This window comes from Mytilus trossulus, chromosome 10, assembly GCF_036588685.1.
Source record: "Mytilus trossulus isolate FHL-02 chromosome 10, PNRI_Mtr1.1.1.hap1, whole genome shotgun sequence".
Lineage (NCBI taxonomy): Eukaryota > Metazoa > Mollusca > Bivalvia > Mytilida > Mytilidae > Mytilus > Mytilus trossulus.
In genome coordinates, this window is record NC_086382.1 from 52712838 (window position 1) to 52784926 (window position 72089).

Below are 72089 nucleotides of genomic sequence, written 5' to 3' on the forward strand. Positions count from 1 at the left end.
AGCAAACGGAACCTGTCATTGACTTATTATGTGTTACACAATTTATATGGTAAACCAAGAAAGGCATGCAGTGATTACGAACGCCAAATTTTAAAAAATAGGACAAGGAAGAAAAATTGAACTTATAATCATAGTTAATATGTTATATAAAATACACAATAGTTATGCTGCATTACGGCCTCAAGTTGGTCAAAATTTATAAAACACATTAGTGGGTGCCAAATAAAGATGTAAATTGTCAAGTGACAGTTGGAGGTGTAAATTATTGGGGGACACATTTAGTTGTAAATATCTTGTGACAAGTAAGTTGTAATTTCATTTGATAAGTCAGTTTGGTGAAATCTTGTGCGACAAATCGGTGTTTATATACGAGGTGATAAACTATGGTGTGAATTGTGCCAAATATGTAAGGGTAACAGTTATACATGTCTCTTATGGACAGTATTAGCAAATAGCTGAATGCTGATATAGTTATTTGCAGTAAATGCTGATAGTTATTAAAAATACTTTTTGATAGTTATTACAAATAAATGTCGATAGTTATTACAAATAAATTTGAAAAAAGACTGTGTATGACTTTTAGAGGTAGTATTTAAAACCACGGTTACAAGTTTGTTCTAGCTCTATGCTATCTGGGGTTGAAATCATAAAACTTTGCTCAGTGCTCGGAGTAAAAAATCATGTTCGAAACAAGAAATCCAACATTTTGATTGGTTGATTTTGGAGTATGAGTACAAAAAACTGACTCGAAAGTTTTATGATGACTGCAAGGCCCGTAGTTTTGAAACTAGTCAATGTAGACAGAGTGGTGAGTGACTCTGGGTTGATATATTAAATAGGTAACCCCAGTCATACCGGAGACCAGACCATTCAATAACAAAGCATATGCTCTCTGTGCATTTAATTGTACAAAATATTATAAAACTTACATGTCATGTCTTTATTTCTTATGCACATGTAAGATATAGAAACTTTATAAAAGTATAATAAACGAATCTTTACAGATAAATGATTCGACGGTATACTTACTAGACGTCGAGCCGAGGCCGGTAGCCCGGAATTTCCAAGGGGAGTTGCATGGAGTCGCGATACAAGCATACTCAACTTTAACATTTACAATTCAAACAGAACGTCGACTTTAACAATACTTATTTATTTTCAAGTGGGGACCGTACGAACACCTCGAATCCCAACCCCAAGCCCCTTGCTACGGCATCTTCGCTAGCCAAGGGTTACGATCCACTCCCGCTCTCTTCACCCTTGGCAGATTGAGCCAACATTTGTGATATCAATGTTGCGCCATCTATCGGAAGTTTAAAGTCACGCCCATTCCGAATAAATTATTCTTGACCAATGATAGCACTTGAACTCTTCAATTTGGAGATAAAAACACGGTAGCGTCTAGATTCTAAACACTTGGTAAAGCCGGAAACGAAAATATATGTCAATATTCATGCATTTGTGCATGAAACATTCACAGAAACTTCTATTAGTTGATTAAAAACATTCAAGTTGTCACTAAATATAGTCCTATGTTTAGTGATGTAAAGACTTGTTGCACAATAAACACGTGGCAATTGTTTACAAACACTTTCAACATTTACACGTGATCATGTTATAGGCGCTTTTTGATTGGATGCAGCGAGTATCTACTGCAACCAATAAAAATCCTTACCTTGTGTCTCCGAAATATTATCTCAATCCGCCAAGGGTGAAGAGAGCGGGAGTGGATCGTAACCCTTGGCTAGCGAAGATGTTGCTACGGGTGTGGAGCCTTATTAATATTTACAGTCATACATAATACTAGTTATTGATCTTCTTTCTCTATGTTACCTGTGATCTTTCTGGTGGCCAACTATACCATAAAGGAGGCAATGCTATGATAGTTTGCCATGCAGGGACAATTTTCACCTATTAAACGTGTCTTGTCTCCACTGTAATAAAAAAAAATAAAGTTGCACAACAGATCAACAATTACGTCACCATAACCGACATCGACTCGCTTTAACATGTTTAGAATCTTTAATTAATCCTTACTCAAAAATAAAAGGATTTTCCATGTTTTGTGTATTTATCTAAAACAAATTCATTAAAGTCGGGGAAAAGGGAAAAAGATAAATTTTAATGGAGTTATTGTCCTGAAATGATCAAGTTTACTGTTATTTTGTTATGACTGTTATCAAAGGAAAATTACCTTGGTGCAGGGAGATAACTCTTCAAATCATGTATATGCGTTTGTAAAAGTCGAGTTTTGTCGATGTATTTTAGGCTTTTATCTAAAACAGTTTAGGAATAATCTATGTATTAACCTAGAAGCTTAGAATATATCTATAGACCATACATTTAAAACCATTGTTTGACACAAAAGTACACTGATGATTTCAAGAGTTAGTTTCTCTAACCTAGGTCAAAGCTATACAAGATAGAGAATCTGTTTCTGAAAAACGGGATCACCATTGTAAAGATTTAAAAATAAATTGACATATGGTAACTTAAATTGTCAATCAACTGCTTTAATTTTACAGGACTTTACAGATCATTTACCCTTTCTGTATTATATAAGCATACAATCAAGAACTTCGATTTTGACGATCCAGTAAATGCAAATTGCCAATGTTTGTTCATTATTATTATTATTATTACAAGGCATTTTTATAGGGCACTTTTAAACACTACTATTACTCTAAGCGCTTTGCATGTTAAAACAAATATACCCAAGTTCGTACATACACACAAGAGTTCACACGCTGAAATGTCTCGCCTTCTTTACTAATCATTGATATTATGTTGATAGACCTAAATATAAAGATTTATTACAACTGTAACATAAACTCTAGAAAACGAAACATTGATCAATAAACAATAAAAATGAGGTCAAGGTCAGATGAACCATGCCAGGCAGACATGTACAGCTAACAATTCTTCAATACAACAAATATAGTTGACTTATTGCTTATAAATTAAGAAAAACAGACCAAAACACAAACACTTAACACTTAGCAATGGACTGTGAAAATGAGGTCAATGTCAACTTAAACCTGCGTCACAGACATATAGATCATAAAATAGTTCCATACACCAAATATAGTTGACCTAATGCATAAAGTATTAGAAAAAGAGACCAAAACTCAAAAACTTAACTTTGACCATTGAACCATGAAAATGAGGTCAAGGTCAGATGACACCTGTCAGTTAGACATGTACACCTTACAATCATTACATACACCAAATATAGTAGACCTACTGCATAAAGTATAAGAAAAACAGACCAAAACACAAAAACTGAACTATAACCACTGAACCATGAAAATGAGGTCAAGGTCAATTGACACCTGCCAGTTGGACATGTACACGTTACAGTCCTTCCATACACCGAATATACTAGACCTATTGCTTATAGTATCTGAGTTATGGACTTGACCACCAAAACTTAACCTTGTTCTCTGATCCATGAAATGAGGTCGAGGTCAAGTGAAAACTGTCTGACGGGCATGAAGACCTTACAAGGTACGCACATACCAAATATAGTTATCCAATCACTTATAATAAGAGAGAAACTAACATTACAAAAAACCTCAACTTTTTTTCAAGTAGTCACTGAACCATGAAAATGAGGTCAAGGACATTGGACATGTGACTGACGGAAAGTTCGTAACATGAGGCATCTATATACAAAGTATGAAGCATCCAGGTTTTCTACCTTCTAAAATATAAAGCTTTTAAGAAGTTAGCTAACGCTGACGTCGCCGTAGCCGCCGCCGCCGCCGGAATCCCTATGTCAAGCTTTCTGCAACAAAAGTTGCAGGCTCGACAAAAACTACAAAGGGAAAAAGGTAAAATCCAAATTGAAAGAAAGAAGTGCACGTTTGGTATCATAGTCCAGAGGTTTTTTTCAAAATCTCTCTTAAACTTTCTCCACTTTTTATGGCTTCTATCTATTACCATTTCTGACCAAGGTGAAAGGTGAAAAGTTTAAATGTTTAGCTTCCGCACTAATACTCATTCACTACGAAACTTTTAAACTGCTGGATAACAACGGCACGTTTTTAAGGGGGGATTGATAAAATTATGGTTAACTCCTTGAATCCAAAATATTTTGTTGTAAATTATTACAAGTGTGGACACAGATCAGTATGGATAGTATGTTTGAATATTTAACAGTTTTTTCTGACAAAAAGAGTTTTCCCCCATAGGGTCCTTTTTTATTATTATTGTAACCAAAATTTAAATGTGTACTGATATAAAAGTGTCCATGTGAAATATGTATTTTATGATAATATTTCAAAGTGTAAATAATACGATAAATGTGTTTTTGGATAAGGCATTGTTGTTTTAATGATGAAACGGTTTTATGATATGGCATTGTTGTTTTGAAGAGGCAATATGTTTTTGAAATGGCATTATTGTTTTTGGAAAATGAAATGTGTTTATGATATGCCATTCTTGTTTTGAAGTTGCAGTGTTGTTTTGTTCGTTATAGAGCTTCATATTCCTGGGAATTAAAATTAAACTGTAGGCTAAGACAAGCTATAGGGAAATATGTGATCATATATTTCTAACACCTAACAACCCCACCCCTTATATAAAACTGTTTGCTATCATAGACATAGAGAAAACACGCTCCTCTTACTGAAACGTATTTTAAATCAGAAAATATATAATCGTGTAAAAGAAAGCGAAATATATCAAAGGAACAATTAAACTAATTTGCCGAAAAAAATGACACAGCCATGGCAACAAAAAAGAAAGACAAAAACATTCATGACCAAATAAACTCAACATATGAGACTGAAGACTGACAACTGCTGTTATTTCTAGATTTTTCCAGTCAGATATATAACTTTTCGTACATTATATAAAGCAACTTTAAAATCTTCACGCATTTAAATTATTTAATCAAATATTCTAGTCAGGACATTCATATTCACTTTGATAATGAAATGTATACAGTATACGTACAACACTTAAAGTTGAATGGGGAAATTGTTAAAGTTCTCAACAAGCTAACAAAGCTAACAAATCTCCTATGTCAATTTTGTTTGTGTAAAGATCTTTAAAAATTGCATATCTTTACAGATGATTTCCTTTCAATGATTTCATGATTTTTAATAAAAGTGCGAGTGATAAATACAAGTGATTTTTTACTTACTTTAAAAATGGCGGAACAAGGTATGTTATTTTGGTAAATTTTATGAAAATAATTATAGAAACACTTCCTATGAAAGTTCATCTACAAACTGTAGTAAACATGTTATTTATTATTTCAAATGTCACCAGTTTTGTGCGTTTATTTTCATAAATTTGAAGAAAACAACCGTAAAAATAAAGAGAGCAGCTGTTGTCTTCACCTGTCTTTATAAAATATTTTCTACTTTTAGAGTTGACCTTTTCCTAGATTTAGACATCGCTCATCACCGATTTTTTGCTTTCAATTGGTGTACGTGTTAAATATGTCGTTGCGTCTTTAGTTTTCTATGAATTGATTTGTGGACATATTTTTTCTATACCTATTCGTCTGTCTTTTTTTTTACTGCTCTTGTTTGTTTTTGGGGGTTTCTTTTAAGGGTGTGCACTGGCTATAATAATTTCTTTTGACTGTGGAGTTTAAACTATCTACTAGTACTTGGTACCTCCCCTATCTTTTTATACTTATTAGGAAAGTTTCAAAATACGAATTTGTTATAAATATTTATGAAATTCTGACAAAAAACTTTGGATGATAAACATCAAATATGTTGTATTATTCATGGCACGAAATTTCAATACGTCATAAAAACCACAAAATAAGAAACAGTGTTTTATTGCAGTTCTCCATCTCAAAGTCACTGTTAGCCTTTTAACTGATATATAAACTATACTGATATTTCTTGTACTGCATGATTCTATCAGATGTGACATTTAGCAATTCTTTCGTTCAGCAGGTATCTTGCTCATTGTTTTAGTAAAAGAAGTCGTTATTTTATCCATCAATGAACTAGTAAGTTAGTTCAACATTACAATTTAATAAAAATTGTTGTGTTGGCTTGTTTATAACACTTGTTAAATCTATCATAATACATACACAATTTTATTTATCAACTAGAGTCAAATGCATGTTTAGATCTCGGTGCCCGTTAGCAGGTCTTAGTATATTGACACATAGATTAAGTTCAATGCACGACTTTAAATTCTAAAGTTAGCAAACAAATTTATCTCACATTATGTTTAATTTGTAATTCTTTCATGAGTTTTCATTGATTCTTCTTTGTTAATTTCGCCAATTATTGAAATGCTAGAAGAATAAAATATGATAATCAATAATAGACTACTGGAACATCGATTTTTAACTGTAGCATTCAATACACTTTATTGGATTCGATAAATAAATATATGTATTCTAGTTTTAATGACTAATTTTCTGTGAATTTACATATTTAAAGGTAAGTGTGTGTTGACAAGGATGCGATACATAAACATTGACAATCTATCTATCTCTCTTTCTTTCTTTTTTAGGGACATAACAACATCATTGCCAGTTTGTGTTTACCCTTTTACTAGTAACATTTCTTTATTTCCAATATATATATGATGGGTATTGGATAATAAATATCGTCGAATATGTATTAGTGACTATAAAGATGAACACTCTTTGTGTGTCTCTTTTTTAAAATCAATCTGTATTTTATGTTCTTTACCGATCAATTGTATACATTTGCGGATCCAGGGGGTCCGGGGTTGGAACCCCTTTTTTGGGGCCGATCAATGCATTTGAATGACATATAGTTGGACCCCCCTTTTCAAGTTTTGTCCTGGGTTGGGACCCCCCCCCCCTTTAAATTGCTGGATCCGCCCCTAGTATATGTGTTTCTATGTGCAGTATCGACCTTGCTGCATAAATAAGTTTCTGATATTTTAAGATTGCACTTGTGGTGGGCAGTCCGAATTTCACCGTCATTTCATTAGAACTATATAACAGTCAATCAATTAGTCATTTGAAGGGGTCTACTCATCGTCCGAAATGCAGTCCGTCACATTCCAAAACATCCATGACATTTCTCCACAGTTATTTAGCTATTGCTATGTATGTATGTATGTACTCGAGATTCCGCCAATTTAGACGCACCCCTTGATTGACTTCAAGGGTACAGCGGATCCATGTACACTCCATAAGGATTAATGGAGATGTGTCCTTTACAATTTTATCCCACCCCCAGAACAATCCCAACCAACACCGCCCAAGGGAGCCAATAAAAGAAGACGTATGGTATATATCAATGAAACATTAACCCAAACGTAACAAACAACCAAAATACATTAATTAAGAGGTGAAATTATATAGGTGTTTTTTTTATTGCGTTACAATTTTTTCTCTCAAATCCATTGATGCAGTAATTTGCTGAAAGTTTAATTAGTAATATCAACAGTCAATTAGTAAATATCGTTTCTATATTAGGGATTAAACGGAGTACTCCTGAATAGTCCAAATTAAGACTTAATTAAGATCAAATATTTTTTTTGCATTAATTGGCACCACTGTTTTAATTAGAGCCATTCGAATTTATATTTAAAAGCGGGCTTTTAGGAAGTTTAGACATTCAGAGTTTCCTAACAATAGAGTACTGACTCTGTGTGGGCCTTTCCATCGGACTGTACCCGTTAAATGGCTTAAGTTGTTTTAAACAATAAAACATCTGATGTACTTTCATTTATATGAATATTTGTAAATACATGAGCCAAGGAAAAATATTAATGTGATAATCTCTTTTAAAGTCAGCTTACACGTCAATTTTTCACTCTAAGAAATACAATATATTTTAGCATCCATGGAAGGACAAGTAACTTCTAGTAGTGAACAGGCAGACACAGAAACTGGAAGTGATAATACTGCTATAGGAATACCAACAGGCGAAACTCAAAATGAACAAATAGTATCTATTCCATCAAGTGATCCTCCAATAGCTACCAAAAAACCAGCAACACCAGAATTATCTTCAAAAGAAAAGATGGTTAGAGAATTAGAAAAAATGAAACGAGCAGACTCACTTAAGGAGGAATGGCGCACTTATGAATATAAAAAGTTATGCAGAAAAAATAAAGATGATTTGGAGAGACAAAGACTTTCAAAAGGAGTAGAATTAAATGCTGGTGTAAATGAAGCTAAGCAGGCCATTAAGAAAATAACAGACGATGAAGAATTTTTCGCTCTGAAGAAGCAGCGGAGACATTTTAGAGAAGAATCAGCATTAATCAGAAGAAAACTTGAAGAGAAAATGGGAATTTTGATTCGGAGAGATAACCCAGAACTTAAACAAATGGTGGAAACATTCATATTCAAACCAGAAGATAATTCAACAATTCCTGAACATATATTAAAGGTTTTGTCGTGGTCAGAAATTGAAGATCTCAAAAAAGCTTTTGATTTATTTGACATGAAGAGCAAAGGGTAGGTCATTATATTTATTTCGATTTTTTTGTACTTGATGCAATTTTAATTTTTAAAATGAGACATACATTTTGTGTACATATACATTTACACAGATACTAAAATTGTATCTTAGTATCGTAAATAACAGTAATAAGCAAGTGGTATAAACTTTTTAAGATCCTTTAAGCTAAGGCAGTGTCTGAAGCTTAAACTGATTGCGTTCGGTTTACGTTTTTCTGATTTCGTATCCCGTACCCTTTAAGGAGGCTCGCGGGTATAAAATTTTCAGAAAAAAATCAAACATTCATTTTTCTTTACAAATTTTATTAATTACCTTTAGTAGTTGTTACTTTATCTTATGCTACAAGAATTTTTCCAAAAAATCAATACATGTTGGCCCCAGATGACTTAAAATTTGGATATCGTTGAAAAAGCTCCAAATTATCTCCCTTTTGTGCAAAATGCAATTTCTGGCTCTAAAAATGAAATATCTTTTTTAACTCATCGGTGACCTGTATTTTTAATTGTTGTTTTCGAATAGGCTGTTCACAAACTGAATAATTGTAAAATTTAACCAATTTCTGTAAGTTCTTTTTTTATTTCGATATTACCAATATTTCTCCTATTAGTTCAACAGAAAAAAAGGACATTAACAAAAATGTATACTTTTTTCAAAGGCAGATTGTGAGCGTAAATGCACGGTGACCCCATTTTTTTATTTCATTTTTCCATTAGGTATAAGATAAAGTTCATTTATAGAAAAATATAGAGAAATCCTATATTAAATAAAAAAAATGATTTAGACCCGCAAGCCCCCTTAAGACCTTTTGAACTCAATGTGAGTTTTGCCCACTGTTAAAGGTTGTACGATTACCTATAGTTAAAATGGAGAATGGAAATGGGGAATGTGTCAAAGCGACAACAACCCGACCATAGAGCAGACAACAGCCGAAGGCCACCAATTGGTATTCAATGTAGTGAGAAATTCCCGCACCCGGAGGCGTCCTTCAGCTGGACCCTTAACAATTGTGCATATTCAGTTCAGTGATAATGGACGTCATACTAAACTCCGAATTATATACAAAAAAACTAAAATTTAAAATCATACCAGACTAACAAAGGCCATGGGCTCCTGACTTGGGACAGGCGCAAAATTGCGGCGGGGTTAAACATGTTTTTTTAAGATCTCAACCCTCCCCCTTTACCTCTAGCCAATGTGGAAAAACAAACACACAACAATACGCACAGTAAAACATATTAGTGTTTCAAAAGCCTCTTTTAATCGTATAAATGAGTTGTATTTCCAGTCATACCATATTTACTCATTTTCGTTCATAGAGCTAAATAAAGGCTTATTCATGTTTTTATACCTTTCTTTGTCTCCTATGCTTTTCAAGATAAAAATGAGAAGTACCTTTCATGTAACTAGTTCAACCACATTACATGACATATTGATGTACCTATCGTCATTCAAAATCTCATCATCAAAGTTAACTTTATATTTTAGTTTTTGTACTTTCAAAGAGTATGTCAGTGCCAATGCAAAACAGTGTATTATTCTAAAGCACCTCTATCTCTAAACATTCGGAGATACTAGCTTGAAAGGGTTTAGACGCAAATGACATTATGTGAAACAGAAGATTCACCAAAGGGAGGATAGGAATGCCATATATACCGTCAGGCGTCAAACGGTCATTTTCGGCTACCGTTTCAGAATTGTTTCAGAAATATTTGTCAATTTTTAACGATAAAAACGACATTTTGTTAACCCAGTGAATTTCTGTCCTATAGTTGGTACATACAACTTTCTATTGCTGATGTCTGTAGGTTGACATTTTAGAAGTATTTTTTACTGTTCATGTTTCTTAGTTGTTATGTTTACATCAACATGGTCTCCCTTTACATACAGATATATCCATGCATACTATAAACACAGACGTTTTAAAATAAACTCATTAGCACATTAAATATTAAAAAATCCATGTGGTATAAACATGTCTGGTAAATAAAATGAACTAAATAACAGAATTAGTACAAGGTGTTTTAAAAAAGACAAACGACTTGAATTAATATTATAAAAATAAATCGAGTTTGTTGTAAGAATAGACTGAAAAGTATTATGCAAAATAGTATAAATTATTATATATATTTATCTTATATTTTTAACAGATATATAAATGCAAGAGATGTCAAAAGAATAGCAAAGATGCTTGGATTTAGAGCAACCAAAGTAGTGTTTGATGAAATGATAAGTATGTATTTAATACAGTTACCAAATAGGACTATAGAGCACTAGTAATATTTAAGCTTTTTTAAGATATTGATTTACAGTTTTTTTTAATATAGATAAGACCGTTGGTTTTCCCGTTTGAATGGTTTTACACTAGTAATTTTGGGGCCCTTTATAGCTTGTTGCTCGATGTGAGCCAAGGCTCCATGTTGAAGGCCGTACATTGACCTATAATGATTTTCTTTTTTAAATTGTCAATTGGATGGAGAGTTGTCTCATTGGCACTCACACCACATCTTCCTATATCAATCTATGGGACAACTGTCCCTACATATTAATTGTCTTGTGAAAATGCTATTTGAAAACATCCAATCAAACAGTGAAAAATCTTGATTTATATAAATTGTCACATGAATCTATTCACCTTCATTTATGGACAAAGGAAGATAACTCTAAATAAATATTGCAAAATACTTGTTTTGTACATTGTATAGATATAACTTCTTTGTTGGAAAATTTTGATGAAATGTTTTCTTGCTTCCATTTCTTTTCATATTGTTTTTTTATTATTATTAATTTAGGCATTTTTTTTGCAGCTTGTAGTGTCCTACTCGGACAATAAAGTAATTTCAAAAGAACACACAATCTCAAAATTGTCTGTTCTCTCAAGGATTTGTAGTGTCATCATACATTGATCTTTGGTTCTCTGTGGCATTGTTCATTACAGGGAGATTTCAATAAGCATTTGAAATTCTAATAAATCTTAATTAGTGTGTCCAAGAACAACTTTATGACACATCTGTAAAAAAGAATATCCTATATAATGATCCCATCTGCTTAGTCCAGCCCTGGCCTCAGTGACTCTTTTTTGTTGTTGTTGTCACTGACAATAAAAAAAAAAAAAGAGTCACTGAGGCCAGGGCTGGACTGACCATCTGCTATGATGATGGAATATTAAAAAGTTTATATTAATATAAATGAATATATTTCATAGGTGAATTAGCAGGTCCACCTAAAGACAGAGTGACATTTATAAACTTTCTAGATTTCATTGTAAAGAGTCAAGGAGAAGGTCCTGATCCATATGATGAAATACTTCAGGTAAGATTAAGTATATAGCAATATCATTCTGTTCATGCCTGACATATTTGCCACTGGACATAAAGCAAACAACAATCAATCAGTTACAATAATCTCCTTTAAAGTTGTTTAACATCAAATTACAAAAGACAAAATTCTATTGGAAACAAAATATTACCAGTATGGTTGCATAGCAAAGTCAGGAACCTGATGTTCAGCAGTTGTAGTATTTGTTGTTGATTTGGTTCATAAGTGTTTCCTCGTTTTTTATATAGATTAGACTGTTGATTTTCTCGTTTTAAAGGTTTTACACTAGTCATATTTGGGCCCCTTTATAGCCTACTGTTCAGTGGACACTACTCTGTGTTGAAGGCTATACTTTGACTTATAATGGTTTTATCTTTTACAAATTGTGACATGGATGGAGAGTTGTCTCATTGACACTCATACCACATCTTCTTACATCTATATAGCAAGAGATCTATTAGTCCTAGCCATATGTAACACATGCTCATTAACAAAACAACAAAGGAAATATGATGCAGTATACTAAGTAACTGTACATTACACATTTTTTTTAAATTATATTTAAAGTACAAATGTGTCTTTCTTTTGTAGGCTTTCAAAATAATGGACACAGAGGAAAATGGATTTCTGACTTTAGCTGATCTTAAACAAATATGTGAGGGTGTAAACTTAAACTTTTCAAATAAAATCATACAAGAAATGATTGAAGAGGCTGACAATACTGGAGATGGAAAGATTTCATTAACAGAATTTACCAGTATCATGTGCCAAACAGGACGTTTCAAAAATTGTGCTCCAAAATAAATATTGAAATTGTTATTTTGTTGAAATTATAACAAATTAAATCTCATGTCTGTTAACAAAGATGTTTGCCAATTAAAAGATGTCATAATGAAGAACCTAAATGCACAACTTAACAAGTCTTTATTGTCACTTACGGAAGTTCGCTACTCAGTTTCAAAATAAATCGCTTTTAAAACTAGTATATATTGATAGTTGATTAGTTAAGGAATCAAAAAAGCAAAAAATATATGTGCTAGTTTCAAAATATTAGTCATTGAAATTTTGGCTGGAAAATGTTCTCTCTTGATTTTTCACAGCTTTATCATTGACAAGTTTAAGTTCTCAAAAACTATTAAAAAATGAATAAGCTTTTTTAAGACTTTTACAAATGGCTTATAATTATACCTGCAAAAAAAAATTTCAAGAAAAATGGGGGTCAATGGGCAAAAAAATTAGACTTTGTGCAAACATAAATTAGTAATGAAAGAAATAATTTTTGACACAACAATAATATAGAAAGAGTATTTTCCCCTCAGAGTCCATCAACTATATCTTATTCAGATTTAAGTGGCCAAAGGCAAACAGAAGGTTAAATATATGATATCCAAGTTTTGTGGATTTACCCTCATCAGGTATACTTCTGATCAATAGTTCCAAAAGTCAATTATACAAAACAAGTATAAACAAATTTTTCAAAGGGTCTAAACAGGAAGTGCTTAGGTCGACCAGGACACTTAAGTAAATCTTATTGAGTGATTGATTAGCTACATTTGAAAATGCCTGTTCAAAGTCAGGAATATGAGAGTTGTTGTCCATTTGTTTGATGTGATTTGCCATTCGATAAGGGACTTTCCAATTGAGTTCAGTTTTTTTGTGATTTTACTTATTTTTTTGTAAATATGTACATTTCTGTTTTGTTGACCTTTATTTGTCAAAAACAACAACATCCAAATCTTATATCATAAAATAGGATATCCATGACTAATTCTGCCTTATCAATATACTCTAGCCACAAATCAGTTTTAAAATTATTAATAAATGTACTTACTTTGATTACATGTCTTTCACTCATACAGCTACATTGTATGTATAAATTATCGTGTTTTCTACACATTGATATCGTAAAATATCAGCCACAAGCCACTATGATAGCCTTTTTGGCAAGTGAGTGAAAACTGATTATTTAAGTGAATTTTCCAGGTCCAAGGACCACAACTCTGCACAAAATCATCCTAATGGAACAACATTCAAACTTGATCTGTAACTTGGCATGACAAAAATATATACTAATTTTCAAATCAATCTCTTCAAGCATGATGTAATAAAATGCAGAAAATTGATCATTTAAAAGATTTTTCAAAGTCTAAGGACCATAACTCTGCACACAAAAAATCAGACCAGAAAAAAAATTGACATTGATCTGTAACTTGTCATGATAAGACAATACACCAAATATCAAATCAATATCTTCAAGCATGAAGAAATGTGTGGAAACTGTTTTGCTGAATTGAAGGATGGACAGACAGACAGATGGAGTGCAAACCTAAAGTCCTGTTTGACTTCTTCAGTAGGGACTAATAACTAGTGGCCTCATAATCATTTGATGTAATACACCATATGTAAAACAGATCCAGTTGCTCATGGTCAAGTACATTACGTAACATGCAAGGCAAAATGTCCAAATCCAGAATAAAAACTTCTAACAGAAATATTTTTACATTCATAGAACGAAAATGTATTGATACTTTTTTTTATTTATTTCTAATAAATACAGAATACTGGAATAATTAAAACTATGATGTCTTTATCATCAGCTGTTGGGAGAGTGTTGTGCAGCCTTTTTATAGTCCTCTGCTAGCTTTGGATTTTCTTGGACCCATCTCTCAGCTGTGTTCTCTTTCAACCAATCACCAGATTTAATGTTTTTATTTAAAGTCTTTAACATATCTTCTATGGTATCTGCAATAATATTTAACAAAATAAATTCTCTTTTTCATTTAAAAACTTCAGTTTATTCAAGTTTCCCCAACAGTAGTAGTAGGGGAGATAACTCCAATGTCTCACTATAAAGAAATCATTCATAAACTCATTTAGTTAAAAAGTTGGTAGATAATAATATAAGGAAAACATGAATTGTGTAATATATTTTAACAGCAAAAAATACAAAAGAAAGTTTTCTTTGCCCAATAGTGAATGATGGTTTATCAAATTTTGCCACATGGATACAACTTTCTTGTACTTGGAATCCACTTTGTTTTAAATGATCATCAAAGAGATTTGATCTTAATGTTATCTCAAATTTTAATCCATTTAGTATCTTTTCTATCATTTTACCGGTAAAGGCACCTAGTTATTTTCAATCGATCTAAGACTCCTAATAAGACCTGTTTATTTTTGCTAAATCAACTTCTAATACATGTGGTCTCTGGGGGAAAGTTGTTTTATAAACAATCATATCACATCTTATCTTTTCTATATTTCTTTTAGAAATACATTTTAAATGTTTTTTCCTTAATTTAAATTGCTTAAGACTTGATATAAGGCACCTATTCATCTTTGAACATTTTCCCCTGACCTTTAGATACTAATTTGTAATAGCTATGATGAGCTATCAGATTTCTGTCTCATTGAATTTAAGTTCCAATTAATGATTACCTTTTCCTTTTCCTCCTCCTCCAGCAGCTTCTCCTTTACTATCTGTTGTTTGATCCCCTGAACATTTAGATGTTCCCTCTAAGTTTTCTGCCACTCTGTTTAGTAAGTTCTCAAGTCCTGGAAGTTCTGTAACAAATAGTTAGTCATATATTATCCAAAATTATCTTAAATTCATGAATATCTATAGAATAATCTTGCAGTAGGTTTTTTATTGATATTAAATAATTTATTTAAAACTGATCCCTGCATAATCTGTATGTAATTGTGGTGACAATCTATCCCATAAGTGTGTAGTAATTTTAAACTGAATATTTTGATATGGGAAAGTCCTTATTAATTGATACAAAAATAATACAATAGGTACAGAATTACTTGATTTTTGAAATAATTTTGTTAACAAGTCTACTACAATATATTAATTAATCAATCAAAACAAAAGCGCAAAAGCTGAAATGTCTCACTTGCTTTACTGATAATTGATATTATGTTGTAAGTCTTGAAGATAAAGATTTCAAAACAAGTATCACGTAAACTTCACATTTTTAAATACCCATGACAAGGTGGTCAAGGTAAAAAAAATCTGCCAGACAGACATTTACAGTGTACAATCATTTTAAACACAAGATATCTTTAACCTGTTGCTTGTACTTATTTTACATACAAACAAACCAAAACACAAAAACTCAACAATGAACATGAAGTCAAGGTCAAATGAAACCTGCCATTCCTATATCTACTCCTTAATATAATCATTCCAACATATAATAGTAATCTGAGAAAAAGACCTAGCCATGTGCATGTAACTTTAACCTTGGATATAATTCATTGATCCATAAAATGAGGTTCAGGTTAGGTGAACACAATCTGGCAAACATGTAGATGTTGCAAGGAACCATACTAAATATTGTTATCCTTTTACTCATCATAATGGAGAAATTCACACGATAGGTGAGACAAAATTGATGTTATATTTAATTCTACCTTTAATTTGAAGATCTCCCTCTACAGGTTTAGATGCTGGTTTTGGTGGTGGTAGACTATCAAGCTGACCAGTGAAATCTTTCATAAGTTCCTCTAGGGATTTTTCTGTTCCAGATAGTAAAAAAATGTACAAAAAATCTAAAACTATTTATCTATTCATTTGTTGAGTTTGTCATACATTACAATTTTTGTCTCAGAATTATTTCATTATCTCAAAACAGATACTATGATACTAATACTTTTATTAATGCAAAAATGTGTCAAACAATATACATTCAAATATAACCTCTCATTTCTATTCTTCAAATAATTTTACAAATAATATAATATTATATTATACCATGTACATGAACCATATTTAGAATTTTGACTTCATTATTTGTTGAAGGCGATCCACATTAATAAATGCAGTCATAAACTTATAAATATTTAACCAAAAAAAAAAGAAAATTTCTTTATTCCATCATCTTCTGCCAATAGTAAGTCTATTGATTAAACTTAAGCAACATGCCAACTTACACAACACACTGATAATTTGTTGACTGATTAACACTGCCTTTTTTACTTTGAATCTCATTAAGGACTAGAATCTTTGTGATTTTTATTTTTTGATTTGTTATGTTTGTGATGGGTATGACCCAAATTGCAACTGAATGCAAAAATAACTTAAACTGAAAAGTCAACATTCTTTGTTCTTTAATTTGATCGATTAATTGATTGCTTATTGCCCAGTGGCAAATGTTTCATGAATATTCAAGATTAAAACTGTTCAAACTTAAAGACAAATTAGAGCTTTTGTAAAGTGGATGGACTAGGATGAAGGGTGGAAATTATATAATTGCTATGCAACAGGCAATATATATGAATCCTTCAGAATTTATGAAATGGCTCTATAGTATGCAGAGAGCTAGACATTCTCCCCGCAACAGGTAACCAAATGCTGTTAAGTATTTTTATGACACAGCCATAAAGACACCCCCTAAACAAAAAATCTAGATGATACAATTGTATATACTATGGTCATCTGTTGAGGATAGGTCTGTAGAATGTGTTTACCAGCTGTATATATATGTACTGTAAACCAACTCTTTTTCAAGAGTGATTCATTTTTTTTTACTTTCGCAACATCATGAATATGAAAAATAACTGTAAATATAAATCATCCTCAACATGTTAAACTTGGATTTTTCTTTTTTTAACTACATAAAGTTATTTTGCAAATCATGATTATAAATCCGTGAAAATATTCTAGAAAGGACTCATTACAAAATTAAGTAGCCACAAAAATAAGTTTGTTTACAGTACATGAATAAACATCTTTTTTACCTATTTTTCCTGTAGATAGTTCTACTTTCTGTTCATTGGAATCTGCAGGTTTTGGAGGTGGCAAGTTGTCTAGCTGTTCCAACAAATATTCAACACCTAGAAAATTATATGTAAATGTATTAAACATAAATAATAGACCACCTATTTTTATGCCTAACCTATGATAGTAGAGAGGCATTATGTTTTCTGGTCTGTGGCTCCGTTCGTCCGTCTGTGCGTCCGTTCGTCCTGCTTCAGATTAAAGTTTTTGGTCAAGGTAGTTTTTGATGAAGTTGAAGTCCAATTAACTTGAAACTTATTACACATGTTCCCCATGATATGATCTTTCTAATTTTAATGCCAAATTATAGTTTTGACCCCAATTTCATGGTCCACTGAACATTGAAAAGGATAGTGCGAAGTTCAGGTTAAAGTTTTTAGTCAAGGTAGTTTTTGATGAAGTTAAAGTCACATCAACGTGAAACTTAGTACACATGTTCCCTACGATATAATCTTTTTAATTTGAATTCCACATTTAAGTTTTGACCCCAATTTTATGGTCCACTGAACATGGAAAATTATAGTGGGAATGGGGCATCTGTGTACTATGGACACATTCTTGTTTCTAAATAAATTTTATAATTTTTAACTAACATTTTTTGAATCGTTCATTTGATGAATTGCTTGATTTGTCCCAAGTCAGGATCCTCATCAATTATCTTTTTTCATATATTATTGTTTATCGCTATTTTGTGCATTTTTCCTTTGATAATATTTCATATCATGCTTCTCACTTGAGATGGAAAATTATTGCTAGAAACTTTTTAAAGGAGGCTAATGAATTTTACCACTTCTTCATAGGTAAAATAGCTATGAAAAGATTATCATTGGTCATCTCAATTCAATTACTTTTCTCATTTCACCATACCAGCTCATGCGAGAAAAACAATCTATAAATATTGGTGTTGTTATTTTTGTTATTTTAAGACATAAATGTTTTTGACAGATAATTAGGGGTGGGTCTCTGTCTTGTTCCTGTCTTGTTTTGTGCTCATGGCAATATTTTGTTTGTCTTCATGTGTAGATGTCTTATGATGATGAACTTAGGACGTTATTTGATTGTCTTTGTTATTGAGTTAATTACTATCAAACTAATGCATTCCCAATGTCTCCTTTATTCCTTAGCTTATAATATAAATGTACATTTGAATTGAACAATTTACAAGGAACCCCCCCCCCCCCTTTTTTTTGGCAGATCAATGCATTTGAATGGGAGCATATAGTTGGAACCCCCCCTTTACTCTGGGTTGGAACCCCCCCCCCCTTTTTAAAATGGCTGGATCGGCCACTGTCTTTGTTTAAAAGTGTTCAAAATCAGAGGATGCGAGTCAAAGTGAAGGACCTCTTTATACATTCTTAGCCATCTTTTTTACATTAAAAAGCTCAGGTAGGTTGAAAAATAAAACCCCAGTTTAAGCCTGCATAATGTACATTTTACATGTGTCTGCTCAAAGACAGAAACCTCTATTTTGAATGCATATAAGTCATTTCTGTTGTTTCCATATAACTATCATGCTCATGCCATATCGTTATGTCATTTATAATTGTTCATATATTTGATACCCAGTATTGATGTTATAGTCGGTTTTGAATATATATCAATAATGGCTTGAGCTTTCTTTTACATATTTCTAGGACTATTACACTAACAACATGACACGATAAGCTATCAATCTAAACTAAAAATCAATTATTCTCTATCAGGACAATGAAATCAAAACAGACCGATCAGTTTCTGGTCCCGTTAGTATAATAGTCCCAACATATATATATAGGGCAATTTAAAGGTTGAAATGTACAGTGTAGTATAGATAACAGTTTTACTATTGTTTGATATCTATAAGCTTGTACAAGTTAGCAATAATATTAATGCATTCAATATCATACCTTTTCCTTCAGCCATAACTATTATAAGTTTATGCCATTATCTGCTAAATAAATATTCTAGCATGGACCTACAAAAAAATAAATATCTTTATCACATTCTTCTATTTATCAATTACATTACTTTATAATTTATAAAAGTAAATGAGAAACAAAAGATGAAAAAAGTCAGCAGCATATTGAACTTGAAAGCATAAACATATTTACACTTTAATTTGGTATTTAGCCGAATATTGTCTCTGATTGACCTTAGATCTACTCTGAATAACCTTATGAGTCATGACGACATACAACAATCATATTTTAATTGTGACATCAATTTTTTTTTAATTTGCTAGCTGTCAAACATGTCAGAGTTTACGGGAACCTGTTTTATTGCATGTAATGATGGACAAACTTGCGTACAAGTGTAAATACACCTATTTGGTGAACATGCAGTTCTTTATGTTATTTCTCAGTTACATATCAAGCAGATCCACAATGTAGATGTTTGCACAAAATATTGTAATTACCTCATTCAAGAGCATGGGTCTCATTGGGGGTATTAAGCATGATCAAGGCAGGATTGGCAGATTTTTTTTTAATTGTGACACATGAAAGTAAAATAATTAAGCGTGAAAACGGGAAACGAAGTCTGGTGGGATACAGGAAATGACATGTGCTATTATAGCAATGAGAAGCGGGAGGTATACTAGTCCAAATAATTATGATGTCTTGAAAGGCTATTATAATTTTTTTCTTTGACGACTTGCTAGCTAGCCTTTCAAGAAGTCATAATTATTTGGACTAGAGGTAGACAGGATACTCACTTAACAATAAGCAGGATCCGGATCAAACCTTTCTCACTGAGACCCCATTCATATGGAAATTTGCAGATATTAAGTCAGACAATATCTCATATCAATAAACACTAATATCTACTGACTCTAAATAATAAATTATGTTGAGTTCTAGACTAGACCTGTGTCTAAAACATTTTTGTATCATCTTATTCATTTAGATTTTCTGCTCAGTGTTTTTATCTTAAAACCCCCTAAATTAGAAAAGTATCACTTTATATTTGTTAATCACTGCATGTTTATAATATTTTCAAAAACCTGTAAATCTAAGACTACTGTTCTGCTGATCTTTTCGGTATTAGCCTAAACCAAAATAAACCAAAATAAGATTATCTTCGTAATTATTTTTTTATGATTTATGATATATTCTGATAGATAGATTTGATTGAGAAATAAAATTTTAAATTTATATTTATGTATCTACAATCAATTGCATTTTACGTAAATATTATGATATATTTTTGTCATTTTCGTACGATAAACAAGGAAGTGACGTCAAACACAAACAAATCCTGTCAGAGTCGTGTGACTGTGATTCTATATACATGTTGAAATAAAACTGTGACACAGTGGTTAGAAATCACTTTAAAGGCATTAGACAAAATGTTTAGCAGTAGTGCAAATTACAACAAACTGAAAACCAATCTACGATTGGTGATAAATCGCTTAAAACTACTTGAAAAGAAAAAGACCGAACTTGCTGCCAAAGCCAGAAAAGAAATAGCTGATTACATTTCAGGAGCAAAAGATGATAGAGCAAGGATAAGGGTAGAACATATTGTTCGAGAAGATTACCTGGTTGAAGCTATGGAACTCCTAGAAATGTACTGTGACCTTCTGTTGGCACGATTTGGTCTAATCCAAACACAAAAGTAAGTATTTACATTCAAGCACTTGTTTCTATCCATTGGAAGGACTTAACCCTCTTGCTGCCGACCGTTTTTCAAGGTTGCATTTCATATGCCGCTATATACGACAGCCCGACGTCTTTGACGTAACATGCCAAATAACGACGTCATTCAATATATGACGTCACGACAAAATGACCAATACATTTGTGACCCATTTAAGAAAAACATAACATTGTTTAATATTCGATCTTTTATTTGAAAAATATACAGCATTGATGAAAAGCTTGCATAAATTTAACCATGGACATATGTGTCCCTCCGGCACTGCCGGTGTGGACATATGTGTCCCTCTGGCAGCAAGAGGGTTAAGTGGCTATCCATATATTCATAGCTGGAGAATGTTATGGTACATGTACTGAGATGGTCACACTGAGGTGCGTGCAATGGTTTGACGCTATACAGTATTGGTATGCTTTTTCGTGTTGATATACAAAATTTGTACATGTACATTAACTTGATTGACATGATTAACTTCATGTAACAGATAGAATGCTATTAATGTAGAATTATATAGAAATATGAAGATGTCCAGGCCTAAATTAATATATTGTTAGTTTCTCCAATCCTGACCCTGCCAAGCCAGGTGTTGGTAGGTAGGTCATGTAGGTAGGGAAATAATTTCATTTTTCCCAAATTTAAGCTTAAACAATATCATACAATCTGGCAAGCCAGGGAACTGGAAATGAAAAAAATACTATTTGACTTAGTTTTGACAATAAAATTTTATGAGTAGCACTGTTTTTGCAGGGTCGGTCGAGATTGGGGAAACAAACAATATTTTATTTAAGGCCCCACATGTAGAAAATCTTTCATTTAGAATTTTAGTAGACAATAATTAATGTAAATTTATATACAACTTTTTACAAAAATCTCATAATAATTGCATGTCTTGATTTTAAAATAGAAATCAAGTATCAAATATACCTGGCATTGCACTTCGGCGTAAACCACAGTACTTCAGTGTGTCCATCACATTTCAGCGATCCCATCACACCTGTGAGTCCTACATATAAAAAGAAATTGACCTTGGATAGAAGCAAGGGCCAGTGGTCTTTTCATTTTATGACCATCAACATGCTGTTACTGTAATGTTATTTAGTCCTTCTGCATCTGATTGTCAGGTGTTGCTCATAAATTGCCTCTATTAAGTATTCCATGTTGAGTTTTATATTCTTTTGTCTGTATTTTAGACGTTTTTTGTTTCTACTATTTCTACTTTCAAAAAAAGTATACAGCGATTCATTTATCTTTAACGTAAACAATGAAATATATGTTTCACGAGTTTATTTTTTGACATTACAGAGAACTAGATCCTGGTTTGGAAGAGCCAATAGCAACACTAATCTGGGCAACCCCAAGATTACAAGCAGATGTTCCAGAATTAAAAATTGTTGCTGACCAGCTATCAGCTAAATATGGCAAAGAGTTTGCTCAGAGTTGTAGAACAAATGAACTGAACAATGTTAATGAAAAAGTGATGCATAAATTAGGAGTTCAAGCACCACCCAAGATTTTGATAGAAAGATACATGATTGAAATAGCCAAGACATATAATGTACCATTTGAACCTGACCCCTCAGTAATGGCTCAAGATGAAATATTTGCCGCAGAGAACTTGTTGATTGATTTGGATGAGAAGAAAGGAGGAGGCGGTGGTGGTGGGGGAGGAGGGGGAGGAGGTGGCATGGGTGTGCCACAGATACAACCATCAGCATCAGCACCTTATCCACCAAGAGTCACACAAGATCCTGCCTATCCTCCTCCACCAGGTGGAGGATATCCACCTCAACAGGTAAGAAATAGCGGGAAAAATTGTTATTAAAAGTTTAACTATTCCTATTCACATCCACCTACATGTATCATGTGTATTGGAGGATAACAATCTCAGCTGGAAAGAAATTAGGGCAAATTTTGTTTGAAAGAGTCGTTGTGGATTGTTGTCTCATTGGCAATCATGCCACATTTCATGTCTCATTTGTCTGTAGAAATCAGCAGGTACATGTACATGTACATTTGATCAATTTTAAACTCAACATTTTTGTATGACCTTTTCTATTGAAAATTATACACCGTTATTTAACATGTTTATACATGTTGTACCTGTAATGGAAAAATCACAAAATTTTCACAACTCAGGAGGCATAGAAGTGAAATCAATAATATAATGTTTATTCGACCTAGATGCATGGATGGATAAATGAGGTTTAAACAAATTTTAACAACACCGTAACCTTAGGATTTAAAAAAGAACACCACAAGCAGTCATTTGTCCTGAACATGCATGAAGTATTTGTCACTGGACATTAAGCAACCAACAATCAATCAAACATGATCATACACAGCTGACAAAAATATGAACTATATATGTTACTCAGGTACCAGTACATTGAACATTATGCAGGTTAAAACTTAATATTCCTAATAATTTTTCTTTGAAAGTACATTTACATACAATGTTATTTTAATACAATTTACTATATTTCAGCATAATCAACCAGGTGGATTTCCACCACCAGTTCCTCAGTCAGGACCAATTGGACCAGGGGGTTTTGTGGACCCAGGAGCAGTACCACCTAAACCATCCTATGACGATTGGTTAGGTGAAGATCCAAAGAAGCAGGTCCATAGTGCACCCAGTGGACCCCCACCTAATGTAGGCTTCAATTTACCAGATCTACCAACAGTACCTAATAATACATTACCCGACCCTGGTAATTCTGTGGGGACATCATCAGCAGGTGGAGAGGACATTGACTTTGATGATTTAACAAAAAGATTTGAAAAACTGAAGAAAAAGAAGTGAAAATAAAATGTACTTGGATATTTTTTATTTCTAATGTAGGAACCTTGTAATCAAAGTCCTTTCTTAAAATTATAGCAACTATTTATTTGTTTTGTGAATAATTTACATGCATGCACTCTTAGTATTTTCCAAATTAATCAGTGAAATACTTCAAACACATAACTTTAAAGTATATGTTACACCTACTACACGTACCATGACTACTAACAAATAATTTGATATGACGGACACCAAAAAATGTTGAATTGTGACCATGTTTACACTTAAATAACTGGGTTTTTGTGCACATATCAGAACACATATTTAATTCATTTTTGTTTGTTTGAGCATTATGGTAAATAAAGTAAAACTGAAAGTATTCAATGTGAAAGGCAAAGGCTAATTTTTCACTTATTAAAAGTATCATCCCCATATCATGACCTCATAATGAACTGTAAGACTAAGGGAATGAATCATATGTTGTTACATGAATGATTTAAAATGTATGCATGGTGTTTGGTTATTTTATGTCTCACTCTAGGAGTGAGGCGCTCTGCTTGCTACTGCAATAAGTTTGAATAAATAGAATTACTAGACAATCCTGTCTACAGTCTACAAGTGTTGACTTGATAAGTGTAAGCACTTTTCAGATCTGTCAGATACCTAACTGCTTTCAAAACTTTAATTATTGGTGAAGTTATGCTAAGACATTGTAAAATTGCATGGACAACCTCTTGCTTGCAATTGTTTTATATCTGATATGTATTTGAATGTAATGTGACTATATTTTAATCTTATCCAAATCTACTTCAAATGAATTATAAAATCAGTGTTTATGTAACATTATGTGACTTTTGATGGTTATGAATTTTGTTGAAACATTCATATCAGAAAAATATGATAGACTCTACAAACCAATATTGTTAAATTATGTCTTTAGAAAAATTGACAACTAATTATGAGTAAATTAATCTGTAGATACCTTTGTTTTTTATTCTCTGAACTGAGTAATACATTTCTACAAACTGTATAAAGTAAATAATATTAGAAGAAATCAATGTCATTCCTGTAAAATAGGTTTACAGAAAATAAACTCATCATAGATACCAGGATTAAAATTTTATATATATGCTAGATGTGTGTTTCGTCTACAAAAGACTCATCAGTGACGCTGGAATCAAAAAATGTTTAAAAGGCCCAATAAAGAACAAAGTCGAAAAGCATTAAGGACCAAAAATTCCTCAAAGTTTTGCCAAATACAGCTATTAAGGTAATCTATGCCAGAGGTAAAAAAGCCTTAGTATTCAAAAATTCAATGTTTTGTTAACAGTTAATTTGTTATTATGAACATATCAATAACTCAAGTCAACACAAATGTGCTCACTACTGGGCTTGTGATACCCTCAGGGAATTAAATCTCCACCAGCAGTGGCATCAACCCAGTAATGACATAGGTGGCTCTTACTTGTCCAAGTTATCAAAGGTACTAGGATTATAATTGTCCAAATCAGACTTGTTACCTTGATGTCTCATTTATAAGTACCTGTGACCTTTAAAAGAGGCTTGAAAGATACCAAAGGACAGTCAAACTCTTAAATAGAAAATAAACTGACAATGCCATGGCTAAAAAACTAAAAGACAAACGGACAAATACTTACCAAAATAGAAAAATTGATCAACAGCAAGATCTACAAATAAGTCATTATTTCTTAAATTTTTTGTTGACTATCTTTAGGACCTTACTTTTTTTTTTGCATTTTCACTATTATTTTTTCTTGGAAAATGATAAAGATAGAAAAATACTCAAATAGCAAAAAATAGCAGCAAAACAAGATCTACAAATATGTGAACATGACCCAAATGTCCTTTGAGGTGTTCTTGCCCTTAAATGGCAATTTTTTACCAATTTATTTGCCATTTTGTCTATTACCTGTATCCTGAAAACTGAGACGTTCCATACCTTGTATGCAGATATCTTATGTAACAAAGTTTCAGTGTGTCAAATTAATTATCCATGACCTCATTTTCATGGTTCAGTGACAGCTTGAAACTTTTGATTGGACTAGTTTTCTATGCTGTGTCATGTGTAATATTATTTGTCTAATTGTCTTTTTCATTTTTAGCCATGGCGTTGTCAGTTTATTTTCGATCCGAGTTGTACTGTCCCACTGGACTATTTCGACCCTCTTTTTCTTTGGACCTCGACTAATTTAATGGATCAGTGAACAAAATTAAGTTTCGTGGTCAAGTCCATATCTCAGTTTCTATGAGCAATAGGTATAAGTTGTTTGATGTATGGAATTGTGTGGTCTACATGTCCAACTGGCATGTGTCATCTGACCTTGACCTCATTTTCATGGTTCAGTGATTTTAATTACGTTTTTGTGTTTAAGTCTGTTTTTCTAATACTGTGTAAAAAGTTCACTATTTTGTGTATGAAATGATTGAAGGTGTACATGTCCAACTAACAGGTGTGAAGTGAGCGTTTCCTCAATTTAAATGGTTTCGTGGTTAAAGTAGTTTTTATGTATTGGTCAGTTTTCAACACTGCAAAAGTTCGACTAAATTTGGTGTATGAATAAAGGCAACAGTAATATAGCGCTGTTGGAACATATTTTGCGATGTACAGGTCTGTCTGGCATGTTTTTTTACCCTGACTCCTCTCTACGGTTCATTGCTCATAGTTAAGTTTTTAACCGGATTTTTGTGACAAAAATGTCGGTTATTGATTTGGGGATGCTCGGCGGTCGGGCGGGCGGCAATCACATGTTGTCCGTGCATTGACTCATGAACCGTTCAAACAAAGCTTTTAAAATTTTAATATGTTGTTACTGACAACTGAATGAAGGTTAAGTTGAATAATGCCGCCCGGGCGATTTTGACTTGTACCGTTCAGGAGTTATGATTCTTGAAAGATTGAAAATGGCGTTTCCAGTCGTGTCCGTGCATTTACGCACGAACTGTTCTACGAAAGCTTCCCAAATTTTAATATGTTGTTAATGGTGATAAAATGGAGGTCAAGTTCAATAATGACGATTTTGACGTTTACCGTTCAGGAGTTATGGTTCTTGAAAGATTGAAAAATGGTGTTTCCAGTCGTGTCCGTGTATTTTCTCATGAACCATTCAACCAAAGCTTTTCAAATTCTAATACTAGTATGTTGTTACTGATGACATAATAGAGGTCAACTTCAATATTGATGATTTTGAATTTTACCGTTCAGTAGTTATGGTTCTTGAAAGATCGTAAAATGGTGTTTCCATTCACGTTGTCGCATTTACTCACGAACCATTCAATCTAAGCTTTTCAAATTTTAATATGTTGATACTGATGACAAAATAGAGGTCAAATTTGATATTGACGATTTTCACTTTCACCAATCATCAGTAATGGTTCTTGTGATATTGCCAGGACACACATAAATGCTAATAAAACCGGTTTGCTGTCGTTGTGACAGCATCTTGTTTGTTTTACAGTCTGTCTTTCTTACAATTTGCTACTAGAAACCATTGCAACTTTATGGAAATGTTGCAAATATAGTGCTATATATATTAATGAAATGTTGAGGATTTTCCCTCGACTTTAAATGCTTTTTTAATTTGTCATATCTGGGCCTTTTTAAAAGCTTGCAATGCAGTATACATTGTATATATTTTGTTAATTGTTGAATGGATACAGGGATCTATAGTTGCCAACTTTTTAGTCATTTGGTCTCTACTACTTGAAAGTTCTTATTTGCACTCGTACTACACTTTCTTATTTTATTTTGAAAATGTAGTTGTATTTCAAGAAACTTTTACTATAAAAAGTTGGTAAATATTTACCTTTTTATCTTGGCCTAAGTTGTGCCCCTGGTATAAAAATTATTAAGGTGTTTAAAGATATTTTCTCTAATGGTACTTTCCATACTGATGAACCTGAGTTATTTTGTAAGCAAAAGTACACATTTCATAATATTTAAAACTTTATATTTTCCAACTTAGATATTTGAAACTTTACCAAAAGATAGCTAGCTACACAAGCACAACAGTTTTGCAACCGATAAATCAGATACTGTTTATAGGTATATCTTATATCTGGAATTAAATCTATGACCATGCATCGCTGTCAAGCTGCTAACCAGATGGTAAGAAAGTCATTCTACTCCGTACAACCTGGCTGTGACAAGTGTGCCAATAATATTTGTTGGACAAAGGGATGGACGCAGTTAAATAGATTGCTCACTAACAAGGATAATATGAATCACAAAATGGATAACTGATTTTTTGGCAAAGTATCTATCAAAGTTTTAGAATACGATCAACAATTAATGACAGAAATAATAATAATAAAAAAAATAATGACAATTCCTCATATGCCAAAAAAATGCTATCAATACATCTGATTATATTTCTGAGTTTATTAAAAGTAATAATAGACACATGCAAATTTGACAACTACATTAATCTCTACTATTTAAAATATACAAGATACTCTGGTATAGCTTGTGAGTCATGATATATTACGAACATTCCTGGGTTGGCAACGTTATCTGTTGTAGAATCGTACAGAATGTGACTTCCTGCTGCTGATTGTGTCTTTGGTGGAGGTGTTCTCATGGTTGTGTTACCAAATGCAAATTCTCCCGCTAAGACTTTACACATGAGCATACGCTTTAAGCCATCAGTTGGATCAACACTTGAGTAACCAGATGCAGAATAACTAACATTTACAGCAAAATATACTCCTTTCCCAAATGCAGTAACTGAAATAATCGAACAAGGTAATTATGAATCTTTTTTGGCAAAAATAGAGGCAACTGCAGATATCAAAGAAGAATTTATAAATGAACTGAAGTACACAAAAGTATTATTAATAAAAAAAAAAAAAACATCCTTCTCATATTCACATGATCTCTACTTGTTTTTAAGGTAAAGTTGTAACACAGGGATGACTGCTGTACCCATATTTTGACTATTTTACCGATTAATTCTGTTTTATTCACGTATCGTTGTATAAATAACGGAATTTGATGCGACTGCCATACAAGTGAGAGGTTTAGCGCTACAAAACCTAATCACTAAAGTTACTCATCACTTAACCTTATAGGACAATTGAAGCTTTTTTTTTTATTGATTATGTTTTTGTACTTATAATCATCATGTGTTGTCTGTCTTTATTGGATCCTGCACTTTTGAAAGCCCCTTGATATATTCATACGTTTCTTTTAAGTTATTTTGTTGATTTTGCTATAGGTCAACCTTTTTTAAAAAGTGGCTTTTTCTGTGATATTCATGTTCACCAATTTGTCTCAAATTCTCATACTTGATTTAAAGCATACTTTAAGGTATACAAACTTAAGAAATAATTATAGTTTATCGAGAGAAATTGTTTACCAGTACAGTAGCTCCTATTAAAACCAGTATTTATGATGTTTTCCATAGCTTGTTTATTAGTTCCATGCCAAACAGGTCTTCTTTCATTTTTATAACCAGGTGGATTAGTAGAATCCATCAACTTTTTCTTTGCTATATACTGCTGGTTTAGGATTTTGTTTTGAATTCTATCAATCTGAATGGACATTTATAATCAACATTTTTAATTCAAGACTCATTATCACATAAGGTACAGTATTTAGGGATGGCAACGCGTACTCGATCGAAAGGACAAGCACTCGAGTACAGTTTTACAACTCGGATTCTCGTTTGCATGTTATACATCTTGAGGTATCTCTTTTCACATTTTCCACTCACTTTAGTTCCGTTGGAATATCCCCTTCGTAATACTAAATAAAACCAATGAACAACATCAATATGTTGATACTGAGTATAATATTTGTTAAAAAAAAGAAGAAGAGGAGTACTAAAACGTCCTTTCCTTCCGAGAGAATGTTTTCATGTACACAACTTGTTACAAAAAACAAAAAGTCAAACAGTCTTTCGGCTGAAATTGTTGACCAGATCATATTTCTAAACAAGAACAAAATCAATGTGACCTAGCTGTTCTGAACCCTACGCAACTGATTAGATACATTTTTAACGATGTTTGTACACGGATAATAATTAACTATTAGTATTCAACAAAACACATATCTAAACATAATAAATGTCAAAATGACAATAGATTTTATATATTTTTTTATAATTTTAAAGATGGCCAAAGTAATAGCTGTAAAAGATCATATAAATTATATGGAATTGCCGTATTTAAATATATCAGAAAACAATTTTAAGCGGCAGGAAATTTTTCCGAAACACTCTATTATAGTCTATGAGATAAGCTCAGGAACCACATTAAATCATTCAGAATTTTCACCTACTTTTTATTAATAAGATATTCTTTTTCCTTTATAGCCCTCCCTCATTGTTCCATAGTTTCAGAGGGTTTTTTACTCATAAACAAATTAATATAAACGAATGTTCTTCTGGGGGAAATCTTTAGGCTCTTACCAACAGTATCCTCAGGAATTCAATTACTGAGGTTATATTAATTTCTAACTGAAATGTACAAGGTAAAAAACTATTGCTTTTTCGATTAAGTCAGTTTAAGTTGTTTGGCTTTACTGTGACATGTTGACTTATTTCATAAATTGTTAAAACTTTGTTGAATCCTTTATATTTACAGATGGCAGTAAATTCAATTATATACAATACCTTAACAACAGTGTAAAGGGCTCCCCCTGTTTTTTTAAACTCTGTCAGGACATCAGTATATTCCTTGGATGATTGTACAAGTGGAACAATCTTTATATACTCATCATCTGTCATGTCATCCCAGTGATCTGGTGGTTTGAAATCGGAATCTATAGATATAAAAATTCATAAAATTGCATTCAAAACTGAATTATTCAAATTAACCTACTGCAAGGAAACTAGCGGAAGCTTATCTTTTTTTAAATTAATTACAGTCAATACAATTTTATGAATTAAATTAGTTACTGTAAAAGCAATTCAAATTTTGGTTTCAATCTTCATTTTATGATGATCGATGAACCAGTGTGTTTGTATGTGCACATCTATATGTGTTAATCAAGTTTTATGTAAAATTTAGAATTCACAGCACCAGCTCAATTATCTCTCTCTTTTAGACCCAAAACCAGAATTATAACTTACATGCACACATCGAAATTTACATGACCACTTTAGTAAAAGTGTTCTAACAAGATTTAGACAGACAAAGAGTAATTACTCTTATAATACTTTGTTTGTTGTCAGAAAAAAACAATTAAACAAAAGGATGGTAATTGAACTAAAATACAAATTATTTATCAAATGTTTTCTTCATTATTCATGTTTGAAATAGTATATAATAATCTTTTCTTGTATTAATTGTTAATTTGTTCTCATGCTGATTGAATGATAAACGTGTCACTGGATATTTTAAAACAGGCAACAATCCCGTTAAAACAGTTTTCCTTAAAAGTCTAGACATATGTAATTTTTGGTCTGAGAGTGTAAAATTGGGATTGAAAGAAGTACCTGGTGATGTTTAAATGGTTTTGAAGTTCAATCTGCATAATAAGTTTTGTATCTGTAAACTAATGCTCCACGATTTTGAACTTACCACTGACAAGTTTTGTCTTTCTAATTACGCCATTATCATCTGTGGGATCATCTTCTGGGAACATTTTATAAGAAGTAAGGTCAATAACCATCTTACTGCCATCAGAGGCCAGAAACGTCACCTTTGTGCTGTCGTCTTTAAATGCTTCTTCCAATAGAAGATTCACATCATGGGGAAATTCTACAAAAGTTTTTCTTCCATTTTGCTCCTCAACAAATGACCATTGGACCATGTCTGTTACCAACTTAGCTTTCTGATTAAGCTGTTTTTGTTCTTGTGCAGTTTGGATGATTTTATTTGCTGCCGACATTGCTAAGGAAATGTTGTCAATTATACCAGTGAGAACAATTTCTTTATTTCCTTTGTCTACATGTATTTCTACATTTTCAGACTTTCCTATAAATTTCAAGGCAGTAATCTGAAGAAAATAATAATACATAGATTTTATAAGTAAATAAGGTAAAGGGCTTCATCTAACCTTAATTGTGACTGGCCTACAGTTGCTGTAGTCAGTGTAAATGTTGACTGCCAAAATCGTCATAAAGTCAATTTATCAAGAGAATACAGATTGGTTACTTTTCTTCTAATTCTACTTTTTAATGATCTTGCAGAATCATTTTTAAGTGTTTCATAACATTCCACAAAGTTTTAACAAAGTTATTGACTCTTAAAGATTTGATTGTGTGTGCATTTTACCTGCAAAACACTAAGTTCCTCTATCAGTAAAAACCAGAAAAACTATCAAGAAAATATATTTTCAAAATATTGCTTCAAATATAAAGCAATATCTTGATCATAAAAAGCTTCCGTCAAAGATTCATTAAATTTAAGAATTTCACTCACATATGAATATATATGTCGTGTACATGTTATTATTTTGTACAGGTTATTACTTGTACAAATATTTTGTAAAGTAATTACTTGTATGATGCCATCAATATTACTTGTACAAATACAATTGTACAAGTAATTACTTGAGTGTCCAAATTTTATTGCGAAAAAGGTAATAACTTGTACAAATCATTATTCTACCTTGGCCTATTCACTACAACAAATCTTTTCTTTTAAACAAATAATTTATTATGAGTGCATCAGTTTAAACTTGAAAATTTTTAGAAATTTTTATTTCATAAATATAGAAGCCAACTTGTATAGTTTAGTAGGGTGTTAAAGGATAAAAATAGAAAACATAAAACAAATTCTTCTTATTATTCAGTATTCACTTGTGAAAGATAAAGAGATACTTTAAGTAATGTGGATGAAGTCAAGTTAAGTTCCAAAAATACAGCACTTCAAAAATAATTCTTAAGATGGCATGATGTTTTGGATGTAGCAGAAATCAAATTAGTAAACTCATTTGCAAATGAGACGAATTATTCATTGTTGTAAAGTTGATCAAAAAGGGGGATGAAAGATACCAAAGGGACAGTCAAACTCGTAAATCTAAAATAAACTTTACAACGCTATGGCTAAAAATGAAAAAGACAAACAGACAAACAATAGTGCACATGACATAACATAGAAAACTGTATCCTCTGATTAGAACAGAACACTCTGGATGCATACAAATAATAATTATAAGGAGTTAAAAAACACAATTTGCAAATATTTGCAGAGAAATTATCCGGATTTTTACTCATATGTGTGAATATTTTGAAAAAAGGTCGCTCCTCCTATCATTACTAAAGTCTGTAATGCTTGTAGTCAGGTCAAAGTCAAACATGTTACTGTCAGGTTGATTATCAATCATATACTATCAGGACCACTGTACCAAAGTCAGTGGACTGCGCCCACGTATAAGGCAGAAGTGGCTTACCAGCTCACTGACATCGTTTTTACTTTTTGGAGCTCCACATATCCTAGGCCTGCATTGTGTTAATTGAAGGACATTTCTTCTTTGGCTAGAACTTAAATTTATATATCATAGACCACTTCCACCTCAAAGTCACGTGTACATAAGAATATAGAACGCTGACATATAGAGTTTGATGATTTCATGAACATACGAGAACAACTGACACTGGCCTTAATGATTACGAATTGTGTAATTCCATTAAAAAACACTCAAAACAAGAATGTGTTCATAGTTCACAGATGCCCTACTCGTGCTATTATTTTCCATGTTCAGTGGACCTTAAAATTGTGGTAAACAAGAATTTGTCCATACTGCACGGATGACCCACTCGCACTATCATTTTACATGTTCACTGGACCGTGAAATTGAGGACAATACTTTAATTTGGCATTAACATTAGAAAGATAATATCATAGTTAACATGTGTACTAAGTTTCAAGTTGATTGGACTTCAACTTCATCAAAAACTACCTTGACCAAAAACTTTAACCTGAGCTCCACATTTTCTTTTTCTTTGTTCAGTGGACCATGAAATTGGGGTCAATATTTTAATTTGATATTAAAATTAGAAAGATCATATCATAGGGAACATTTGTACTAAGTTTCAAATTTATTTGACTTCAACTTCATCAAAAACTACCTTGACCAAAATCTTTAACCTGAAGCGTGACGAACGAACGGACGAACGGAGGCACAGACCAGAAAACATATAATGCCCCTCTTCTATCGTAGGTGGGGCATACAAATCAAGTAAATAAATAAGTATAATTAAAACTAAACTGTCAGGGAACAATTGAATATTTCCCTCCATTGACAATTTAATCAATCAAAATAATTGGAAGAAGAGTTTCATTTTATTTATTCCTTTCGATGACTTTGTCACTTTGCACAAGTAGTCCGTATTTTAGTGACACCTAGATGTTCAACCCAAAGGGTCATGTTTGCTGAAGTTATTACTCAAAAAGCGATAAAAGGGAGAAACAAATAAAACTAAAAGATAGTGAGCTGTACAAGTTATCATCTTTTTCTCAACAAAAACTGTACAGGTAATTACTCGTTCAATTATATTTGTACAAATAATAACTTGTATGATGGCAACATACAAGTAATTACTCTTACAAAGTTTTTGTACAGGTAATAACCTGTACAAAACAATAAAATGTACACGACATATATATATTTCAGAACAGTTAAATAAGTATGCAGTTCCTATACCTGCTCAGGATTCAGTTCTGCTACCATCCTGTCTTTAATTTTCCTTGATACATATTCGTTATCTAATTCTGTTTCTAGTACAGTGACTGCCTTTTCAGCCTCTTTCTTGTTTTTGGCATATATAACAAAGGTAACAGCAGTGGACTGTTTATCAGAAGACATCTTTGGTCTGTCCTCAGTCAAAATCTTCGTTTGGTTGTCACCTATCATCAAATAAATAAAAAAACAAATTATAACAGTAAAAAGATTCTGATTTTTCAGTAAACTTTCTTCAGTTGGCAGCTGTCAACCAACATCCAACAAACAACTATAGCTCCTTAAGTAGTGATCTAATTTCCTGAAGTGTCGAACAACCTTTCATTTATCTTTCCAAAATATATGCTGTTTTTATTACCTAGTTCAAGAAGGGGGTCATCTTTATGGCAATTGTACTGCTGTGCAGGTATTTATTGTGTGTTTTAGCTTTGAGACAAATGAACAAAATATAAAATTCTTAAAAGCCTGCGTTTGGTATAACTTTTTGAGAGCTATCAATGGTTAATCAATTTAGCCTTTGTTTACAGAATTGCAGCAATATAAAAAAGCTCTTACACAAAAAATCTACTCTTTACTTACTGAGTTGACCATAGCCTAAGTAGTCTATTGCACAATCATATACATAATCCATCCAGCCTTTTTTATTACCAGTACTAACACAAGCTTTAATGGCTTCCATAAATGTCTTCATCTGGTCATTCTTGAAAATAACTACATGCACCTCCTTCACATGTTGTGGAGATGAACTCTGGAACTGACGAACTGCACTGTACATTTCTTCTGCTGCATCTTTTATTGTTATGTTGGCATTTAATGTTCCTACAAGTATAATATAAAAATTCATATTTGTTCTTACCTAGAAATAAACTGGTTTTTTTCTATGGTCGGGTTGTTGTCTCTTTGACACATTCCCCATTTCCATTCTTAATTTTATCATCATAGATACCAGGATTAAATTTTGTATATACGCCAGACGCGCGTTTCGTCTATAAAAGACTCATCAGTGACGCTATTGGCCTGTTCTAATTTTGTAATACCATGGAAAACACATAAAACCAGGTTTATATAAAGTATAGGTGTACATATATTTACTTCTTAAATTATATATTCAAAGAGACCTTAGGTAATGTTGCTTTCCAAGTGACTTTGGTCAAAATATTAACCAAACTATTGTAATTTCTACAAGATTAAATTTTATTTTTAGTGAAATACAATTTACAAGATTAACTTTTTAAGTGAGATACTCTTTCATGCAAATAATTTTTTTGCTATTTCATAATAATTGAAGTCATCTTCATACCTTCCAACCTTTATAATTTTCATTTTGGAATTTAAGCACAAAAGAACCCATGCAATGCTGTCATTAGTGCACATCTATGGGTTTGAATATATATGCATGTGTATAAATATATGTTTTACTCCTACGAATGACTTATTTAAAGTATTTTAGTGTTAAATAATTGAGTTTTATAAGGCTCAGGTCAACACCTTTTATAAGGAATATTCCTTATACAGCAAGAAAGTAGTCAGGTCTTCATCATCTACTGTTCTAACACTGATGGCACAAATATACTGGTAAAACCAGTTTAATCCACCATTTCTTACATTTAAAAATGTCTGTACCAAGTCAGGAAGATGACAGTTCTTGTCCATTTGTTTTGGTGTGTTTTGTTATTTGATTTTGCCATGTGATTTATATGGACTTTTCGATTGGATTTTCCTCTAAGTTAGGTATTTTTGTGATTTTAATTTATACAACATGCAAAATTTATTAACACAAATTGTAAAATTTCTTTAATACATAAAGCAGGAAAAGCCACGGATATCTTGCCAAGTTCTTCTGTCTTCTCTAAAACAAGTGTAATTTTCTCTTTAAGTTTCTGTGTTGTATCCTGCATGTCAACATGTATCACTAAATCACAGAGTAACCCACTTCCTTTACACGCTGTTACAGCTATACCCTCATTCTTCATATCTGTTTCTATATGATCGATTTTAATATTTTTATAATCATATATAAAATTCTATAATAGTATAATAAAAGCACACAACAAGTACAACTTTAATTTCAACTGTCAGACATATTCTTCATTTGGTCTATTCTTCATGATAGTGCAAACAAAACAATTCAAAGATACTTGGTCATATAAGGCTGATTTTGTTGTATGGCAGATGCACGTTTTTGTATGGCAGAAGCACGTTTCTTCAGCAAAGACTCATCATTGACGCTCTAAGAAACATTGAATTTAATTTAAACGTCTGCATATTCTCTGAAAACATAAACAAGTATTTCAGTAACACTATCAGCACCCCTAAAATTGTAATGGAAAATGAGGTGAAAATGTCTCAATATCTTTCCTTTGGCCCATAGCAAGTTACTTAAGAATACATAATTGCAAAATTTCTTATTAAAATTCACAAACTTCAGGATTTATTTCAATCCACTCCTACACCATCCAGACATCAACATTCTATAAGCAGTTTTTTTAGACTTTGTTAACACAACTGAATATAGTACAGGACAATATTGTGTACAATATTTCATTCTTTATTTAACTTTGTTAAACCAAATTATAGTTTGCTTTGAACTGCTTACTTTGACTTAATAGTTGTTTCTTTATTCTATCTCCTCCTTTCTGCAAAATAGCCTTTGAAACTTCACCTAAAACGATGCAATAGCACACAATATCAAATTAGTTTCCACTTAAAAGAAATCTATAAAGGTTGTATTTCAAGGGGGATACCTCCATAAACATGTTAATCTTATCTTATTTTTTATTTTCTATGGTTTACAACCTGTTTTTTATTTCTTGATATTATTTCATCGTATTTAACAAATTGAAGGATCTGGGATCCGGAGTACATTTGTGCCAACATTAAACTGTTGATGAGGAAAGTGAGATATTATAACAAACTGGTAACTGATTCTTTTGTTAAAAAGTAAACAGCAAATAAAAGTCTGAGAAATTATGGCAAAGTAATCATGAATTCATAATATACCTAAGGACATATCAAGGTTTGTGTTGCTACTGTTTACAATGACTTCTACTTGTATCGTAGTTATGTCCCCTTGGTAAACTTTCAGCACAAGTTTTCCTAGATTTATACTGTATACTTTGTCGTCCTCAGGCTTCTTATTGCCTACAAAATTCGACCAAGAGGTACTGTTTTAATTTACAGTAGAAAAACGACTAAAGTTTTATAAAATGTTAAGATATCTTCACACGACTTGTTGCAACTGAAGCTGATTTCACTTTGGATTAATTTTTAAACAGGAAGACAAGTCAATTTTCTTGGGCCAAAATCTGTTCTTAAATATCCAATTAAATAACTATTTTTAGCAACATAAATTTCTTACGGCTAACAAATCACAATAATTAAGAGACAACAGCATAAATTGTTGAGTTCCCAGTAAAGCATATTCAAAACGTTTGCTATTTATTATTTATATTAGAAAAAATAAACATAAACTAGTAAAATTCTATTACCTTTTCCCTGAAATGTTGTTGGTGTTTCATGCTCTACTCTCGATTTTAATTGAATTTTCTCCTGGTCTTCAAAAGCCTGTACAAAATCAATTAAAATCTGTTTACAAATTTTACTGGCATGATTGTTAGATCTATAAGAAATCCTGTCATCAGCAGACCTAAATTTTTAACTTGCTTGCTTAATAAATTTAAAAATCCAATTTGTCAAAACAATTTGTGAATCCACATCATAAAAATGACCACATCGTAATGCTTAGCATTATTGTCCAAAATCTATGACGAGCACCAAATTGAATAAAGCATGGACAGAATATCTTTTACATCGACCAGAAAACTTAATGTCTTCCTACTATCGTAGGTCTGGCACAGAAAGCGATACCCCTAAACTGCATCAATGAGTAAACATACTTTCTTAATAATTAGACATTGTATTTTGCATGCACATAGTCATGCATGAGTTACTATCCCTATGGGCCACATTCTATACAAAAATCATAATATTTTACCTGAACTGTGAGATGATCTCTATGATAAAGAACAAAGAAAACCTCTGTAATTGTTGACTTTGAATTTTTACTTGAAAAGTCGTCAATACATTTGTACATGTGCTTTGCCACCAGATCCCTCGGATAATTCAACTTTCCAGTTCCCATAGCTGGGAATGCTATAGATCGAAAACCTTTCTTATCTGCAGTGTGCAGACAGTTCATTATGAATGATTCAAACACCTAAAATTAAACACATTACATGTATATCAATGTATATAATAACTTATTTCAGATTAATATTTTAAAAACATATTTTGTGTAAAACCATTTCTTTATGATGACTGTAAGAAGGCACATGGTGGAAAATCATGAACTAGTCAATTGTTTGAGAGCAAACTATGAGTGTTTACATTGTTATTGCTGTTTATCTAATTATGTATTAAATGGTAATGCATAAATGTATGACGACTCAATCAATCATTGAAAACTGAAAAACATATGTTCCAACAGCAAGTAAGGACATTATATATACTATCTAACACAATTTTCAATTCCTTTGCATTTTAATAATCAGCAGCATTAATAGTCATGAAAAATTAATCTCAAACTACTGTATTAAAAAAAAACTTCATTTTTTCTGTCAGAATTATCAATATGTAATAGCTAAAATTATAAAAATGATGAATGGTGAGGTACTAGCAGTCTATTTTAGATGAGGTGGTAGGTTTTTCAGGTTTTCTAACCTTAGTGTAACAAACCTACCCTTTTGCAGGTGCATGCAAAACTCAGTCTTCTTATCAAAAAAAAATTAATTAAAACTACCTTTATTGACGATCCGTCTGATTTCCATTGCTCCAATGACCCATGACAGACAATTTTACAGTGTAACCTGCCACCAGAAGTTACAACTACTTCTCCATACTCGACACCATTGGGATGTTTCTTGTAACATTCTCTCTGAAGGACTGATCCTCCATGTTTTAACAGTGAAGCAGATACAATACCCTTACTTAACTCTAGGTCTCTGGATGTTGTGTTTACAATAACATCAACCTATTGTCAAAAGTATTTATATACACAATATTATTTCCTTTTCGTCAAATTCTTATACTCTAAACATTCATTTTTCCAACAGTCACTTTGAGATACATAAAACTCACCTCTTTCATAATCAAATTAAGAAATATTTCTAACCTGCCATGCTCTATGCTCATTTTAACATGGGTAGGCATTATATTTGTTAATATCTTAATACCGAGCGTTAGCGAGTTATTAAATGTTTTCAAATATAATGCCTACTCATGTTTAAATGAGCATAGAGCATGGCAGGATAGAATTATTTGGATTCTAATAGGAATATTTGAACTTTTTCACTTCGAAGCGGACCTATAGTAGACGCTCGAAATGTCGCCATTTGGATTTGATGAACCAAAAACGTTATAGAAAATCAGCAGTTTATCAATAAAATAAAACCCAGAAACATTAAAACTTTTAGAATGTTTTTATTTAATTGGCTATAGAGCAACATCAACAAAAATGTCCATTTTTATCTCTGTCGTTGTTTAAAATTCATCTGATGTTGCAATTTCAATTGTGACGTCAATCACTTGCAGCCCATGTTCTCTTCCAATTAGAACATGGCTTTTTACCCAAAGCTAAAGAAGAACGTCATATTAGAATCATAATCTTAATAACTATAAATAAATGTCTAGGTCTATTTTTGATTCCTTCCATTTTCGTTATATATACTGAATGATCAGAAAGGACATCCACAAATAATAAGAGTAAATATGCCAAAATATATATATATAAATTGAAATGCCTGTTTTTACAAAGTATAACAATGATTTACAAATAATGTACGTATATATCCTTACAAGGCATAACATATAAAATATAAACTATATTGGTTGAAGAATTAAAGACGAGGATCAGTGCACATGAATAGTTTGGCCAAACCAATGCTCTAGAACATGAAAGGTTTCCATACATATCTTGAGGGCAACACATGTTTTGAAATCATTGTTCAACTCATATAACTGCTAGAATTGCACATTCACTAACCACCACACACTGGGAGTCCCATAAACAAACACAAAATGAACATATTATATATGGATATACTTCTGCAAAAAAAGTTGAGTTCTATTATTAACTATAACAAAATATAAAAACAGTATGTATCAACCTTAAAACTGAATGATAATGAATGAACAGGACTACTTCTAAATTTAGAAAGAAAAAAATGCCAAAACCAATACTTTATCATTGTTTATTTCAGATATTGAGAAAATATTGAGTTCATTCTTTAGAAATTTTCATTTAAAAGATTAATATGACAATTACCTTTATTATAATTAATAATTATCATTAACTTTACCTTCATCTTATTTAGGTCTTCTTTTAGTATCTTTATCTTGATATTTCCTGTTGTAATATTTTGTCTTCCTTTATTGTGAGATGCATCTGTAAAAATATATCTGCACACTCTTAAATGTGTTATATCAGAAGAAAAGACAGATGTCTTTATTTTTTTAATGAAAATTTAATTTAACATCATCTCTTTCAAAAACTAAATTTTATTGAAACCAAGCAAGTGTTTCACAAATTATAAGGTATATTTATCTGTTTACAGAATCGGCTACTAAATCATTAACACCCATTTATATGTATTACTTTGTAAACTCTTTTATAATAAAAATCACCAGAAAATCTATTTGCAGAACGTCCTTTTCCAGGCATGCTGTGATGTTTACTGTCAGGCTGATTGAAGAAATTATTTCCAGCTTTTACAAACAGGTCTACTGTACTTGTTACTATGTCACACAGGAACACAGTCTTTATACTACTGGAGTGGGGTCGCTTGAAATAATCTCTAACCGATTCTGTGATCACTTTGGTTGCTTCAGATGCAGGATAACCAAAGATACCAGTACACAGAGCAGGAATGGCTATACTTGTCAGGTTTCTTTTGTCGGTTTCTTCTAGAGAGGTGGTAACACAATCATATAACTGTCCCTCTTCTTTGTTTCTACCACCTTGCCAGATTGGTCCCACTGCATGGACGATATATAAACAGTGTAAAGATCCAGGTCCAGAACAGAAGACTTCTCCTTCAGACAACTGACCATGATGTTTGGAATACTGATCACACTCATGTTGGATACTAATACCACCTAAAATAATATATTCATGATAACAAATGTAGTCATAACCAGGCCTGTTTCCATGAATACCCCTCGAACCTCCTGCCCACAGTTGTGAACAAAACTACTTTTAAAAAAGATTCATTATTTATATGAAAATTCTAAATATGTCAATGAAACAATGATGATTTTATCTATACACAAATAATTTATTTACCAGACAAAATCATGGAAATATAGTTCTTAACAAGCAAGATAAATATTTTGGTAAAATGTTAACAGCTTGGTAAAATTAAAACCATAGGTAAAGAAACTCATTACAATTGTTTCTATTTGTTATAACGTTATATGGAATTTGCACATTTTGCCTTGTGTTTAAAATTTGAAAACTGGAAGAAAACTAAGACTTCATTAATATTATCTTCAACAAACATATATCAAAACATATGTTTCTTATTTTTACTAGTTTACTATAATCTACTGAAACTAGATAGTTATTTCACATATCAAATGATATGTAGTTTGGAAAGGGAGATAACTACTACACACTGCCAAATACTACTGTCAACGTATATTTGTTACGCCTTACAGAAGTTCCAAAGGAAACCTTGTTATACACATTGTCATAATATCTATTCCTGTTGGAACAAATATGCTATACCATTTATTCCGTTAGGAACATATACTGTAATATTTATTCCAGTGGAAATAATATTCCGGAATATCTTTTCTTTTGGAACTTCTTTTCCGTGATACTACTTCTTATACATGTATTTATTACTATCATCGTAAATTTCAAGACACAACTAATGGGTTTTTTCAATTGAGGTTAATCTGAAATCTTCTCCTAAAATAATGTAAATTTCTCCTGATGATTTATTGTCTTATTAAGTAAGTAAGTAAGTAAGTAAGTAAGTACATTTTTTTGGTTTAAAATCCAAAATTACAGGATTGATACCAAGACAATACAAATTTGTTATACACAAACATACAAACATATATATATCATACCAAATTTACAAATATTATATGAGGAGGTGGTACCACACAGTTATTTAGTGCTTAATAAAGCATTTCTAGAAATGTACATGTCGCTTATAAATTTAACAATATTAATTATATCAGTCTCAACACACGTATACAAAAATTTAAATCTTGCTTCATTAGTCATACTGAAAATTGAGGGAACTTTAGACATGTATGTTATTTTCATGAATAATTAATTAATCTCACTATCTCTCAATAAAGACAGAACAGTACCTTTTTTCACATTAAATCTTTGAATATATAAATTTCAACTGTTTTCAAGAAACTTTATCACACATTTTTTAGTGACTTTCTTGTTCGTTTAATTCTGAATTTTTTTTGTGACTATCTGTCATTTATTAACGAGTAAGCTATAAAAATGTAAATACCTTTATTGATTAAAACTTTTGCCAGCCCACCACTATGGACAAGATCCTTATTTGCTGCATTTACAATAACATCGACAGAAAGTGCAGTGATGTCGGCTTTGATGACTATGACTTCTTGACCTCCAGCTGCAAAATAAACCACTTTCCCATCTACGTCTGTAAAGGATTTAGATCCCTGAATGCTTCTTTCCCCTCCTTCAATACTGATAACAACTCCAGCTTGCTTACCGATAATTTTCAGCTTACTTTTACCTTTGTCAGTATCCATGAGTTTATGTAAACCAGGCTTGTCCACAGAATGTTCTTTTCTATAAATATGATTTACCAATGCATCCAGACATTTTTGTGCTTCTTGAACTCCTTCTTGATTAGCTTTGACCAGGACATTATCGCTTTTCACAGCAACTATAATATGCTGTTGTTTCATTTGTCTTTCCAGATTTTCAACTTCGTCTTTCATATATTCTTGAAGAAATTTTAATTTGGATTTCTCTAGTTCTAATTTCAATTGAATTTCTGTATTTGAATAGAAAAAGTTTTGAATTTCTTCTTTTATTAAAGCAGTTTCAGTTTTTGAAGTGCACAATAAAACTATCTCTCCTTGTTTATCTGTAATAATTTTGACAGATATCAACTTCCGATGACATTCATCTTCAATGGCTTTTACGTGCTGAATCCACTTTTTGGAATGCAGTAAAGATTTTTGCAAGTTGTCACCATCAACCTTCGTTTCAATAATTGAATCTTTAAAAACATCAGCAACTTTACTGACTTCTTCATCTGATGTAGAATACAAAGTGATATTCCTATTGTGTACTTCCCATACCCCAATGCACTGTTGATCCTTCATTCTTTTCAAAACAGATTTTGTAACTTTTGGCTTGTCTAAAAACTGTATTAACTCTGGTGATCTGGAACCGAGTGAAGTTGAAGAAATACTTCCCGTCACCTCATACATTAGCAGCTTTGCGTTTACGACAGAACTTGAAATCCCTTTAAATTTTATCTTCAGAGCTTCAATGTCTATGTTTATCTCTATATTACCCAATGTTTTTTTAGTATTGCTCGGAAAATCTGTTAAATCTAGGATCATCAATTGGTGATGTTTTAACTGTACATCCTCAGTTACTTGTTGTTTCTTTATTTTCAGGTCTTCAGTAATTTCATCAATGATGTTCTTTATTTTTTGGGAAACTGCTGCTACATCAGACGTAATGCCAACAATCTGTATTTTACATATTGGTGGTTTTTCTACACTTAGAATAACATTATCTGGATTAGGAATGTCAATTTCCCTGACCTTGTTCATAACTTGATCCCAGGATTCTTGTAAAGTGCTGAGTTTTTCCACTAACAATTTCTGTGAAAAAGCATCTACTTCTTTTCGAACATCTTCTTCCCAAGTTTTGGAAATTTTCTGCCAATCTTTTGTATTTTTGGTCAGTGTTGGATGGATTGTTAGAATGCTTTCTTCACCATGAGATGGCCAGTGAACTTCAGCATGGATTTTGTGTAACTGTTTTTGAAATTCTTCTTTACTGGAATTTAACTGCATCATGAACTTGATCTTTGGTTTATCTAAGTTGTGAACTGTCACTGGTGGTAACGGTTTAAACTTGGACCCCTCTTCTGTATCTGTTTGTATCCCAAGACACTCATAGAAGATATTCACGCTTAGTGTACATTTGCTTACTACATGTTCCCTCTGTGTTGCCACTATTGCATCTGAAACAGAAGAGATGAGAGAACAATTGTGAGGCCAACATCCCTTACTCCTCTCCAAAAGAAAATAATAAACTTAGTGTGAGAAAAGATTATTTTTTTGGCTCCGTGTTGAAGACTTCAATGTGACTTTGAAATGAAGAACAGCAATAAAAGCACTAATCCTTTGTTTTTGTGTTGTTATTTTGTTTTTGATGTGCAGCTGTGCTGATTTTGTGTCATGGATGGATACTTCATATCCCTTTTTCTGTTCAAACAAGAGTAAGCTCTCTTTCATATTGCATAATGCCTTCATAAATTGTCCAATCCTTCTGTATGTACAAACATAAACACATTTTTTCTCTCAGAAATACCTTTAGGGTCTTCAAAATAAATCACACAATAGTTTTCCTCTTCATTCATTTTGCATTCCGTAACATTCTCCACTCCAGATCTTCTTTTGTTTTCAAAGTAATTCTCTATGGCTTCATATGTTGTTTCTTCACTGTACCCACGGACAATAATACTGTTGCTCACTTCTACTGGATGCATTTTAAAGTGGTTCCCGTCGAAGGATTTGTTTTGAAGTGCAGACTGTATTTCCTCAATGTCTGAAAAGGAAAATTCAAAATATCATACTTCTGTAGACAAATTGACATTTTCCCGTTTGAATGGTTTTACACTAGTAATTTTTAGGCCCTTTATAGCTTATTGTTCGGTGTGAGCCAAGGCTCCGTGTTGAAGGCCGTACATTGACCTATAATGGTTTACTTTTATAAATTGTTATTTGGATGGAGAGTTGTCTCATTGGCACTCACACCACATCTTTCTATATCTATCTAAATGTGTTTCCTTAAGTGATTTTGCATCAAGATAGAAGAGGTCCATTTGCAATGGCCAGGACTGTCTCATGGTAAAGTTCTGCTGTTAATGTAGGAGATTGTGAGTTTTTTTTTTAAATTGCCTTGTCAAACCACAGACTTGAAAATTACTATATACTGAATATCTGCTGTAGCCAACAGCACTTAGCAGTATACGATCAAAACCTATAGTTTAAGAGAATTATAGACCTAGGCTAATATTTCATGAAATGGTTTATTTTTAGACTATTGTATAAACATAGAGTTTGATGAAACTTGGTTAAGCTCCCTAATGCATATTCACTGCATTTTGTATGTGTTACTAAATTTATTTAATTTTTCTTATAGAGTTTCAATAATTGTACCTTTTCTACTGCTTGTTGTGTCAATAGGATACCATGTCCCATTTACAATGTATTGTAGAGATGGGCATAACAGTTTGATAAAATATAAAAGCACATTTTTCAAAACTAACCTATAGATTTCTCAAATGTTACAATGGCTTTTCCTAAACCTTCTTCACCCATTTCCACAGTTTCGACATCGATCTTAGTCTTAGCTTCCAAGAAGTTGATCAGACCATCTGCTGAAATATCCTCTCCTAGTCCAGATATTAATACTTTATTGAGGTATCTTTTTGGAGGGACATGCTTCTTTACGTTGAGTTCAGTGCCATCAATTCTGTGTGTCTTTGCCATGGCAGTATTTACAGCTAAATAGATAATATAAACAATTTAAACAAGCGTATCGTGGTTTCAAAGTCTAAGTCCTCATCTGGTTATATTACTTCATTAAGGGAATACGATACAGTTACAGGGGAGGTAATGACGTTGCTAATGTAAAATATTATTTTCTGACGTCAAACTGTGACAAACCGGGAAAAGATGCAATTTTCGACTGATTTTTATCATTCAAACTGATTTAATTGGAAAACGAGTGCATGGAAACCTTTTTTTTTATAACGACATTTTGTTTCATTTTGCTGGGAGATTATGTGAACCAAATTTTATAAAACTGTAAATAGTGCAATTTTTATAATTTTTATAAATATACAGCAAAAACTTTTTTTCTAAATTCATGACCATTTGATAAATATGAGTTATTTCTAAATAAGGATTACTCAGGATTACTAGGATACTTATAAAATACAGATATTACAAAATATTTAACAAAAAAACAATTTTTGTTTATCTTTTAAAACAAAAAAGTTATGGTTTTCTTTCGAAAGGGAAAATACAGCCACAAATTTAAAGTTTTAGCAAATATACAAATTTTCGACCTCATTTAACTCAAAAAGTAGCACATGAAGGTATATTTTTTATTACATATTTGATTTAATCAGGCAAAAAATAGTCTATATGGATATTGTCATCAAACTGTTAATACGGAATCAAAACTGTATCGTATGCCCTTAAGTCCTGCTGCCTGGACCATGAGTTATTTATTGTTTATTTTGTGGAGGAGTCTGAAGTTTGCAGTTTGAGGTCTCTTGTACTGTTCAATACTGTAAAAGCAGAAACTTTTCGTGGAGGATTTAATTTCATTTATTTCATGGAAAGAATATATCCACGAAATTAAAAAACCCAAGAAAATTTAACATCCATATAATAACACTTACATTTAAGGAACCCATGAAATCTAAATTCTTGAGAGACATAATCTTACCCCGAAAATTAATGTTTCTACAGTGTTTGTTGTCATTCATGTAAGCCTATTCATGTTTTGTTCTGTATTCATTCGAGAAGGTTATAAAATACTGAGAGTGAACCATAAAAAATTATACTTGAATAGGTATGCAGGCTTTTTAACCATAAAGACAGTCTCAACACTGGGTGATGCAATGTTCTAGTAATACATGAAAAATAAGACATGTGTTAGCGTTGATCATTTCATGTGATTTATTAAGAAGGATTACACTATTGACATCTCCTCATTCTTATGCATCTGATTGTTTATGACATGGCAGACATTATTCCCTACAATACAGTATCATGGATAATTGTACAAAACGTAAAGAGGCCTGAACTATCGTTTGTGAGGTGTAATCGTGAAATCAATTTAAAAATGAACCTGTTAATAAAACTGACAACATATACATTCTTTTAAGTAATATTAGATTTACAGTAAACTCCTGTTACTTTTCATTTTTAATCCATGTTCATAAACATTTTAAAGGTCATGATTTAACTTTTTTCAACAATATGCTGTCAAAAAACACTTTCTCATTTCATTTTTTTTATGGTGTATATAAAGGGGATGTTAATGGGTAAACGTAACTTAAAACATGTATTAAAAATTGAAGTTCATGATCACTTATCAATTAAATGATATGTCTTTGGTTATTTGAGTTACATTTTGATATTGCTTGAAACCACTGGCATATGTTTTTAATATGGCAAAGACAGGGGATATATATAAAAAGGAATACAGCTCTATCAACATTGCAAACTATACATTTTGCTTTAGTAGTACTAAGATTTGTTTATATATAATATTGCCATCTTAAAAAGTAAAATTAAAAAAAATACTGAACTTAGAGGAAAATTAATTCGGAAAGTCCATAATCACATGGCAAAATCAAATAACAAAACTCATCAAAACGAATGGACAAGAACGGTCATATTTCTGACTTGGCACAGGCATTGTCAAATGTAGAAAAGTTTTAAAAGTTATATCTTTACTCAGACAATCGTATATTTTAATCATACTACACACATGCAAAAAGCCTTCGATAACTTTAATAAATCAAATCCTTACCATCTTCATTCTCAAAAGTCACCAGATACATATTCTTGTTTTCAACAAATTCAATATTTTCAACATCAGCATGGGCTCCTTTTTTACTTTCAAAATAATACATCACAGTATCTTCAGTGGTCGTCTTTTTCATTCCAGAAACTTCTATAGTACACACAGTCTCAGCTTCAAAATCACTCTCAGGAGAACTGTCGTCTTCTGCTGACTCATTTTGAAGTGAATTTTCTGGTATATAAGCTTCTACTTCTAAGATGGTTTTACCAAACAATATTGGTACTTTTTGCAGAACTTTTTCAACACCTACAAAAATATAATTGCTTAATTATCAATATGAAAATGATATCTATATTTTTTCCTCAGCTATTCTAACCACTATATTTTTCTTCTTGTTGTAAATATATATGTCTTTCTAAAAGACTTTGTATCATAAGCTTGAACCAACAGGGTTTACATATTTAAATTATTTGTCAACAAAACATATCTATTTATTAGGAATGTAATCATTTGAAGTTGAGAAAAGGGATTTGCCTTTATTTTAGCTGTGTACAGCAAATAGTTAGCCATTATGAAGGTTTTAAACCAATTATGGATATTTAGGGAGTTGTCTAATTGGCAAAGTGAGGGAAACCCAAAATATAATTGCGACCACCTCCCCCATCGCAAATTTACACTTTGATATAGAAAACCATCAACAAATCGGATGTGCACAATGGTATTACATGTATATGGTTTTATTAGTTCTGAGAATGTTTCATTAAATTATTATCATCTGGAATTTTGGAATAAATGAATATATCAAAGTGTACTATAGTGTACAGATATGACAAAGCCTATTTTCTCCAAGTGTAAACCCCAAACTCAATTTGATGCAGATATAAGAAAAGAATCGTAAAGCTAGTGCATCTTGTTGGTAAGATTTTGTGAGAGGTTCACAAATTCTTAAATTTCACCAAATTTAGAGAGCATGGGGCATTATAAGGCATTTAAATGAATAATTAAATGTATGCAAATTACCATCATCTTCTTCGAAAGTTATAATGGCTGTTGAGGATCTTTTATCATAAGTTATACTCTCTATATCTCCTCCTCCAAACTTTCTAGTGTTCTCAAAGAAGAAAATCAAAGTGTCCTCTGTAGAGGTTTGAGGAATTTTTGAAACTTTTAGCATCTTTGTTTTGTCTGGATATTCTGAAGTAAAAAAAATTAGCATACAATAATAGGTTCTCTTCACTCAGCATTTTCTGCATGTTAATACATACACGTCTTAAGAAATTATATGAAAACCATTTTCGGAGACAATTGACTTATGATGTCAAAATTTTATGGATCAGGTCTGTAATTGTGGACAAATATTACAGCATTAAATGTATACTTAAATTACCTTAAGACCAAGTAATGAAATAGAGAGACAACTTATACAAGCTGTAGCAATTCTATATTTTTTGTAAATGTATTGAAAGAGGGACGAAAGATACCAATGGGACAGTCAAACTCGTAAATCTAAAACAAACTGACAACGCCATGGCTAAAAATGAAAAAGACAAACAGAAAAACAATAGTACACATGACACAACATAGAAAACTAAAGAATAAACAACACGAACCCCACCAAAAACTAGGGGTGATCTCAGGTGCTCCGGAAGGGTAAGCAGATCCTGCTCCACATGCGGCACCCGTCGTGTTGCTTATGTGATTACAAATCCGGTAAATAGTCTAATTCGGTAGGTCAAATTCATGAAAGGGAAGGGGATTGTAGTTACGACGTAAGGAACATATCCGATATCATTTGTGAAACGGTTATTCCATAACGGTCAATCAACTCGTGATGGCGTCCGTAAAATTTACGAAGAGATGATTTCAACTTCACCATTTGGAACTCTTGGTTTAATAGCTTCCTTGTGAGCAGTAACCCTCTATCAAGAAAATCGTGATAGGAAATGCAAGCACGGGAATATCGTATCAATTGGGAGATATATACCCCGTATGCAGGTGCTGCTGGAATGTTGCTACTTAGAAATGGAAAGTTCACAATTGGAAAGCTGAAATCATCTCTTTTGTCGTAAAGTTTTGTCTTCAACCGACCCTCATTGTCAATTTCTAGATGTAAGTCAAGATATGAAGCCGACTTAACTGTATCTGTAGTATCCTTTATCTCCAATTCGATGGGATAGATGCGATCCACATAGTCACCAAATTTTGAATTGTTTAGTGAAAGAACGTCATCTATATAGCGGAAAGTAGAGTTAAAGGATATTGCTAACTTCTTATCTTTCTTCCTAAGAAGTTCCTGCATGAAGTCAGCCTCATAATAATAAAGAAACAAGTCAGCAAGTAGAGGGGCACAGTTTGTTCCCATTGAGCTGACCTGAACCATTTATTATATATAGTTCAAGTATAGGGCTATATATGATACTTTTAACATTACTTGTTTATTCTAGTTATTCTCAATGAAATATAATACCTTTGTCCTCTTCAGTATTTAAATCATTTCCAACTACTTCCCAGTCATCCATCGGTACGTCTGTACGCTCCATGGTTTGATAAGATCCATGTTGATTGCTATCATTATTTCTTACTCCCTGGCTTGCGCTTCCGTCATCTTCATAACCATCCTCCGATGCAAAGTGTTGTTGACATCCATCCCACCGATTTCCATGTTGAGGAGGAGGGTAGTATCCACCATATGGAATGTATCCTGCATGGTGTGGCATGCCCATATGAAATCCTTGTCTAAATGGAGAAAACTGTTGCTGTGGACCCCAAAAGCGAGGAAATGGGTAATGTACTTGCATATTTGGATGTTGAGGAACTTGTCCTGGAATTATAGCTGTTTGTGCCTGGTTTGCATAACCAGCTTGTTCTGTTGGTGTGCTATTATCAGCCAAATTTTGCTCCTGTGTTTGATGTTCTAAGTTTGGGTTTGCAGCAGTTTCCAGAGACGGTGGATTACCATCATTTATATTTGGTTGAATTGGTACTCTAGGATCTCTTATATGCTGCCGAACCAGAGCACCACAATCATCAATATGTTGTTGATACAGAAACCTAGGGTCTCCTCCAGTAACTGAGAGACTATCATTTTCTTGATTCCTCTGTAAAGGAAATCTTGGTTGTTGATTAATTCCATTTCCAAAATGTGTTTTAGGTAGTGGAAATCTAGGGCCTATTGTAGGCTGAATAATAAATGGTGCCCTATTATTTCTTCCTTGTGGGCCAGTAAGCCTGTTTTCTTCTCCTAGGGGTAAGTGCTGAGGTACACCAGCATTTTGTAGATATGGATATCTAGGCACTCCTGTAGGACGATATGTAGAATAGTCATCATTTGTATGACACAATCTATGATCACCATCGGACTGCTGTGTAGGAGGGACCCATTGATCGTTTCCATGTTGGTATGAACTGTTGTTCTCGGGGCTTGATTGTTCTGTAGATCCAGTTTCATCATTTGAAGATAGTTGTAAAGAAGGATACAAACGTGGCTGAAAACAAATGCATTAAAATAATATTTGCAATACCAATTGTACTGCACCAGATGAACAATGTGTGATGCTGGAGGTCAAATTATTTAAAGATCCCAAAACCTAATGTAAATTATTAAAAAAAAAATTAAGACTATTGATGCTTGATGGAAATGTGTGAATATCGTTCACTTACATTTAGATTGTTTTTGCTCTGGTATTGGGGTTGCTGTCTTATTCAATAACTCAAGCTCCTTTGTTCATTTGAAATTGGAAAATTATGGGCAATATCTTTAATGGGATCCATATAAGTGTGCTTAATCAGTAGCACATAACTAAATAGTTATAACGGTACCAGGATCATAATTAAATACAATACGCCAGATGCACGTTTCCTCTACATAAGACTCATCAGTGACGCTTATATAAAAAAAGGACCCTAAATTCTAAAACTTTATGCCAAATAGGGCTAAGGTCATATAAGCATTGGAATAAAAAAATCTTTTTTTTTTCGAAATATTAAAGTACTTAAACAGGAAATGTATAAACATTACCATTTAATTGATATTCCTGTCAACACTGAAGTGATGACTACTGAGCTGGTCACGTGATACCCTAGTGGGTGAAACGTCCACCTTCTTCTCAAAATCATTTTATCAATACCATTCGTAAAAAAGGCAGTTGTGTAATGTTAGAAATGGAAAAAATCAACTAATAGTCTTTCTTATTGAAGGAGGGTATACAGATTTAACCAAAGCATTAAACTTAACAAGCACAGTTGATGTAGTATCAATATATACTGTTTAGTTCATTTGTATTTTTTAAAACGTATTCTTAAAGTTAAAATGAGTGCTGTAACTTATATGATTTATTGTGAATTGGATAGATTGCCAATGTACATTGAAAGGCAGTATAGAATGGTCAAATATTGGGTGAAAATTTTTAGTACAGAAAATTGTATATTAAAGAATTGCTATGATGAGATGCATGACAAAAGTTTTATTAAAAAGAATGATAAACAAAACTGGTGTTGTAAAATTAGAGATATTTTGCTTAGATATGGATTTAATTATGTTAGGTTAAACCAAAGTGTAGTTTGTAAAGATATTCTTCTTTTGCAATTAAAAGAAAGAATGCTTGGTGCATTCATTAGTGAAGTAACTGTGTTTTTAGAGAATTCAAATAAATGTCATTTGTATAGATACATGTATAGTACACACATTGCAATTTTATGTAGATAGACCTGTAAGTTATATATACAAACCATACATTTGTAAATATCGTATATCAGCTCATATATTAAGCATATAAACAGGCAGATATTATAATGTTGATAAAAATAATAGACTTTGTACAAATTGTAATGCAAGCTCTATTGAAGATGAATACCATTTTATACTTGAATGTAAAAAATATAGTGAAATTCGTGAAGTATATAAAAAAAGTATTATTGGAGAATTCCTTCTACATACAAACTTATCCAGTTGTTATCTGTTAGAAATATTAAAGAATTACATAACTTAGGTATATTTTTAAAATCTGCATAAAAACTTAGAATTTAATTGCAGTAAATAATATTTTTGTTCTCACTTTATTTAAGTATTATATCATTCTCCGCTCGTATTTTGTATTTTGTATTATGTATTATGTATTATATGTTCTTTCATGCACACTTTACATTTATATATATTATATATCTCTTATAAAATTCATATATTGGTGTAAAATTGTGTATATGTATCCTATAAGCTGTATTGCTTTCGGAATAAAGTATTATTATATAGTTTTTCAGAGGATGGTACAAAAAGTGGAATTATTACTATCCTTCTCTAAACTCTCTATCAAAAGTATCAATTTTAATCCAGATTTGTTGTAAATGAGTGGAACAGTGAAGTTCCCGTTTTGGGAAGAAGAAAGAATGATTTCCATGCTTTTGTTGGAAAATATCTCTAAAATATTGTGACCTGTTATGCAACTACATTTACCTGTAACCATTCCTCAGGAATATCACATGGCAATTCACAAGCATTTACTTCAAGACATCCTGGAGGACAGTCTATCTTTTTCCCTATGTACTTCTTTGTTTCTAAAAACAATTATAAACTTAAATACAATTCATATGCGTTGAACATGGACACATTTTATGTTTTTTGTTGTCAGGCGACAATTACATGAATAACTGTTTTCACAGTGAAAGGGTGTTCTTTTATTGAAAAACAATCATTACAGGAAATAGTTTGATAGTATTTCATTATGAAATTATTCCTATTGATTGGACACTTTTTCAAATCATCGGACACATCTAAATATATAGCTTTTATCCTTTTTCATAGGACAATTGTATGGCTCACATAGTGGCAATAAAGATTTGATTTGAATTGAATTGAATTTATTGTTATTTGTTATCAACTTAATAATTCAAGTTATGCAACCCTTACAAAATTGAAAAGGTTGCTGCAATAGTGCAACAATTTATTACAGCAATAATACAGCAAACATATTTGTTTGCAAGAAGCGTTTGCAAAAAAGTTGCATGATATAGCAGCTACTTGCAACATTTTCGCAATGTTACTGCAACGATATTTGTTTGCAAGAAAATTGATTTTGCTGCAATGTTACAAGAAAGAATTTGTTTGCTAGACAGTTGCAAGAACCTTTTCTTGTATCGTCTAAAGAATAACTATTTCCAACAGCTTTAAAAGAAATTTGTCTTAAAAAAATTTGTAAGGGTTCCGCGGAACCCAGTGTCTCGCCTACTTTTGCTGAAATTCACAGGCTCAACAAAATGAGGAAAAAAATCAATAAAAATATTCCTCTTGAAACTATCTTTTGATTTTAAGTAGCTTCTGTCCAAGTTTAGTAAAAATCCAGGATAGTTTATGAATCTAATAAATGTTTAAAAACTTTAACTGCAGACTGTATGTAATGTTAACTGGAAGAAAACTTAGTCCATTTATAAGTAAAATACAGATACACAGGTACAAAATATTATAAAAATTTCCTTCTAAATACTAGCTTATGATCTTAAACAAGCTTCTGTTCAAGTTTGGTACAAATTAAAAGTAGCAAAAGAAAGTATTTTTTTTTAAATTTAACCACAGAGTGAACATGTTATTTCCTGGCAGAAAATCTAAGTCCATTTAAAAGTAAAATACGGAAATAATGGATTTATTTTTTTACAAAATTTCCTTATGCATATTATCTTTTGATCATAAACTAGCTTCTGTCTAAGTTTGGTACAAACCCAGGATAGTTTAAGAAAGTTATTAAAATTTTAAAAACTTGAACCACAGAGTGAATGTAATGTTTCCCTGCAGAAAAACTAAGTCCATTTATAAGTAAAATACGGAAAAAATGGAATTTTATTTTTAGAAAATTAACATTTGGATACTATCTTATGATCATAAACAAGCTTCTGTCCACGTCTGGAAGTAATCCAGTATAGTTTTAGAAAGTTATTAAAATTTCAAAAACTTTAACCACAGAGTGAATATATAATGTTTCCCTGCAGAAAAACTAAGTCCATCTATAAGTAAAATACGGAAAAAATGGAATTTTATTTTTACAAAATTTACTTCTGGATACTATCTTATGATCATAAACAAGCTTCTGTCCACGTTTGGAAGTAATCCAGTATAGTTTAAGAAAGTTACTAAAATTTCAAAAACTTTAACCACAGAGTGAATATTTGTGGACGCCGCCGACGACGACGCCGACGACGACGGAATGTAGGATCGCTTAGTCTCGCTTTTTCGACAAAAGTCGAAGGCTCGACAAAAATGTCAATATATTCCGTAAGACATCTAAAATTGAAAATGAAAATAGGAAATGTGTCAAAGAGACAACAACCCGACCATAGGACAGACAACTTGTTTTATACTATTGGGGTACTAGAATTAATTAAAAATAATAATAATACTTAAAATCCATTTCCTAACCTTAATTCAATACATTTATGATATCTGGTATCGAAACGAACTTCAAGAATAATTTGGTTTTATATTTTCACAAGTTTAAACTAAATAATTGTGACACGTTTTAAATTTTTGTACTTTGACTTGTTGTTACTTATTTAATGAGCTCTTTCTGTTAACAATATTTTTATTTTATATTTTTTATCAAATGGGTAAGCCTTACTTGTAGCATTTTGATTACAAGTATCAATATTAGATCGTGCATACAGACAATAGATTAAATACGCACCATTTTGAATAAGTGCATCAGAATTTTAGTTCAAAATAGTGATATGTAAATTTAAGTGTCTTCATAATTTCTTACAGTGAAGAAAAAATAAACAATAGATTTATGCATATAAATAATACTAAAATTGTGTAAGACAGGAGACATAATTTTGAAGCTTTATACATACAACTAAGCACCTAAGGTTATATATATATATATACATATATATATCAGGTAATGTTGGTAATTCAGAATTTTGAAAAATGGTTGGAGGAGCGGGTGGATTAAAATAAAAAAATAAAATCATTTAGATTGCAACATACAGGCACTCTTCAGTAATATACAAATCTTCATACAAAATATTCTTAGCAAGTGTTTTTAAAACCATTTGAGTCGGGGGTATTACAAGGATGTAAAATAGGTGCTTTACTTTCTTTTTCAAATATTTAGTTTTTTCTAGACCTGTGAATAGGTCCTCCAAAGTCGCAATTATAGATTTAAAGAATTAAAAAATAATATATATCTCGATTTCACATGGCTTTTGTAATAAACCAATATATACCATTTATTAAACGAAACTGGACGATCCATTCTTTCTTAGGTAGTTCACAGTTTACTGATCTGATAACTGGTGCCGACCGAACAGACTCCGGGAAAATATTTCTAATAATGTCAGCATTAGTTTCTTTGATAAATCCTTTCACTATAATACAAAGTCCGCACAAATGTTGTCTTACTTCCCAGTAACTGTTACTCATCTTTGCTGTCCAATCTGGGTTATTGTCATTTTTGATTACAGTAGGATAACCTAAATAATGTTTCGATCATGAATATAGACGCCAATAAAACACGCTGTAATACATCATTTGTATAATATCAGTTAACTTCAGTAATGTGGTTTACCAGACGGTTACTTTCGTTTTCAAATATTCAATGTATCTTTAAAGTCACGTAATTTTATCATGCATATAATTGTGTGTTTCAAAAGATTATATCTATAAGATAATGGCCTACAATCTTTTTGTTTAATATCATATTTTTATTATCATTAATGTATCACAGTTTGAGACGATACTGTTTTACACTTTAAGTACTTAAACTAAGAAAACCTAAACCCAAATCACAATATTTAACATAAATATTTTAGAGGCACGCATCAGTGATCATCAAGACAACAAAGATATATTCATACCAGTACGTCACCTTTTCAACGATAAATCATATTATAAACTTTATCATAAAAGACACTGGTCTTATAGATTACTTGATGACAGAAACTCCTGCCTTTCGAAGAAAATATTATAGAAAAATCAAGCCATAGACTCAGTTTTAGTTTGTTACCCCGTTTTTGTTTTTTGTCCATGGATTTATGAGTTTTGAACAGCGGTATACTACTGTTGCCCTTATTTACAAATTTCATATTTGCATTTCGCACAAGGATCTACTTTCAATTTAAAAACTAAAGTTGTGTATATTTTCACGTATGATTAGGCAACAAAGATTATAGCAGTTTCAGCTTTGCACAATAGCAAGACATATTTGATTTTGTAATCTTTTGAAAATACAGCTTTAATTGTTAGTTCGTTGGAATAATTACAATGCAATTTGTCTTTTCTTCTTTTGTTTAAGTTGCAAATGATTTGCTTTTCTTTTGGTGGAATAACTATTTGCTTTATCTCCTTTAAATTCCATTTAGTAGTTTCGTGGACAACCCTGATATTGAATCTTAAGAATTCTATTTCTAATAGGGTACTAACATAATTTGCCTGAATTAAAAGCTGAAATTGATTGTACTTCTCAATTTTTGTTTGTTCTAGCTGGTAACCTTGGTTCTTGAATACAATAAAAATATTTTTACATTAACCAGCCTGACCAATTGTATTCACAAAAGAGTTGACAGGCTTCTTGGAAAGCTATACCATTCATTTAATAATATTTACTTAAATCTGAGTTGCCTTTCTTCGACTACGATCACATTTTCTTTTATGAACAGTGAAAGATGACAGTGACATTAACGTTTCTTTGCATCGTCCACACTGTTATGTATCCGTTACATCTTCCTCCTCATCATCTACAATTGACCCCCATAAACGAGTAAGAACATAAATTATTCTCGTTTCTGACACTGGTATAAAAGTTTGAAAGGAGTGAAAATCTGCATTTCATTACTTTTGAGGTTTCATCAAAATAGTACCATTGTTTACATTTATGACATTTATAGAGATCTCAAAACTACAATTTTGACAGTTATTGGTAATTTTTAAAACAAAAATCCAAAATAATGTTAAAAATCAATACCAACCGTTTACCGGGAATAATGCGAACAATTAACATCCATTTGTATATGACATTCTTATTAAGTTTTGGTTCTGAATTTCAATATTCACAGACACAGAATATCGTTGAATGACTTCAGATTCTACGAGTGTCTGTGAATATTGAAATTCAGATTCTACGAAAATAACAAAATATGTTTGACAAGCAATAAATAATATCATTGATATATTTTTTAATTCAAAAGTTCTTCTTCAGCTGTGGCATGTTTTGATTTCATTACAGAATTTTTTTTACTCTGATTGAAAATACTAATTGGAAATGCCAAAATAATTATTAAAACTATTCTTGTTTTGTTTTATGGACAAAATTTATGTTGACAGTATGATGATGTCGGACGAGAGGGCGTTGTAAAAAAAGTACCTTATTTATATATCGACTCATCTCAGAATTGGTAACCAAAACCCCTAACACATTACTGATTGCTTGCACACATTTGAATTGAGCACCTGATATGTTATAAATTTTTTCCGCAATACTTTAAAAGCATATTATCTAAATCAGTAATCCAGATATTTAGAAGTTCACAGAAAAATTGAAAATCAATTGAGGTTTTGCATCATAAATCATCAAATTAATAACGACTTTGTTCTGTTTCCCTACTTTGCAGTTCCTTAAATCTAAATATGTGTTGTAAATATTTTCCAAAGTGTGAAATATTCTGGGCGACAAGGCCCAATTCTTTTATCCATCTCCCAATGTTTGCCTTGACGATAAAGTTTATGGTAATGTTTTTGTAATCTATGGGAACAAGAGTATATATCAAATTGGACATTTATAAAACAGTTAATGAATGGTACAGACACATAATAAATTGATTAAAACCTTAAATAAATGTTGATAGATAACTTTTATGGTAGTATGATACCATCTGTAGTCAATTTTTTAATGTGCAATAAATTTGCCTATCATTTCATGTTTCTTTTGGTTGCATAGATACGCATCAGTGTTAGAGGTCTCTAAATTTGCAAGCTTTCCCTGAGCTTAAATGGGTTAAGCTCAACATTGTCATGTGTTTGTCTTGAACCTAGTAAGTGAGAAGTATTTTCAATTTTCCAGTACAGTTCTAAATATCTTGTTTATAACACAAGATGATTTATTTCTAAAGTGTTGCATAGAAAGTCAATTATATCAGGTTCGCAATTTATATTTTGTGCACACTTTCCGTAAGGGTTTTGAGATATGGGTAAATAATTGCAGGATGAATAGATACACCGAAAAGGTTAACCTCAACATGACCATCGTTGTCAATATAATATGAAGTTTCATATGCGACTGTCATACAAGTGAGAGGTTAAGCTCTATAAAACCAGGTTGAATCCACCATTTCCACATAAAAAAGGCCTGAACTAAATCATGAATCATGTCATCAGTTATTGTCCATTCAATTGATGTATTGCAGCTTTTGATATTGCCATTTGATTAGAAACTTTCCAGTGTCAATTTTTTTCCTTGGAGTTTTTTTATTTTTGCAATTTTATATTTTACAGGGTTTATCGAAGGGAAGCTTTGCTTTTGTCGGCCTGAATCGCAAAAGCATATTGTTCTCTACGGGATTATGAATCAAGCTGATGAGGTGTACACGGCGAAACCCCATGATCTATCCTAGACGTGTACAAATTGGTAATTTCTTTTAAACAAAATCATGTAACTTTGTCTTGGAAAAATATCACAAATGCTGAAAATAATCGTGACGGTTTTCATTTAAACTAATCGTGTGTTTTTTAGTTAACTGAGTAATTAATAAAGGCAACAGTATTATACCGTTGTTCGAAATTCGGAAATCGATTAGAAAAAAAAGGTTACAAACTAAAACAGAGGAAAACGCATCACATACAAGAGGAAAACTACGACACAACAAAAACATTAAAAACTAACATACACAGAAACGAACTATAATATAACAATGGTCATTTTCCTGATCATGACTAGGACATTTTTAGAAAAAAAATGGTCGGTTGAACATGGTTTTGTGGCATGACAAACCTCCCGCTTTAATGCCAATGTTAAATATAACATTAAAATGATAACATGGTACTGTTGTCAGGTCATTAAAGATTGCATATTTTGGCGTTAATATTGATTCGCTTATAGGGCCTTTGCATCTGAACTAAACACATTTATTCAAAAACCAGTTGTTGGCATGTCACGGGTTATGTTCTTCTCATATATGTTACGATGGTATATTACTAAACCCCTAACGGGAAGGATTGTGCCTGATGTTCATATGATGAAATCATAATCTTTCAGTCAGTTTAATTGAAGTCTGGAGCTGGCATGTCAGTTAACTGCTAGTAGTCTGTTGTTATTTATGTATTGTTGTCATTTTGTTTATTTTTCTTTGGTAACATCTTCTGACATCTGACTCGGACTTCGCTTGAACTGAATTTAATGTGCGTATTGTTATGCGTTTACTTTTCTACATTGGCTAGAGGTATAGGGGGAGGGTTGAGATCTCACAAACATGTTTAACCACGCCGCATTTTAGCGCCTTTCCCAAGTCAGGAGACTTTTAACCTTTGTTAGTCTTGTATTATTTTAATTTTAGTTTCTTGTGTACAATTTGGAAATTAGTATGGCGTTCATTATCACTGAACTAGTATATATTTGTTTAGGGGCCAGCTGAAGGACGCCTCCGGTCGCGGAAATTTCTCGCTTCATTGAAGACCTGTTGGTGACCTTCAGCTGTTATTTTTTCTATGGTCGGGTTGTTGTCTCTTTGACACATCCCCCATATCACGGTGGGTATGGTTGTCCTGCGAGAAAACGTACTGTGCTGGTGATTCGGTCCTGACTGGTGCTGGTGGGTCCTGATTCTGTGCTGGTGGGTTTGTTTACATTGTATCAGAACGGCAATAAAACGACTGTTTTGTTGCTTAATTTTTCTCTGATGCGTCATAAGTACCATGCAAAGTATATTACAACAATATTATATTGCAAAAGTCGTGCAAGTTCGTTAAACGGAATTGTCCTGACGCGGTGCTGGTGATAAGAAAAACGGTCCTGGTTCTGTGCTCCTATGTCCTGGTTCTGTGCCTTTATATTTTAGTTAAAAGTGGCATATATTCAAGATCATTGATGCTGTACTGTAATGACTAATTAACTGTTGCCTGCTTTCTTGAAATTGACATTGTTGTGAATCCGTTTACTTTTATTATGCAAGAAAAAATACCCCTATTTTTTTTTATTCTTTTTTTAAATTAACTGCAATCTTATTCATTGGCCTGTTAATGGAACCCTTTTTGCCTCCTTTTAAGATAAAGAAAATATGTTAACGATTTTCCGTGTTATGATTATTTTGAAAGATCACCAAAATACGTTGTAATTTATACAATACTTATATAAAGTAGATGATGTGGTATGTTTGTTGTCAATGGACAAATTTCCATAAAAACCAAGGGAAGTATGTGTTAATAACCATACGTCATCGCAGACCTGCCAACTTTTGAAAATCTCCATGGGGGATTTAGCGCGCAACAGGATTTTTAAGGGTTACAATTTTAGCGACTTTTCTGTGAGCATTGTTTTTTACTCCTAAAATAGTCTAAGTTCTCTTCTTTTTTCTTTTGGTATACTAATGATGAGCTTATAGGCCTTGATTTCTTTTATTTGCATGATTATTGTACTATTAAATTATAAAATTGACAAAATAACTGAGTTATAGAGAAAATGGCATTAAAAATAAAGGATTCAAAGTAGAGACCCCCCCTTTCCTCCCTCCAAAGACCTTCTCATCTATGAGCCTTGACTCAAAACACCTAAAACTACATGTCCTAAAGTAAGAAGGATGAAGACAGATTTTGATTTAGTCTTACTCATGGTCTTGTCAATATCAATGAGAAAATGGATAAAATTTGAGTTATCTTTCTTTGTATTCAGAGGTGCTCTTACGGGCGGAGGCTTATACAGTAACACAGTAGAAGTGTTTACAAAATGGCGTCGATTTTAAATCAACAGACACACGATGTCTGATTTCAAAAATTAAACAAATTTCAAGATAAACGATGTTTTCATGAGAGTTCTTTACAGTTCTCATCTTTCAATTAATTATGATTTTGCTCTAGAACTACGGCAAATGTTGCAAATTGTGCTTGAATGATAAATTGATTAAAATTGAAAGGCTGTTTGACCAAATTTGTATATCCAGGTGTAATGATAAGTCGTTATATATACTAAGGCTATTTTTTTCTTATTTTTTTCTGTAGACTTAGCTTTAATTTTTTATAACCATGCATTGACAAGCTTGATAACTCGTAATTGTTTGTCAGTAACTAAATGTACAATGATGTCCCATACGGAACCTTCTGACCTTGTTTGTTTACATTAAAATTTCGATGGCGTCAAAATCACGTGATGTCAGTTCGTTATATCCAATCAAATTGCTCTACTGTCAATTAGGGGATTTTTCAGTCTACAGCAATTACGTTATTTCTTTCTGGGATATTGCTTCAAAATAGTATGCAATAGTTCTGGGTTTTATTCAACAGGAAAACTCTTTTTTTGCCATCCCTTTTGACATCAAGGGAATTTTTTATGAATATTTACATACAGTCATGATGGTCAGAATATCGATCTTTTTATAATGAATAAAAAGAAAATTCTATGAAAAATAAATGTAAATGGTTTCTTATTAACCAACTCTATATGCCTGTTCAAAATTATTGCATGGACATCGTTTTTTCATATAGTTTTCCTTTCATTTTGGTTGAGCTTTTTTCGCGGGAAAATGAGAAAGAGGTAAGGAGCATGTCATTTTTAAATTCCTAAAAATACGTTTTGCTTGACCTATATTGCCTGCCACAAGATTGATGACGCTGAATGGAATGTACACAAAGCAATGGAGGCCGGAAATGGGATTTTGTGAAGTTCTAGAATGTTTTTAAATATTCGGAAGTTGGGATTGAAACGGGCATTAGAAAATTGGCATTTTTTGGCAATAATTGAGAACAACAATGAAAACTTACCTTTAGAAATGTTTTTTTATTCAAAAGTGCAGAAAAAACGTATTTTGCACTGTTTTTCTACGCCAGAAGTACCGTAGTGACATCAATGCGGAGTTTCCCCGTGTGTTAAGTTCCAATACAAATACCTAACGAACTGATAAGATGAACGATCTTAGACTACGGTAGGATACAAATTAATTTTGAGGACTGTTACGACCCATTAGGTAATCTGATTACATACAACCACTAATCATGACACCTGTTGTGACTGTTGATTAGCGTAGGGTCATTAACTTGTCATAATATGTCCCCAGGTAAAATGATTGATTTTTTAAAATTGATCAGAAAAACTTCAAAATCGGTAAACAATAATTTTTTCGGGTATATTTGATGAAAATCGGGATTTTGACTAATTTTACGATCCCGATATCGGGATTCGGGTTGAGGGGTAAAAATCGGGATGATACCGCGAAAATCGGGATAGTTGGCAGGTCTGCCATCGTAATACCTTTAACAATAAACCATTACATAAAAATGTAAAAGGTTTTGCATAAAAATGGAGAGCAAAAATATAGAACAAAGGACTTTCTGAGCGTTTGAATCATATGTCTTTAGTAGCTTAAAACACATTTTTTTGTGAACAATTGAGTGCTGACTATAAGAATGAAAATAGTATTGCGGGTTTGTTTGTTTGGTTGCTTTTTTTTTTGGGGGGGGGGGGGTGGATGAGGATAATAAAGAGCGAGGTTACAGTGAAAGTTTTAAGCTTGGAATGTTTTCCCGTAAGATTAAAAAGTTGTATTTTAAAAGAAAAATGAATCTTATAGCTATTAAGAATCACTTGCTGTATCTGTAAGAGTTTTTTCAACATAACTTTTTTGTCTGAACGGTTATCAGGTGTTTTTTTTTTCGAAAGTTCGATAGAACACTAAATAAATCACTATTTTATGAAAGGGCAGACTAGAATATGTCAGAGAATGAAGATGAGATAACCTAGAGAACACTAACAAAACTAAGATTTCTTAGCTTTTTCATTTCAAAATTCCAAAATAAATAAAGAATTACGGGGGAGGAAGTGAACAATGTGTCCTACTTTACTATATTTAAATATGGTTATGAATAAAAATCAAATGTGCCTTAATTATAATTGAAAATGAGTAAATAAAAAAAAAATACCTAACTAAAATACACTTTTATTTTAATATTGGTAATATCACTAAGCTTTTAAGTTTTGTGTGTCAAACACACCATCTCTGTAGTAATGACTCCTTACTAAGATATTTCACTTCATCCATTTTTTTCTGCATTTTTTTATATTGTGAATTGTTAGTATTATTATATTAAAATGTAGCCTTAATTTATATTTAAAAAAACTGAATCTAAAGCCAAATATATCAAAAAAACATTTTTGTTTCCATCTATCCGTTTTCAGGACAGTAAATCGTATCGTGTGAATGCACCTTAACAATCAACGTAAACACGTCTGGAAAGTAAAATGCTTACTCGGTTGTCTGTAATCGACCATTTTTAGACACCCTCCTAAAAAACAAACCGGGGTTGGGGTTCAGAGATGCAAATTAACTACTTAGATAAATAGTTTATCTTTTCGTGTATGGTTTATGACCCCTTCTGTGGCCTGTCAATTACGAAATGTGGAAACTGCAAAAGTATCAAAACAGCACAGACAATGAATAATAGAGACATAATTTTGTACATATATCAAGGAGAAACTTCTTGCAAAGCATTATTATTTATAGTTCATTATTGTATTTAGTAGAAAAAGAGAATTTGGTGAAAATAGAATCACTATTTTTGTAGAAAATTCACAAACCTTTATACAAGTTACGATCATTTGAAAACGCATATTAAACAGCCAAATGGATGCACAAGAGCTAAAATAGGAGTAATAGATCCTATTGACAACAATTATCTGCCCAATTTTATTGATTTTGTAACATTTGTTTCAAATATGACCAACTTCTTATCCAAAATCACCAGCACCGTATCAGGACCCACCAGCACAATGACAGGACCCACCAGCACAGTATCAGGACATGAGTAAATTGAAAAAATGCTAAATTTTAATAAATTGCAATGGTTTTTTTACAAAATAGTTTTGTCGTGTGGATTGCGGTATAGAAAGTGGACTCTATGAGCATTTTTGTTTTATTTTTTCAGTTCGAGATTTTCTGAAAATGAGCATTTTTGTGTTACGCTTACTGAAATAGTTTAGAGGGTCAACTTTTCAATGGTTTACATTATGAACCCATAAGAAACAAAATTGAAAAATCTCAACTATTTTCTTCCATTTTTTATGAGTGAAAACGTCAAAAATCATCATTTTCGTCTTTGTTTACATTTTTTCATTGATCACCAGCACCCGTCAGGACCAAATCACCAGCACAGTACGTTCTCTCGCAGGACAACCATACCCACCGTGCATTTCCATTCTCAATTTTATTACATGACTGGATAAAAATACAAATATATTGGTGAAAATATAGGACAGAGAAACACACGGAAATAGCTAACTATCAGGTTTAAAATTTAAAACGCCAGGCGTGCGTTTTGTCCAAACAAGACTAACCATTAAGTATGGTGAAATGAACTGTGGTACAGCAAACATCGAATTCCCTCACAAAATTTTATCACACTATAGAGTATAACATCTACTGTAAGAAACTGTTACAGGAGAACTGTTGCTGAGAATGTTCTATTACTTTGTATAAGGTTTTTGGTTTTCAATTATTGAAGTCCTGATTGAGTATCCCAATTTAAAACTTAAGAGAATTTTGGACACGTTTTAAGAGCCCACTTTTGTGATTACTTTTGCTATTTACAATATCTCTCTATTTAATTATATATCCCAATAAATAACTGAAAAGATGTGTAGGCAACTAATGATTTTGGACGACAGCATCAATGATTTTCATTTCTACATACACCACTACTCTGCTAATAATAGCCTCTAGGGCAGAATCATAATCAAACATGATTATACATTTGTTTTAAAAGTTGTATAACTATTCTATCCAACCTCGTATCCAGGTAACTGTGTTCATACCCTTAAAAGTACATTTTTTAATATATTTCCGGTTTCAACTATAGAAATATAAATTGGAAAACTGATCTAGAGCTGAACAGCTACTATAAGAAGCTGTTTTAATGTGTCAGGTGAACTGTTGTAGAGAATGTTCAATAATCTTTTATTTCGTTTTTATTCAAATGTTAAGGCCTGGAGTATCCCAATGTCTACCCATAGATATTTAAATTGTTGAAATGCATACCTGGTTCAATTCAGTAGCTGCCTTCAATTTTAATACTACCACTATGATACCTCTGCTGTTAGACTGCCAGCCATCAAAATTATTACCAACCCTGTATAGCTCAGTACCATCTACGTAAGTATCTTCCTCATGCATAGTGACTTTTTTGGTTTTGGCTATATATTGGTTTTTTTTCTGGTGATGAAGTTTTGCGGTAGACTGATAACCTGGGTGGGATTTTTAATAAATCTTTACCTCATAATGTAGCAGTCTACAGGAAGACCTATAAAATTCTTTTTTGGACCTTATTCTGATATTTTTTCAACTGGTCTTTCATGTTTATCAAAAATTCCATGTGATTATCAGTAAAGAGGAAATTCCCCATACAAAAGATTTGGTTTGACTGAATAATCAGTTATAGTGGTAAAACATTTAGAATAATCGTTGTACAATTAATTGGTTTCTACAATAAATAAATAACAAAAAATCTAGTTCTGGTTTATTATTCATATTTAAGAGCAAAATACATATATACATATTTACAGTATAAATAAATATATGAAAACAATATTTTTTTATTGAACTAACAATAACAAACAATGATTCTCCATGATTATTAATATGTACATAACATAAAACTTATGAGATACTGTTAGGTACTTAGCATTTTCTTGTAATATTGAATAAATATAAAGTAAATTTAATAAATTATCATAAGGCATCAGTAAGACATTTAATTAACTGTAAGACCACAAATTAATGAGATGTCTTTTTTTAAATAATATAAACAATATAACATGACGGAAGCAGGAATAGTTTAGAACTAAGATTTAGTATTTGGTATTAACTATTTTACAGGTTAAAAAATCTGTCTTACTCTTCTAGCATTAAAAGGTATGTGGAGATTAAAGTATCAATTAACAGTATTCAATTGGCTTTAGCTGTCAAATTTATGTTCATCAATTTGACTCAAATTCTCAAATTTGATTTGTAACATACTAAAACGTATATCCAAATCACAAAAAGTCCATGGAAAAATTACAATAAAAATGCATCGGCTGGCTAAAATGAACCAGCTATATAAATTACCAGCATGTTGTGTATATTTCAGTCGACTCCAAATAGTTAACCATTGAGATTACCTCTGAATAATGCAGATAGCCATATAATCTAATGTAAACAAAAATATTTATATAAATACATATAAGCACTTGTAATTGTATAATGAAAAATTTCCTGATGTTTTATTTCATTTTTAAGATTCAAAAATATGTAAATCATCTTTTTACCTGTATAAATTCTTCAAGGTGTCTCCGTTTGTTTACATTTAAGACATTAACTAAACATACTTAGTACAATCTCCTGCCAAAGGTTAAATTGAATGAAAATGCAATAAGTATTAAAATTGACTTGAGTTATTGACTTGCAACCCAATAAAACAACAGTGAAGTTTTTTAGCTTATTTTCCTGCCAACCTGACTAGTAACAGCAACATATTAATTCATAATTCTGCTTTTATCAATGTTTGAAATAAAACAAATTTTTTGGGGTCAAAATTGTAGCTAATCACCCATTAAAACTGTTTTTCTTTTCTTTATTATCTTTTTTCCTCTTTGGAAGCAAGAAGTTATGATTTCTTTGCCCACTTTAAATACCTTTTATATAAAATATACTATAAGTATCAGTTTGTACATGGATTAATTTTCAGTATTGTATGTAGAACTATAAATTTATTATTATAAAAACAAAACTTCTGTTTCAAAATTTATGATATAAGGGAAAGTATTATGGGAGTATTTTTTGTTGCTATAAACTTTCAGTAGATCAAGGAAACATTATTGCAATTTGAATCTAATTGAAATATTTAAACATATATTAAAAATATATCATTTACAGATATCTAGATTAAAGTACAAGACAAGTAAAACATACTATTCTTATATCTTATGCCCCAAATACACATAATGACATATAGCAAATGTGAAATATGATGAAAGCAGGTTATAAATATGACATTGACAATATGTGCATTGACTTGACATCTAATTTAATGATGAATTTGCAATTAACAATTACTAATAAGGAAGCAAGGCTAGATAGTTTGCCTTGATTTCTCTTTTCCAATGATTTTTCTCTCTCACTTTTATGAACAACACATTATAAATTTGGTAAATATGGTGTAATTATGATATAATGATAACTTATAACAATGCTTTCATTCTGAATTATGATGAAATAGCTTGCTTATGACATGCCTAAAATAAGACAAACAGAGCTAATTAACAGAATAAAATTAATTTTCAAATTATCTCCCTTGTTGATATTAACTGGAACAGTTCTTGCCCTCAGCCATGCTGTGGCTAAAGTATCATTAACAATCAGTGGTCCTATTTCTCTCTGTACTTTGTTATGGTAAATGTTCATCCAGTCAATCTACAATAAAAAGTCAAATTACTTTAAACTGTTTTCCTATTACTAAAGGCAGACTTGCCAACTTTTGAAATCCTCCATGGGCTATTTTCCTTATGGAAAGAAAATTGAAATGTGTCGCTTCATGTAAAAAAATAATTTAATAATGTCCATTAGAAAACATTTCATATATTGTAGGACCCAAATCTATGGCGGGTTCCAAATCTATGGCAGATTCCTAATCTATGGCAAATGTGACGTTACAAACGCCAAACAACTCAAATCTATGGCAGATTTTTGTTTACTCCAAATCTATGGCAGATCTTAGGGAGAGGGTACAGTATAACGTCACAGTTGAAAATAACGCCATATTACATCTTCGCCACTGCTAACGATGGAACTCATAGATTTAAACACCATTCAAGATGAAAATATTTCCCAAAGAAAAATTTGCAGGTGGTTAAAAGGAAGATGTGACCTATTATCCCGAAGATAGACCAAATGTGTTGTACTGGCCGAATCTCGCGATGAATTATGGCGCCGCTATTTTCAGAACCACATATTTAAGAGAAAAATTTTTTTTTGGGGTCTTTATAGCTTGCTGTTCGGTCTGAGTCAAGGCTCCGTGTTGAAGGCCGTACCCTTACCTACACTGGTTTACATTTATAAATTGTAACTTGGATGAATAGATCTCTCATTTGCACTCATTCCACATCTTCCTATATCTAGTTAGTAGTATTTTACTGTCTTCGACTGGCAATGTTTATAAAATGATATACTAGTATAAAATTACCGGATACAAAGATTTAAATCGTCATCAAATAAAAAAGATGTATTTAGGATATTGCTGAAATAAATATTATTTGAAAAATTCAAATTGTTCATTTTCATTTGTTACTTTTTTATTTATTTCTTTTAATAAAAAACGGCCTTCTTGTTTGTTAGAGGTCTTTATTTGGTTTAATGAATTTGTTTAACAGGTGTCATGAACAGATGAGAAAATGTAATTTTTTTTACAGAGCACAACATTTGATCTTGAAGTCTGTATTAAGGCATATGAATTTATGATTTATGATTTTTTTTGTTGTTGACCATTATGGAATGTTTATTTCACAAATGTTTTAGACATGCTCCCGTTGTCGTATTTTCCACTTGCTTAAGACAAGTCATTGGTCGAAAATTTACTGCATTGTTTTCCATTTGCACAAAACTTGCCATAGATTTGGAAACAATATAAATCCGCCATAGATTGGGAAATTACAAACTTGCCATAGATTTGGAATGGCATGACATCACATTTACCACAGATTAGGAATCTGCCATAGATTTGGAACCCACTATGGATTTGAGTCCTACATATATTTCTGAATAACTTTGGTTTATTACTTAAACTCTTTACAATGTTTTGATGCTGTATGTCTCATTCTGTGTAAGGGTATTTGATTGTTTCATTTGTTTTATTTCAGTATTTTATTTGAGTTGTCACTGTATTTATTTAGAATAAATTAAGTAAAGGCCTTGGTGAAGTTTACAGAATAGAGAATAATTTAAATAGAAATATATAGAGAAGATATGATGGGCAAAAAGAATAGAATAGAATAGAATAATGGGATGCTAAATAATAAACAGAAGATGGGCAAAAAAATCAAGCAGAGAAAATTGATCTAAATTTGTTTTATAAATTGAGATATACCAACCTGTGCAGGACTCATGAGGCTAAAGTCTATCAGAGTTGGTTCATATGGTACTAATGTCAAGGTTTCAAATCCTAGGAACACACTGTCCATAAACTGATACTGAAAATATAATATTATATCATTGAGCATTGGAATTACATGTAATGCCTATGCTTCATTTAGAATTATAATATGGCGTGCTTCATTCGCTTTGAGAATAAACTCGTGCTCTAAATCCAAGAAATTTATTTTGCACATGCGTATATTGACTACTGCAGAATAATGAATTTTATCAAATAAGCATGCATTTAATATATTCGATTGAGCTTAAAACTACTCCAACCTCTTACATGATGCACATGTTATTTCTAATTCATTTATTATGACTGTAACGTGTTGCAATTCAAAATTGACATATTTGACCTAGATATGACACCTGTCCATGCTGGCTGTTCAAAACTCCTCCCTCTAAAAAATTCCAATTGCCAGTTGTTTGCTTGTTTACAAACAAAAATGGGAGGTTCATAGAAGAGCCTACACAAGCGCTCTTCACTTATACAAATCGGATATAGAAATTACCTTAATTGTTCTTATCAGAATCGAAATAGTTGATGCAAGATATACTTTATTGTAGTTTTAACATAGGTAGGCATCATATTTGTGTTTTTTTAGCCCTCACTATTACTCTGGCAAAAATAATCACGAATACAATGCATACCCATGTTTAAACTACAATAAAGTATAGCTTGCATATATTATTTCTTAAGTTATTTCTCTGATTGAATTATGCATCGGTCGCAAATAGACTAAAGATGATTCATTTTATAAAGTTCAGACTATAAGTATGTTATTTTGAAATGCTGTAAATTAATCAAAATCTTCAACAGAAACTTATTCATATTTACTACTTTAATATGTTTTTCTTAGAAATTTTAAATTTCATCATTAGCCTACACAAGACTTGTTTTCTGAAAAATGAAATATTTACAAAAAGCATGTCAGACTTTAAAAAACAGCCCATAATATTTCTCTCACCTTTGTTCTTTTTTTCACGACCATGACCATATTTTCTATTCTCACTCCAAAACCATTTGTTTCATAATATCCAGGTTCTAAAAAAAATACATAAAAATTAAAAACTTCTTTGCATAGAACATTTTGGTGTTTTATGTTTATTTATAGCACTGATGAAGGATGAAGGATGTAAAAAGAATTGAACTTAAACAAATGATTGCTGCCTAAAATCTTATATATTTACAGCACCAAAGACAGGTACTTTAGGCAAGGTCACAAAAAATACTTTTCACTACATCTACAGATGTTTTTTATTTAGCTCATAAGTCAACTAACTGTTTAATTGCTCTTTTACAGCCAGAC

The 72089-nt window shown here is 31.8% G+C and overlaps 5 protein-coding genes across 9 annotated transcripts in view; 2 read left to right on the forward strand and 3 right to left on the reverse strand.

The window, feature by feature from the left end:
* Nucleotides 1-5051: 5051 nt before the first annotated feature.
* LOC134687603 (uncharacterized) lies at nt 5052-12558 on the forward strand. 2 transcript variants are annotated; one of them, XM_063548028.1, is made up of 5 exons: nt 5052-5169; nt 7798-8422; nt 10574-10656; nt 11629-11735; nt 12333-12558. In XM_063548028.1, exons 1-5 carry the CDS (start codon nt 5157-5159, stop codon nt 12543-12545), a joined length of 1041 nt encoding a protein of 346 aa, XP_063404098.1. In that variant the 5' UTR covers nt 5052-5156; the 3' UTR covers nt 12546-12558. The 2 variants fall into 2 exon arrangements, with proteins under 2 accessions (XP_063404098.1, XP_063404099.1); XM_063548029.1 differs by lacking the exon at nt 5052-5169 and adding an exon at nt 6293-6419.
* A 1700-nt stretch (nt 12559-14258) lies between these two features.
* Nucleotides 14259-20586, reverse strand: LOC134686334 (uncharacterized). Of its 2 annotated transcripts, none has more exons than XM_063546005.1 (6): nt 20507-20586; nt 19413-19480; nt 17487-17582; nt 16161-16265; nt 15180-15305; nt 14259-14483 (listed from the first exon to the last, which is right to left on the reverse strand). In XM_063546005.1, exons 2-6 carry the CDS (start codon nt 19426-19428, stop codon nt 14335-14337), a joined length of 492 nt encoding a protein of 163 aa, XP_063402075.1. In that variant the 5' UTR covers nt 19429-19480; nt 20507-20586; the 3' UTR covers nt 14259-14334. The 2 variants fall into 2 exon arrangements, with proteins under 2 accessions (XP_063402075.1, XP_063402076.1); XM_063546006.1 differs by lacking the exon at nt 20507-20586 and adding an exon at nt 20219-20343.
* A 148-nt stretch (nt 20587-20734) lies between these two features.
* LOC134687604 (IST1 homolog) lies at nt 20735-23962 on the forward strand. The gene is made up of 3 exons (XM_063548030.1): nt 20735-21120; nt 22462-22951; nt 23645-23962. The coding sequence occupies exons 1-3, from the start codon at nt 20852-20854 to the stop codon at nt 23960-23962; spliced, it is 1077 nt and encodes a 358-aa protein (XP_063404100.1). The 5' UTR covers nt 20735-20851.
* Nucleotides 23963-28392: 4430 nt separating this feature from the next.
* Nucleotides 28393-57125, reverse strand: LOC134688002 (protein mono-ADP-ribosyltransferase PARP14-like). Its single transcript, XM_063548468.1, has 23 exons — nt 56647-57125; nt 53888-53988; nt 50906-51923; nt 49459-49632; nt 48445-48744; nt 46163-46399; nt 45202-45438; nt 43127-44851; nt 41271-41741; nt 40946-41031; nt 39388-39618; nt 38584-38805; nt 38078-38153; nt 37590-37730; nt 37186-37251; nt 36366-36570; nt 35890-35897; nt 35169-35408; nt 34554-34756; nt 31484-31901; nt 30574-30722; nt 29317-29491; nt 28393-28685 (listed from the first exon to the last, which is right to left on the reverse strand). Exons 1-23 carry the CDS (start codon nt 56840-56842, stop codon nt 28393-28395), a joined length of 6972 nt encoding a protein of 2323 aa, XP_063404538.1. The 5' UTR covers nt 56843-57125.
* A 10302-nt stretch (nt 57126-67427) lies between these two features.
* Nucleotides 67428-72089, reverse strand: part of LOC134687605 (xaa-Pro aminopeptidase 1-like) — a 22767-nt gene continuing 18105 nt past the window's right edge. For all 3 annotated transcript variants that reach the window (XM_063548033.1, XM_063548032.1, XM_063548031.1), the window contains exons 19-21: nt 71748-71824; nt 70734-70832; nt 67428-69060 (exon numbers count right to left, since the gene is read on the reverse strand). In XM_063548033.1, coding sequence (XP_063404103.1) covers nt 68872-69060; nt 70734-70832; nt 71748-71824 — 365 coding nt within the window. In that variant the 3' untranslated portion in view covers nt 67428-68871. The remainder of the gene's footprint in view (nt 69061-70733; nt 70833-71747; nt 71825-72089) is intronic.

Coding starts and splice junctions, on each gene's coding strand:
- LOC134687603 (XM_063548028.1), top strand. Junction 10,657..11,628: donor AGTGTTTGATGAAATGATAA/GTATGTATTTAA, acceptor TATATTTCATAG/GTGAATTAGCAGGTCCACCT. Junction 11,736..12,332: donor CATATGATGAAATACTTCAG/GTAAGATTAAGT, acceptor TTTCTTTTGTAG/GCTTTCAAAATAATGGACAC.
- LOC134686334 (XM_063546005.1), bottom strand. Junction 16,266..17,486: donor ACTATCTACAGGAAAAATAG/GTAAAAAAGATG, acceptor TATCTGGAACAG/AAAAATCCCTAGAGGAACTT. Junction 15,306..16,160: donor GGGAGATCTTCAAATTAAAG/GTAGAATTAAAT, acceptor TATTTGTTACAG/AACTTCCAGGACTTGAGAAC.
- LOC134687604 (XM_063548030.1), top strand. CDS start 20,852: ATGTTTAGCAGTAGTGCAAATTACAACAAACTGAAAACCAATCTACGA. Junction 21,121..22,461: donor GGTCTAATCCAAACACAAAA/GTAAGTATTTAC, acceptor TTGACATTACAG/AGAACTAGATCCTGGTTTGG. Junction 22,952..23,644: donor GAGGATATCCACCTCAACAG/GTAAGAAATAGC, acceptor ACTATATTTCAG/CATAATCAACCAGGTGGATT.
- LOC134688002 (XM_063548468.1), bottom strand. CDS start 56,842: ATGAGTAACAGTTACTGGGAAGTAAGACAACATTTGTGCGGACTTTGT. Junction 53,989..56,646: donor CCAGTTTCGTTTAATAAATG/GTATATATTGGT, acceptor AATTGTTTTTAG/AAACAAAGAAGTACATAGGG. Junction 41,032..41,270: donor TTCTGCAAATAGATTTTCTG/GTGATTTTTATT, acceptor ATATTTTTACAG/ATGCATCTCACAATAAAGGA.